Raw genomic sequence first — 60,948 nt, 5'->3', positions numbered from 1 at the left:
TTTATATTTCCTCAGAGAAAATTGGTCTCTTTTCAGGCTTTCCCCATTGACTTAACATTGGGTGGGCGGAGTTTCAGGTTCTTTTTGCAACCAGGCGTTGCAGTTCACTCTTTAGCCAATGGGGAGAAAGGCTTCATTAATAGAGGCGAGTTGTTGACGCTTGCTCTTTTCATTTTTTAAATTTTTTTTATTGAACACACATTAAGGAACATACAAGAACTCGTAGAGAATACACACACACACACACACACACCCACTTATATATATATATATATATATATATAAACCTTATCAAAATAAATGAAGAAAAAAACAAAATAAAATATGGGGGATTTATATAAAAAAATATATAGAAATATATAAATAAACAGTAATTTCTTAATCACTAGACATATATAAGAACAAAAAACACAAAACAAAGAGGAGCCAAGACTTCAAAAATAAGGGGCATCATTCAAAACAACAAGAAACAAGATATATCCCCAGAAATCTTTCTTGCTATGTTACTGGAGTACATTTTTTTAAGTGATGAGGAAAACAGTTTGAAATCATTAATAAACCAAACAAAGGAGGGCTTACTATTTCTCCACTTGCTACAATGAATATGATAATTTACCCAAGAGAATGATCATATTAATCATGTCAGAAATAGATGAGTTTAAATTATCCATATAAAAAAATATGAGAAATGTCAAAAGTTGGAATATCATTTACCTTAAGTGATATCCAATTTTTTATATCTAACCAAAATGTTTTGGACACAGGACATAAGAAAAACGTGTTCTAGTGTGTCATCTGTTACATTACAAAAGGTACAAGGGTCCACTTCAAATTTAAACCTTTATTTTAAGAAATTCTGAAACCGGGTAAACCTTATGAATTATTTTGAAATGAGTTTCTTTGACCTTTGGGGAAATAGGCCATTTAATAAATTTAGAATGTGCTTTATCCATAAAAGTTTCCATATCAGGAACTTGTACATACAACCCTCTATTATAATCATGAAACACTTTGGATTTCAGAACAGCACCAATAAATTTATTACATTTGTTATCATTTAAGTTACAATCATTAATCACTAAATTTGGCAATACTGATTCAACATTTGAATACATTAAAATATTTTGGATTAACTGACTTGGATTTGGATTAACTGGGGATTGCTTTACAAATCTTACTATACTCTCTATGAGTACTATTTAAATTATATTTATCTAAAAAGGCCATATAGTCCAAAAGGTTACCATTGCAATCCAATAAATCATTTACAAACAAAATACCTTCCTCACACCAGTCACTCTTAAATATTGATTTTCTATTAATTGTAATCACTCTTTTTTTCCATAAAGTTGATCCATGAGGAGAAAAATTATGAGTAAATATCATTTTTCAATACTGAAGAATCTGTCTGTGGAAATTATACAACTTAATAGGAATCTTGCTTACCTCAAAATCACATTTAAAAATAAACTCAATCCCTCCTATTTTTTTTTTAAACAATGACCTTGGTATATGAAACCACATAGAATTTGGCTGTGACAAATATGCTTTTAACCATTTAATCTTAAGAGTTCCACCCATTGATTCGAATTCTAAAGCTTTGATATCACCCTTACCATACTCTTTAGCTAGCTGTGATCTTTCAATATAATGGGTTTTATTTTTCCATAAGAATTAGAAAATAACTGAGATGGCTTTTTAAATAATATTGGAAGAGACATACAAGGAGTGACATGGATAAATTAATTTGGAGATACTTTCTGCTTTAACTAAAATAACTCTACCAAAAATAGTAAGGTCCCTGGTTAATGACTGAGAGATTTCTTCATATCTATTAAGCGGTTAGAAATATTGATGTCTTCTCTTCTAATAACATTTTTAGACATCATTATTCCTAGATATTTCACTTTGGATTCAAGCAATAGCGGAATCTGCGTATGTATGAATGGGAAGTAATTCACCTTTTTTAATATTAAGGGGTAATCCTGATGCTTTGGAGAACATATAAATTGTGTTAAGGGCTTTATCTACCATGGATTTATTTTTTAAGAAAATGGATGTGTCATCTGCGAATTGACTCATTTTAAATTCCTTGTCAAAAATTTTAACACTTTGTATTTCGGGATTGTTACTAATAAGCATTTCTAGTAATTGGGTGGTCAAAATAAATAATTTTGGAGTGATTGGGCACCCTTGCCGAATACCGTGTAGCACCTTGTACCTAGGGGTCATTCCAGGGTTCAGGGATAAAGAACTATACACGGATCAGCCACAACATTAAAACCACCTGCATTTTTCTGATTTAATATTTTATTTTCTGTTTGTAATCAAACAATTCACACATCGTCAAAGCGCAGACTCGGAGCTTTTATTAAAGGGTATTCTTATACATTTTGGTTTCACCATGCAGTATTTACAGCACTTTTTATAGTAGTCCCCCATTTCAGTGTTTTAGACAAATTAACATATTGTCAAATAAAAAAGTAATGTTTTGTATTTGGTTGCATATCCTTTGCATGCCATGACTTCCTGATGTCTGTGACCTATCAACATCATCAGAGTCTGGATATCTTATTGTCAGGTTGTCCTACAAGCAATACAAAAACTCTTTGCATTTGAATGGATCTCTATGGGAATTGGGAGGTGGGACTAGATTCAGCTGTAAATTATGCTGATACAATATGGAACACATTTGTTGGTTAAATGGCTTTAAGTCATCAAGGGTTCAAGGTATCAAATGAGCCTCAAACCACCATGCTACTGCCAGATATGCAGTAGATACTACAAGCATTGTTTCTCCTGAATATTTTTTCCATTGAGTTCAACAGGAAAACTAATCAGGAGAAATAATGCTTGTAGTATCTACTGCATATCTGGCAGCAGCACGGTTTTTGTTTATATTGTGTTCTTAACTTCTATTGTTGCTGGAACAACAGGTGTTGCCTGTGGGTGTTGACACCGGGGAATCGATTCTTAGTAAAGCGGAGTTGTCCCCTTTTAAGACCGAGTGTCCCGTTACTACGACTGAACTGAATATTGAGTTAGAAATGAAGCGCTTAGAGTTGGAGGCTCAAACAACGCTGGCCGTGAGAGAGAGGGAACTGGAGGCTCAGGTGCGCCTGAAGGAGATGGAGATGAAATTGCGTTTTAGAGAGATGGAGTTGGAAACCATTCGGGTTAGCGGCGGCTGCAAAACGCAGCAGGCCGAATTTGATGTTACCAGGCACATTAGGGTGGTTCCCCCATTTCGTGAGGCAGAAGTGGAAAAGTATTTTTCCATGTTTGAGCGGGTTGCTATCACGCTTAAGTGGCCCAAAGACACCTGGTCGCTGCTGTTACAGTGTGTGCTCGTGGGTAAAGCTCAGGATGCTTACTCAGCATTGTCCTTGGAGAAAAGCCTTGACTACGAGGAAGCGAAGGCTGCTGTGCTCAGGGCATACGAGTTGGTGCCAGAGGCTTACCGTCAGAAGTTTAGGCGTTTTCGGAAGACCGACAGCCAGACTTTTGTCGAGTTTGCTCGCGAGAAGGAAAGTTTGTTTGATCGCTGGTGCGCTGCACAGGGGGTTAAAACTTTTGAGCCACTCCGTGATTTAGTGATCATGGAGGAGTTTAAAAATTGTTTGCCTGAACGTGTCGCCACCTATTTGAATGAGCAGAGGGTGACTCAGGTCGCGCAGCCTGCTGTTTTAGTGGACGAGTTTACACTCACGCATATAAGCCCGTCTGCTGGGAAACCTCCGCCACGTCATAACGACGTCACTCCTCGGAGGGAGTTTCCCAATGGCTCTGTCGGTCCGTCAAAACCCAGTTCTCCTATTTCTGGTAGAAGGCTGCATGATTCGGACGCGAAATCGGAGATTGTGTGTCACTTTTGCAAAAAACCTGGCCATATTATGATTAACTGTTTTGCCTTTAAAAGGAAGAATAACTCCTCAAAAGGGGTCTCCCTTGTGAAAACGTTGTCGCCTATAATTGGGCTCGGTGAGACTTCACCATATGGGAAGGGTAGTGCCCTTCGGGACTATGCCCCATTCATTATGGATGGTTCTGTGTGTCTAACTGGTGAACCTGATTCTCAGAGGCCGGTTAAGATATTGACGGATACTGGTGCGGCGCAGTCTTTTATCTTGTAGGATATCTTGCCCCTGTCTGAAGAATCCTCCTTAGGCACCAGTGTCCTTGTGCAGGGTTTTGAAATGGGTTTTACCAACGTGCCACTGCATGCTGTTTGCTTGAAGTCCGACCTAGTGACGGGTCGCGTCGTAGTGGGCGTGCGACCTAGTCTACCAGTGGACGGAGTATCTTTCATTCTGGGGAATGATCTAGCTGGTGGGCGTGTGTTGGTAAACCCTGAGGTGACGCCTGTCCCTATTGTTGATCGCCCTGACGAACTTACACAGAAATACCCTGACGTATTTCCTACGTGTGCTGTCACTCGTGCCATGTCTAAACGACTGACAGGTAGTCCCGACTCCGCTACGGCTAGCGGTGAGTCGGAGATAGATTGGTTAGCTGGCGATCTCGGTCTAAGCGATTTGTTCGCTGTGAAGCCAGAACCCGATGTGCAAACTCCCCTTTTCGCTGCGTCGGGGGAGGAACGGGCTGAATGTGTTGCGGAATTTGGCAAGTTGTCTCTAGCTCGGGAGCAGCTTGTTGAGGAGCAGAAGAAAGACACAGAGCTTTCTTCTCTCTTTGAAAAGGCAATTCCCGAAGAGGAAGTTGCTTTAGTGCCGACGGCGTACTTTTTAAAGGACGACGTACTTATGCGTAAGTGGAGACCTGTAGACGCTTCAGTTCAAGATGATTGGCGTGTTATTCACCAGATTGTGGTCCCAACTGCATATCGCGGGGAGATACTTTGTCTTGCTCATGATAGCTGCCTCGCTGGACACCTGGGCGTCAATAAAACACATGACCGTGTCTTAAAGCACTTCTTTTGGCCGGGTTTGAAAAGAGACGTCGCTAAGTACTGCGAAACATGCCATGTGTGTCAGGTTACTGGGAAGCCGAATTTAAAGATACCGCCGGCTCCACTGTACCCCATTCCAGTGGTTGGGGGGGCGTTTGAAAGGGTTCTTGTTGATATTGTGGGCCCGTTGCCACGGACTAAGTCTGGTAATCAGTACCTGCTCACCATAATGTGCGTGGCTACTCGTTTTCCCGAGGCGATACCTTTGCAGAAGATAACCGCTCCGGTCGTTGTTAAGGCGCTCGTTAAATTATTTTCTCTGTTCGGTCTCCCTAAGGCTATTCAGTCTGACCAGGGGACCAACTTCATGTCCAATATTTTCGCTCAGGTACTCGACCAGTTAGCAATTAAGCATTTTCCCTCCAGTGCTTACCATCCGGAATCGCAGGGGGTGCTTGAGCAATTCCATCAGACTCTCAAGTCTATGCTACGCGCATACTGCCTTGAGTTTGAAAAGGACTGGGATGAGGGCGTACATTTAATGCTTTTTGCTGTGCGGGAGGTTGTACAAGAATCGCTAGGGTTCAGTCCTGCTGAATTAGTTTTTGGTCACACTGTACCCGGCCCTCTGAAGCTGCTCAAGGAGAAGTGGCTGACAGAGGACAGTCACATGAACCTGCTTGATTTTGTATGCAATTTCCGTTTAAAATTGCATCGAGCAGGCGAGTTAGCGAGGGAGAATCTAGAGTCCTCACAAAAGAGGATGAAATGCTGGTTCGATCGTGGTGCAGAGATGCGAACTTTTTCGCCTGGCGATAAAGTTATGGTGCTCCTGCCCATCCCGGGGTCTGTTTTGCAGGCGCGCTACAGCGGCCCGTACCTGATTGAATGTCGGGTAGGTGATCGTGATTACCTGATAGCCACTCCTGACCGCAGGAAAAGGAGTCGCCTGTGTCACGTTAACATGATCAAGCCCTGCTGGGATCGTCAGCCTGGAGAGGAAGGTGAGGTAAAAGGTGTGGCCTTGTCGGGCATTACCTTTACTCCTCCCGAACAGGAGGGGGGGGATGTGCTTATACCCCCGAAGAGTGTGACAGAAGGCAGGCTGCAGAATTATGAATTTCTGCGCAGCCTTGAGGTGCAGCTGTCTCATTTGTCTAGTGATGAAAGTGCAGAGATTGCAAGACTCATTCGTTCGCACCTGACCCTGTTTTCTGATGTGCCTACCCGTACTCACCTATTAGAGCATGACATCGACGTGGGTGGGTTTTCTCCAATAAAACAGCACCCATATCGCGTTAATCCAGAAAAACATTCACAGTTAAAGAAAAAGGTGGATTATATGTTAAAGAATGGCATCGCTGAGCCCAGCTCGAGCGATTGGAGTTCTCCCTGTCTGCTCGTTAACAAACCCGACGGCACTTTTTGTTTTTGCACCGACTACAGGAAGGTGAATACAGTCACTAAACCTGACTGTTACCCTCTCCCTAGGATGGATGACTGTGTAGACCGGGTGGGTTCGGCTGCTTATGTAAGCAAATTTGATTTGCTTAAGGGTTACTGGCAAGTCCCCCTGTCAAAACGCGCGAAGGAGATTTCCGCTTTTGTTACACCAGACACTTTCTTGCAATATACGGTGATGCCTTTCGGGATGCGAAACGCTCCGGCTACTTTTCAGAGGTTGGTTAACCTCGTTGTGTCCGACCTGCCAGGTTGCGAGGCGTATTTGGATGACCTGGTAATTTACAGTGCGACTTGGGCCGAACACATTAATCAGATGGGAGAACTCTTTGATCGTTTGTCTGCTGCTAATTTAACCGTGAATCTGGCAAAGTGCGAGTTTGGCCAAGCAACTGTCATGTACTTGGGCAAAGTTGTGGGTCGGGGACAGGTACATCCAGTTGACTCGAAGGTGGAGTCCGTGTTGGCATTTCCGGCTCCCAAAACCCGCCGTGAGCTGCGGAGATTCTTGGGAATGGTGGGTTACTACCGCAGTTTTTGCAAAAACTTCTCTGCGGTTGTTTCGCCGTTAACGGACCTCCTCAGCCCTAAGACTTATTTTACGTGGACTGATAAATGTCAACGGTCATTTGAGAACGTGAAAGCCTTGTTGGTCAGCACACCTGTTCTCTCCGCACCCGATTTTATACGCCCTTTTAAATTGCTGTGGATGCAAGTGACTGTGGTGCTGGAGCCCTTCTCATGCAGGAGGACACTCACAGTGTTGATCATCCCGTGTGCTACTTTTCGAGGAAGTTTAACTGACATCAGCGGTTATACTCCACGATAGAGAAGGAGGCTTTGGCTCTGGTTCTTGCATTACAGCACTTTGACGTTTATGTAGGCTCCTCTTCACGCCCCGTCGTGGTGCAGACGGATCACAACCCACTTGTCTTCCTTCACCGCATGCATAACAATAACCAGCGCCTCATGCGGTGGAGCTTATTTTTGCAGTGTTATGATTTAGACATTCGGCACATCCAAGGGCGTGATAACGTTGTTGCCGACGCATTGTCCCGTATGCACGAATGTGACAATAAATAGAGAATTATTTATTGTCTTAAGGGTGGGGGTGTTACATCCCTGTGTATTATTTAGAACATTATTATTATTAAGGGATGTTACTTTTCTGTGTTTTTGGCTGGGTATTGCTGGTTGTTTGTGTTCCCCTATACAGGTGGTGATAAACATGTATCCTGTTGCCGGGTGACCTGACTAGGAGGATGCGCGGTGACGAGGATGCCGGTGTCGTCGCTCGGAGACCGGACCAGATGCGGCCGTAGCTAAGGACGCCGGCGACCGTTGCGGAGCAACGGTTAGAAGATGCGGGTCTATATAACAGCTGGACGCCGTCATCACAAGAGAGCCATCTTTTCGTCTGCTACTGGAAGCCATGCTTGACTTCGCTCTGCTCCGAGAGTTCTATTCCAACCTTAACAGTTTTTAATAGTAGCCCAGTATTAGATTAGTCGCGCTGTATCCGGCAGTACAGTACTTGACCAGCAGAGGACGCTAACATCACGTAATCCCTGCGATTGGACCTGGTGGAGAGGACCGGCCTCACGGAGGACTTGGACCGCTGTACTGGCTGCCCGGTGAGGCTCAATTAAATAGCCTTTGTGTCACGGACATTTTAGCTAGGTTGACACTTTTAGTTTATAGGAAATCATTAAGTTGTATATAATAAATAATCATTTTCTCTCTTTAAACATCTGCGCGTTGGTTGGTATTGTGTAGATTGGTTGTGGTGGTTTAATGTTACGAACCGTTCCACCCTCTTTGTTATTGCAACACTGAAGGGTATTTCCATTCGTAACAGGTAGTCACGAGTAATCACATCCTAATGTAATCTTTATGACTTTCAGATACCACAGAATCAGGCAGCAAGCACGACGAGAGGTGAATATCAACAACTGACAGCATATCATAATGTTCAATGTGTTGTCATTGGAAATCCACTTGCAAATAAGCGTTTCAATGTTCTGTCTATGTAGCTCCCTCCAGTAATCATGAGCACAAGGGTTCTTTAATTCAACTGGCAGTTTATTACGATTGCACCAATCATGGATTCATCCAGAATCACCATGCCGTGAGAACTTAAAGAAAATAAAACACAAAATACATAAACATCTTGCAATGCACTTTGTATTCTTAGTTCTTTCTTACAGATTACTCTTGACTTCAAATGAAATTTGCCATAGACCCTTTCATATAAACAGTATACATGAAATGTGCAGTATTTAGCTTAAGAATGAAATATGAAATGCTTCACATAAATATTACAACATGAAAATGCCAAGTAAATCACATACACATTCGTTGTGTCTTAGCAAACAATTAAGCTACCTTGCAAGTGAACACGTGGAAACATGTTTCATGCTCTCATACATCGCAAGCTAATTCTCCCAAACTTCGCCAACGTTACTGTTTACCTGAACACATAATACACCTTGTAAAAACGATAGAAACACTTCAAAACATACCTCATTGGCTGCTAATACAGAAGGGAGGATGGTGTGGCATGAAATCTTCGTGTTTTCCCCGAAATTACAACTTAATTATCTTGATTCACTTGTGTTGGAGTTATACATGTTTCTGCCGGGAAGTGCACAGCTTAACTTTACCGCGACGAGGGAAAAAACTAAAGAGGACAGCATGCACGAATCAAAGCCACAGCCCCTCACGTCCTATTTTCGATGACGTTAACTCAATATTATTAATTTAAACATCACAAATACGAACATATATACAAAATGACAGAATATTTAAATAAAAGGTACTGCACATTACATAAATTAAGATGACCAAATAAAATTAAAGGGTTAATGAATTGTGTTTCTTCCTGTGAGTGTGATTGTGTCAATTAAAGGAATAATTCACATATTATTTATGCCAGTACATGAGAATTAAACATCCTTGAACCTTAACAGAAATATTCAATCCTAGAAGACAATTTGTACAGTGAAAATCACATACACCTGATCAATAACAATACACCATCCTGTAAACATTGTTTTACATTACATGGTGCACAATAGTCCACTCATTTGGAGCGGATATTGTGTTTTGTTTGTTTGTATATATATTAGAGCCCGACCGATGCCAGATTTTTCGGTCCGATGCCGATCCTGATTTCGAGAGTCCTAGCCCACCGATTGCCGATGTTTTGACCGATATTTTGTCAAAAAGTGCCACATTTTCAAATCAATTTGAAAAACTTATATTTTATTAAAGTTCTATATTTAAGAACATTTAACTTATAAGCAAACAAAAATAAAAATAAACACACAGAACTTTTTAGATAAAAAAAGTAAAATATGATATTAACTTAAATATATTAACACCATCTTTAAGTGTGTGAAATCAAAATAACTCCACACCTTACTTTTACTCCTTTCTTTTCCAGCCATCTATAAAAAATAAATTTAAAAAAAATCAGTTTTCCAGTTTCAAACATGTATTTTTATGAATATTATTATTATTGTTGTTGTTATTATTATTAATTTATTATTTCTTAGTATCTATTCTCAGTACATTAATTATATTTTCTTATTTTATTCCTACTACATGATCTCAAAGAGTAAGACTATCTAGCGAGCTTCCCTGTCCATAAGAATTAGGCGGTGAAAATAACTACAATGCGCTCTGACGCGTGACTAGATGACACACTCGCTCGCAATAACGCATTAGCTATTGACACAGCCTCGTTATTTCTTATTATATATTCTCAGTAAGCTAAATGAATTATATTTTCTAATTTTATTTCTACTACATGAGACATTATCTAGCGGAGCTAAAGAGTGAATCAAGTGTAACGTTAAAATTAAATTGACTGGATGAAATACGTGAAAAAAATTACAATGCGCTTTCGTGCAGGTTACCCGCTAGCTTGCTAAAGTGAACCAAATATGTTAGCTAGCTCGCTCGCTTGATAATGAGGATTGATAAACATAGTGGTCGTATAAACGCATTTAATTAAAAAAACTTTCACTAAATATGCATACCTTTGTTGCGGCAATCGAACCTGTGCAGACAAGTTTTGCAGTGGAGAATATTGGATGAGGCACGAGTGACAAACGTCTCAGAGAAGTAGCGCGTCAGCTGCTGCAGTTCACACTTGTATTAGAGCTCCCTCTACTGGATAATTATAGTAAATAGCAACTACAACGTTCGAACAGACAAGTACAGATAAATAATCATTGTTTTTTTGTTTATTATACTTACTAAAATATCGGGACACGTCGGCGGCATAACTGCCGATCCCGATGTCGTCAAAAAAAGTCGAATAATGGCCGATATATCGGTCGGGCTCTAGTTAAATTTGAGCCAGGTGTGGATTGGATTGGATTGACAGAGCTGGAAAGGTAGTGTGTGCTGACCCTGGACAAGATGGCCATCACACCAAGCGTGGAGCTGCACATGGGGACAGGCAAATTATATGGTGAAGTGACCTGGTGCAACACATGCTTGTGTGTTTATGTTGGTGGGAAACACAACACGGTGGAAGCAAGTAGTGGCTTACCACTACAGTGGTAATTCTGCTAATGGAGCAGAGTACAGACCAATCATTCTGGAAATAATAGAGAGAGCAGCATCCATAGGGCTACATGTGCTTGATGTCACCACCGACATGGGAAGTCTTTGGGGTGGACCACAATAAAACATCGGTGCCACATCCAGTAACGCCAGACAGGCAGCTCTATTTCATGCCTGACGTCCCCCATCTGGTCAAAAACCTAGAGAGTGTCCTCGTCCGTGAACAGGCGTTCATAATTCCTGCGGATATTGTAGAAAAAGAGAATCTCCCCTCTAATGAGGTTTCAGTAGCCCCTATTAAGGATCTACTGGACTTTCAAGAAGGGATGGCACTGAAAATAGCTCCCAATTTGTCAACTAAAGCCATCGAGCCCAGTCATTTTTAAAAATGAAGGTTGCCCTGCTATGAATGTATTCAGTAAGGCAACAAGTGCCGGGCAGAAATACATGGTGCAGCAAGAACAACGCCCCCTATCCTACCTGACTACAGCGTGGCTCCTGGAGCAAGTTGATCATTGGTTTCCTCTCGCCATCCGATAACAGCACTGATCAGGCTCAAGATGGAGGAGTATCAATAGGCCATCAACTTCCTCCAGGACATGGTCCATCCGTTCCATGGGATGAAGATTGGTCCACAGGGAGGTTGGAAGCCTGTACAAACAGGGGTGGTAATGGCAGCAACATCTATTCTGGCAATACAGGAAGATATGCTGACACAAGGACACAAGTTTGTGTTGACTGCAAGGTTCACACAAGATATTCTGAATTGAGGATTTGATTATTAGCCATAATCTCGTAACCATCCAAGGTAGACTTACCACGAGCTATCATATTGTGAAACGATGGTATTTGCTCCTGTAGAAGCCACAAATCCGTATGACATCAACCTTGTTTCAAGAAAAACATGTTTTATTCGCGATGTCATGCAGAAGTACTACACTACCCACAATCCTAAAGTGTAACAGCGACGTCTCTGATTGGTGGAGCTCGCTGTTCCAACGGAGATGTTCGCATGGCAGCCATTGAACTATGAACTTTCTATGAAACGCGCGAAATAGTCTCCATCGGTTAGAAACCTGTGGCGCCTTCAGTCCCGACAAAACGTAGCAAAACGTTTATTTAAACGGAATATATTGCAACACTATTATTAACAATATAAACACTATATTAATGACACTATAATAATTCAAGAATAAGCGCGCTAAACTATCGTTAGGTTGGAAGGTATCATTCGCGATGGTTTGTGGGATGAGTAGTTCATCAGTTAAAATAACTCTTATGTACACAGTCTTGTACCTTTGCCCTTTTTTCCGTTTTTCCAATTTTTTTTTTGCTTCGAATCAAATATTTTATGGTCACGATTCATCTGGTAGTTGGTTGGCTTGTTCCAGGCTTACGCTTACAACACTTTACATAAGGCTTTTCTGAAACGTCAATTGAGTAACGGAATGGAGATTCACTTCCGGAACCGGAGCCGTTCAAAAAGTGGGCGGTCACTGTTGAGCTCTATGAGAAGTGGCGGCATGATCAGGTGTTCGAGCCGTCTATTAAAAAGTAGGCTGTTGGTCCCAGTGCCACTGTCGTATTTAGCCTTTAGCAGCGACTGAGCTGAAAATTGTTGGGGCGCAAAACCTTCCTTAACTAATCATTGATCTCAAACTGTTTTAATTAATTTTCAGTGATTAACAAGCATGCAAACGATCTTACTAATCAATTGAAAAGTGACACACAGCTTCTTCGCATTGTGTTAGGGAAATGATAAATGCGATTTAGAAAAATCAGTTTTAATCACTAAGCAGTGGCGGAAACTTCCCCTGATTCTCTTGAGTATCATACAATTAATCCACAAAATAGGCTACTCAATACTATCATACATAGCCTGCTCTCCCCAAATAGGCAGTTCTAGCGAGTAGCCGCATAGCCTACATTTATTTTCATTTGCAGCACGAAATTGTGCACATTTTTAATCAACATTATTTGCGGATACATGCACTTCTTTCTCCGCACTCGTATTCATGGCAAACATTTGCAATGCGCAGATTGTAAACAATCTTGAAGTGCAGGTTTGTTTTGCTGGTTATTCTGTAACCTAACACTGGTAGATAACAGACTGGTGTATCTTATTTGTTAAGTGTAGACTACTTGGTGATTAAAACGGATTTTTAACGGATAGATTGAATTTATGATTTCATCCCCCTAACACGGTATGAAGACACTGGGTGTTAGGCTACTTGTCATTTGATTAGTCCGATCGTTGGCACGCTTGATAATAAAGGAAAATTAATGAAAACAGGTTGAGATCAATGATTAGTTTAAAGGAAAGTTGTGCGCCACCCATTTTCAGCTCAGTCGCCGCTGCTTTAAAGGAGTACCATGGTGATTTTCACACTTTCTCGGTTTTATGTGCTATTTGCACAAGAGGCATTGAAGAAACACAATGAGCAAAGTATTAAATATGTCCGTTCTGTATTTTTGGAGAAATATGCGTTTTAAATTCATTGTCCTATTTTCAACCGGTTGAGAAAGTTGTCATTTTGCTACGTCACTAATACAGTAACTACTCCCATTTCCACGCCCCGTAAAGAAATCTGACAGCACACACCGTCCTGCTGTTCAGACAATGCAAATATTTGACTAACGTTAGGTTCACTTAAATTAGAGTGCCTTTAGATTATTTCTGGTTATATTCATTTAGCTAGCTAGCTAACGTTAGCTAGCTAGGAGGTTTGCTTTCATAAGACAATGTTATCGATAACGTTAGCTTGCTAGTTTGCTTTTATGAGGACGTTATAGTTGTGCTTTTATCTTAACTTGGCTAGCTAGATATCAAAAATTATAATTGGATATAAGTCAACGTCCTTACCTTAGCTATCTACCGATACTTGATATACTAGCCCTACTAAGCTAGCTAGCTTGTGAAAATTCAGTCTCCCAAAGAGAGCGCGTATCATGGGGGTAGCTATGGAAACGGGGCACGGTCTGTCAATCATAGCTAACTGACAGTTATCATTACCACGCCCAGACGGTTCGGGTGAATTTTTATCTTGGGAAATTTAGGCTTAGAAAAATACGTTTTAAAGTGCATTAAAATGACTGAAGAATTAAAAAATTATGCACATTTGTTTTGTTGTTGCCTGAAGACAACTGGGAAGTGTCACGTTCAACCACCATGGTACTCCTTTAATACTGATTTTGAAAATGTGGCTGGTAAAAAAGTTGAGTGGCTGGTAGAAGTTGAGAATCTACCACAGTGGCTAGTGCATAAAAAAAGTTAATTTTACACCCTATCTTCAAGCCTGCACTCTCCCACCCATATCAACAGTCATGCATCACAAAAGTAGTCTAAACAACAGCTTTATCCATTCCTTGTTATTCTTTTTTATTCTATTTCAGATAACGCGTCGTCCAAATCCTTGGATATCCTCATTTTACCATCACCACCCACCAGACTACTAGCACACGCTCCAATGTTACATTTAACTAATAAATACAACCCCCCCCCCCCAAGACATGTTTACAAGCCTTTGTCTCTAATTTTGTAACGTTATGAGTGAAATGGGATTAAGAGAACGTAATTTACGATTAATATAGACTGTTATGTTGCTAACTTTATCCATTTTCCTAAGCTAACGTTATCTGTTAACGTTAGCTAAATCTACTACTTTGGTGGAAAATAATGAGCTAACATGCTTTCACTCGGTTAATTCGGTTTGACAATGTAATACAATGACCTTACCCCGACGTTGTGATTACGTCGCCAGGCAGTCATCCGTCGTAACGTTATAGATTTAAGTCGCTGACACGTTGTTTAAACTTCTTTATTACGTTATTTACCTTTCCACAACGTTGCGGAGTGGTCACTTACTAAACCCTGACCATACATTTTGATTTTGTGTGTTAAAAAAAGGTATATCATGGTGTTGTAATTTTGATCTCCATTCTATCCTACCAATGAAATGCCATTGCTTCTGTAATTAATATCTTCAAAATTTAAGATACTTTAAGTGCAGCAATAAAAAATGTACACATATCAAGCCCAAATAGAATAGAAAGCCTTTATTGTCATTGTATAGAATACCATTGAGATCGGGTTCAAGTTACATTTCTAGGTAGGCAATATTTGCAAGCATAATTATGGTACAGAAGATGAGACAAACATACAAAACTAGATACAAAAACATAAAAAGGGCAAAGGGTCGTTTCAGGACAGTAATAACCATAGACCAATGATTTCAACATTAATAGTGTTGAGTATTTTTGTCTTTTTCAAGAACTACATTTAAGTTAGGATCACCTTGGATCAACTTGGAATACAGTCACTCTTGTCTCAGGCATGTCTTGAGTGGGGAAAGCTGGACCTCGGGTTCTTCACCGGGGCAACAGTCATGTGTGGGAGCTGAAAGGATATGAAATTGGACCAAGTAAGAAAAATACATCGAGTAACACACGCAGCAGGCTAAAATCGTAATTGTGTTTTGACAATGAGCAAAGAGCTGTTTCCATATAATATCCATAACTACCTTCATTCTGATCTTGTGCTCTAGTTTCCATTTGAGCTGTTGGGCCAAATGTAGAGAACTCTGCAAAAGAAAATCAATTTAAGTCAGTATTTGGTGAAAATACAGAGAAATACTCTTGATTAATATTGATTACACAATGTACTGGCGCGAAGCCAAAGCCAATTTTTTTTTTTTAAGGCCACGATTACACCAGGTATAGAGTAATAATGCTAGAGGATTTTGACGAAAAAAAGTTGAGTTTTTGTATTTCTAATGGAAATAATGTTTAGCTAAATACTTTCAAAAGAGCGCAAAAATAGCTTTCAAAAAAGGCGCCAACAATGCTAGCTTGAAAAGGCTTGCTAGCTCCAGTTTGTCAAACACCAAAAACCAAATGAAGACCACACAACTATTTTATATCATATTTAGGATGCATATTTTAACCAACACGTTGATATCTCATTAGGACGTGGACAAGGTGAATTACAGCTTTCAAAAGAGCGCCACATGCGTTAGCTTTAAAAAGAGGCGCTGGCAACAATGCTAGCTAAAAGGACATGAACAAAGGTGCTTTACGGACAGCCGTTTATACATGTCGAATTAGCTCAATTGTTAGCTAACTAAACAGGCCATCGCCGAGATCAGCTAGGTAATGTTAGCTGGTCTTACATTACATTTGCACTGGGCTATTAGCGTTAAATACTCAAAGTAGCAAATATGATATCTAACAGAACACTAACTCAACTTAGTCCCAAACAGACGCCATTTCACCTACTAACTTAAAGCATTAGCAACATTCAGCTAGAACTGCAAACATGCATGTTGAAAGTAGGACTCCATCATTACATTGCAAATACTACTAACTGAACAGGTCTCCAATGCATTCAGTTCTTCTTGTTAGCTTTTACGGCGGTTGGCATCCAGTATTGCTGCATTAATACATTCAGTTAAAAATATAAAGGCATAATGAAACGCTTACCTGCTCTTGAACGCCCTCAAACCCAGATTTTCCCACGGAGAATTTGAAATTACAACGACCTTCTTCCAAGAGCACGTCACAGCAACATGCGCATGTGATTGGATATACCGTCTTCTTGTTTTACAGCGGGTGTGCACAGCTTATTGGTGAATTACCGCCACCTTCTGCTCCGGAGTGTGTATCAGACAATAGATTTACACTCAAAAATCCCTTCACCCTAAGCTATTTTTTATCCTCCATGCTTTACACCGAGCCCTACTATAAAATCCCTATCCATGTCAGCCACCCTAGAACCCTATACCTGCATATCCATCATATCCTATATTAAAATAAATAATAATAATAATAATAATAATAATAATAAACCCTGCATTGGATATAACGTGTTAACGGTCCAAGCGTAAACGCGCAGACAGACAGATAGATGTTTTACTGTAACCAATACGTCCATTTACAAACGTTCTGACAACCTACCAGTAACGTTTCGAATTAAGTAAGGATGAGGATTGTGATATAACGTAATTGTTACGTTATTAAATTACATCGTATTTACGTAATTCCATAACGGTTACTGCAACGTTGCAGAACAGTCTCCATGAGGTCTGGTATTTTGCGACCATAGAGCAATGCTGTCACAACGTCACCTGTTGGTAATGTTGCGACTTACCAAATTACGACCAAAGTGTAACGTTGGTCATTACGTAGTGTGTTCTCTCCGAAGGTAGCTAATAAAGCATCTCCTCCCCTGCCCACTAGCACCACACTCCAGTACATTCTCCAATGCTGCTCCTGTTATCCCCAATCTTCCCATCTCCTCCATCATGTCCTTCCTTTTCCGACCTATATTTATTGCAGTTAATGATAACGTGTTCTACAATTTCTGGTACCTGACAGATTTCACAAAGACCGGTTGGATGTTACCTATAACATGAGTGTGCTGCGTAAATCGCTGTGTCCTATTCTAATCTTGTTATTACGACCTCTTCTCTTCCGTTTCCTCCCCTCTTTCTTACACTGCCTACTCTATTTTGTATCAGATGTAAATGTCTCCCCCATCTCTCCTGATCCCAGTGCTGCGGCCATTTTATTGATATTTCCCTCTGATTTTGATAACTTAATATTGATTTCAACAACTCCCTTTTGACTGCTTCTTTTGCCAACGCATCTGCTCTCTCGTTTCCGGGGATATCTGAATGTGCTGGGACCCACATGACTGTAACACTTTCCCCTTGCCTAACCACTCTTGAATTGGCAAACAAGATTTCATACAGCAGATCCTGGTGATTCTGGCTGTACCTGTCTTAATACTTGCAAAGGCCGACACAGAATCACTACATATTACAATTTTTTCTAAACTACCCTGTTCAGCCCATTCTAATGCCATCAATATGGCAAACAATTCAACAGCATACACACTTAAACAGTCCGATGTTCTCTTGCTAATTTCCACTTGGTAACTAGGCACAGCACAGCAACTGCAGCCCCTGTCGCATTTGTCTGCGGATCCTTTGATCCATCTGTAAAAATCTGAACACTGCCTTTATACTTACCTATAATAGCTTATAGTATTCGCTAACTAAATCAGCATTCTTATTACTGTGCTTAATCTTAAATAATTCCAGATCAACACCCACACTTTCTTATTCCCAGACAGGTCTAACAGGCCACACCACAGTTTCGCCAACTCTTTATCATAGACTCCCATGTCTCTTGCCACTTGATCTCCTGCCCATCCAAAACTAATTTTTCCATCCTCCCCTTCTAAGTGGACGGAGTTGACGCAACTCTCTCTTCCTATGGCTCTGGATCCGTCCCAATTTTACGGCGCAACGTAACCCGGAAGGGAATAGGGGGGATGAAATGTGGAACGGTCGTAACCATAGACATGTGGTAGTAATTCGCATAGACATATGTCTATGGTAATTCGCCATTTAAAAAAAGAAGGCGGCGAATTAGGAGGTAGTTGTTCCGGGTTATTCAGTTGTGCCAGTCGCATGGTCAGTGTGATATCAAACCTGTAGCAAGTGTTACCTCCAAAAAAAAAAAAGCAAAGTAAAATGAGTAAAGCACACCCTCCAGAGCTAAAGAAGTGAGTATTTGTTTTTCATTGCAGCAAGATAGTCCATTCTATATTTTTCAACTTAACCTAGTGTTAACTAGGACAACGTGCTTGTTCCGTAGCCTTGATAACGTTCGTGAGATTCATATTGATTTTGGCCATGTTTAGCTATAGTCTAGGTAGCAACCAACTAAATAATTACTGATCGCTGGCATATTATAAGACACTATTAGCTACTTAAATCACTAATGAGTTCAGGGTATTGTGTTGTGGTGGGCTAGCTGGCATATTTTGATGTTTTCAATGTTCTGAATTCATACGTTTTCTTTTTAGATTCATGGATAAGAAGCTTTCGCGTAAGTACCTGAATAACATATCGATAGCTACCACACACCCGTTCAATGTGTCCAACAACGTTAGCTTCTGTAATATAACCCACGCGGCAAAATGAGTACATTTTCTCTCATTTCTCCTCAAATGTTGATTACTTGTAATGCCTTTCCTGGTCTTTAGGACAACTTATAATGCTCACAATGGACACGACTTTCAAAATCATGAAGTCGCTGTACTACTCAGATTACAAAGCCCACAAATTAAGCCGCGTTTCCACCGCAGGAACTAGGGTCTAAATTAGTTCCGGGGGCTTTATTTACCCAAAAAAGTTCCTGCTCGGGGGGTAGTACTTTCCAAAAGTACCGGAACCTTTGGGGTGGGGCGCAAGCGCTGAAAATTTCTGATTGGTCGACTACTTTCAGTGTTTTATTTCAACCGCCATGTTTAAAAATCAGCCGCAAACCAATTTATTTTCATAATAACTTCAAATCAAACTCTGAGCCGCGTTTCCACCGCAGGAACTATACCCCGGAACTAGGAACCTTTTGAGGAACTCACTGCGTTTCCACCGCAGGAACTAGGGTCTAATGTAGTTCCTGGGGCTTTATTTTACCCCCCAAAAGATTCCTGCTCGGGGGGGGGGTAGTACTTTCCGAAAGTACAGGAACCTTTTGGGTGAGCTTGCAGCGCTGAACATTTCTGATTGGTCGAGTACTCGCAGCATTTGTGTTGTATTTATTTTCCGCCATTACCCGCCATGTTTGAAAATATGAAGCGGCAAACCAATTAATTTCATAATAACTTCAAATCAAACTTGTATGTTATGCGGCGCAGTAGCCTAGTTTTGGTTATAGCCTGCCAACGTCTTGGAATTATAACGTGTGCTCTTCTGTTCTTTTCTTGCTTTAGTATTCGTTTATAAAATGCTAAGCATTCGTGCTGGGACAGCATATTACGTAGGCCTACCAAAACATTCAAACGGATTAATCGGTTGCTGAATATTTTCTTCCGGATTTTCTTTGTTAGCCCGTTGTAATTGACCTCAAAACGTTTGATACAGTTATGTGAGGTATGCGGTAGTTCTGCGTAATTCACATTGGTGATAGCCTACAGTAAAGCAAATTGGAAATCACCTTCCGCACTTTGTCAGGGTAAAATAGCAGGTTAATTCTAGTAATCGTCCCTTTAGCTTTTTCAGACTGCCGGTAATTTTACTCTGCCATTCTTCAATTCCACAAAAAGACCAGAAGACTATGGACTAATTCATGGTGCATGGTTCGCATCTGGAGGGCACACTTCGCTGCTCGGCTACCAGTAACTTCGAAGGAAAGCAAACTGTGGCTGTACCACTACTAATTTAAATTTTCACGCAAGTCCGAGTTTTCGTTCTATTCTTGTCATTTTGCGATTAGCCTATATGGAATTGACGATGAGAAAGTAATCAAACGGCAAATTGTTGTGTGCATGTTTTCTGCTGTTGTTGCCAGTTATATTGGAAATGTGAATGCATTCTGTCGCCTCGGATGTCAAGACATGAAAGTGAATGTTCGCATAAAAACATAATGAATGTGTTTGAGAGGATATATAAAACAGTTACAATCTGACTATTGGCCTGTTGTATCCTATTTGTTGCATAACAACGATCCAAGTTCAACTACCAACGACAGTTTTGCTTGACAACGGTAAAATATGCCCAAACGGCTGCAGAAGAATATTTCAATTCCAGGTGATTAAATCGATAAAAATCAATACATACAAAAGTAACCATATACAGTCATTGTTGGTAGCCCGTTGTATATAAGTGGAATAAAACCCCACCGGACTGTCCCGGTTATTAGAAAATAATGTAGGCTACTTCGGTGGTAGTATGGGGTTACAGAAGAAATCATAGGACAGATGGACCGACGACAACGTCGCTTTTTTCGGTATGTCAGTGGGCTAATTTGCCCTAATCTTTGCGGACTTTAGACCGCGGTGGAAACGCAGACAACCAAGGGCTGAAGGAACCTTTTAGTTCCTTGAAAAGTAGTTCCTGGGACTAAAAGTTCCGGGTAATTTTGGTGGAAACGCGGCTTTAGATTGTGCAAAGCGGATAGGAGCGCACACCAGGCTCACTGCACTGTCCTTCCCTTGTAATATATGCTGTGGCTCACAAACGGAGGTTCCTCCATCCTCATTGGATTTCTTGCAGAGTTTCGTACTCTTTTTGGTTGTTGGGACTACATGCGATGCTCGCTTTCTGGCACTGTGAAAACTGCTGAGTTTACTTGAAACAGAAAGGGTCTGTCTTCGGTGGGGGGAAACGGATGAAGTCTGTCTATTTCCTTTGTTTTTACTGTGGAACCCTGAAATCACGATTCATTAAAGTTATCAGCGTTTTTGGATTTATTGTTAGTGCAACCAACTACACAGCAACTCTTCGGCATAGCATTATTAATTTAAACCGGTTTGTTTAAAGTAGAAGTTTTTAGAACATGTTTCAACTTCCTCTTTCTACGCTGTTGCCGTATATGTGGGACGCGGTATTGTTTTCCCCCAAAAGGGGCGTGGTGATGAGAGCCTACTCTGGATGACGTATTGCCGGTCTGATGTATTGCATGAATCGGGCAGCGATTGACGGCACTCTGATCCAATGGCGTTGGGCGTTATCAGATTGACAGTACTCTGCCCAATTGCGTTGGGGGGGCACCAGGGGGGCCAATCATATTTTGGGGGGGGTTCCACCCCTTTACCTTAAATCGGTTGCGTTATATGATTGGATGGTTTCGCGGTCTTCCTTGTTTGCAAAGGCTATAATTTGCTTCTAAAAGTGAGATATGGCTCAAGAGAATTTAACAAAGGTGGTGATGTGAAATTATTATTTTTGAATTATTTTTATTTTGTTAACTTCACATGTCTTTTAAGACTAATATGGAAAGATCAGATCACGCATTTTATTTTCTCCTCAAAATTTAATCGTCTTCAACATTGCGTGTGTATGAGAGGAAATAATGTACATCTGAAATGGTGGTGGATGTAATATCACTGTACCATATGCAAATAAAACTCCAAACTGTCTATGAACAAATAAAATCCTATTGAAAAATGGACATATTAAGAGCAATTTTCTCCTCAAATTTAAAGGTCTCAAATTTGACATTTAATTATGAGAGAAGGGGTCCTGAAACAGTACTGACCAGATTTAGGTTAAATATTCCTGAAGCGTTTTCAAATAATCCCACCCCAAATATGTAATCCAATGCAGGCTGAGTGGGGAAAAAAGCTACAATTTGGATTGGGAATATCTCCTGAAATTTAGAAGGTCTGAAAAGAATTTCTCTCAAAATGTAAAAGTTCAGAAACTTCTGACACTTGTTCCTGGCAGAAGGGGTCCTGGTCTACTCCTACCCCATTTTTAATAATCTTTAACTTTCCATGTGATCCAATAGATGCCAATTGAAAAATATGAAAATTTGGATAGGAATCTGGAGTTCAGGATGGGAGGTGAAGCTAGGACCGGGGTGAGACTGACAGCTGGTGCGGTTTCTTCAGTGCGCACAGTGGTTTCGTCAGGCCCACCATCAGCAGCAGATATCTGGTTCTGTCTTACTCCAGAAAACAATGTCAGCTAGGTCTATCAACAAACATATCGCTTAGCCATACCCAGTCCTCAATAATAATAGTATTTTCCAAGAAATTACGAAAAATCTTTGACAACGTTTTGTCAGGTGCAGCGTCTTTTACTGCTACCACAGAGTGAAACGCTATTCCAAAAGCAAAATTAGACATGTTATACATTGTTAGAAAGCTTAAGCCGCGTTTCCACCGAAATTACCCGGAACTTTCAGTCCCAGGAACTACCTTACCAGGAACTAAAGGTTCCTTCAGCCAATGGTTGTCTGCGTTTCCACCGGGGTCTAAAGTACCGCGAAGATTAGGCACATTAGCCCACTGACGTTGTCGTCGGTCCATCTGTCATATGAGTTCTTCTGTAACCCCATACTACCACCGAAGTAGCCTACATTATTTTCTAATAACCGGGACAGCCCTGAGGGGTTTATTCCACTTATATACAACGGGTTACCAACAATGACTATATATGGTTACTTTTGTATTTATTGATTTTCATATATCCTCTCAACACATTCATTAACAGCAGAAAACATGCACACGTTGTAAACAATTGGCTGTTTTATTACTTTCTCGTCGTCAATTCCATATAGGCTAATCGCAAAATGACAAGAATAAAAACGACGAAAACTCGGACTTGCGTGAAAATGTAAATTAGTAGTGGTACAGCCACCGTTTGCTTTCCTTCGAAGTTACTGCTAGCCGAGCAGCGAAGTGTGCCCTCCAGATGCGAACCATGCACCATAAATGAGTCCATAGTCTTCCTGGTCTTTTCGTGGAATTGAAAAATGGCAGTAAAAATTGAGTAAAATTACGTATCAAACGTTTTGAGTCAATTACAACGGGCTAACAAAGAAAATCCGGAAGAAAATATTCAGCAACCGAATTAATCCGTTTGAATGTTTTGGTAGCCTACGTAATATGCTGTCCCAGCACGAATGCTTAGCATTTTATAAACGAATACTAAAGCAAGAAAGAACAGAAGAGCACACGTTATAATTCCAAGACGTTGATAGGCTATAACCAAAAGTTGGCTACTGCGCCGCATAACATACAAGTTTGATTTGAAGTTATTATGAAAATAAATTGGTTTGCCGCTGCATATTTTCAAACATGGCGGGTAATGGCGGAAAATAAATACAACACAAACGCTACGAGTACTCGACCAATCAGAAATGTTCAGCGCTGCAAGCTCCACCCAAAAGTTCCTGTACTTTCGGAAAGTACTACCCCAGAGCAGGAACGTTTTGGGGGGTAAAACAAAGCCCCAGAACTAAATTTAGGACCCTAGTTCCTGCGGTGGAAACGCACTGAGTTCCTCAAAGGTTCCTAGTTCCGGGTATAGTTTCCTGCGGTGGAAACGCGGCTTTATACTCTCACCTACTGAATAAATGAATTGTCAGTCAAGCCAGACTGTACTAAAAGGGCTATTACACACAGCTATTTAGAAGGTACCCAGGCATCACAAATGCTTGTATATTTCACAACGGATTGTCCAAGACAATATATGACCACTCAGTCTCGAAAGGGACATCTCTACACGTAAAACCAACGGTAAGGTTGTAATATTTATTCCATATTTAGTCGCAGATATTGGCAGTGGAATGACACTATAATTTTGAAAAATTACTCTTGTTTATTTCAGTGTTCAGTGAGCAACATTTTCACAGCTGTACTGGCATACCTTTGGCTATTGTTAGCTTTATCTTTTTGTCTTCGACGGAATACGATTTTTTAGTGTAAAAGAATGTTTTCATGCATGTCCAGACACATTATTGTCCATTGTGTCATGCATGGGGGATGTATTACAGATGAGACTGCAGGGAGTGGGTGCTTGCTGAATGCACCACCAGCGAGACAATGGTGCGCTGCGAAACTCCGTATTTGGCATAGTTGTCCTGATCATCTATAATAAAGCTCAGGGTTTCCGCCAGTGTATTGCAAGCCCGGCGGCCCGCCGAGGCCTAAGTTGACCCCCCGCTGGGCCTAAGCATCGGGGAATTAAAAAAAAAAATTATGTATTTTAATATTTTTTAAACTTACAGTTACAGTGGGGCGGCTCGGTTGGAAAGCACGCCCAAGCAACATCTGTTGGTTTAAAAAACGTGAACGCATATTAAATATGTCCGTTCTGTATTTTTGGAGAAATATGCGTTTTAAATTTATCGTCCTATTTTCAGCCGGTTGAGAATGTTATCAACTTAGTGCTTCACAAGTACAGTAACCACTCCCCTTTCCACGCCCCGTAAAGAAATCTGACTGGACACACCGTCCTGCTACAAGTGAAGTTTAGGTAGCAAACAACAAGGCTGAATCCTTCTGACGTAATTTAGGCCTACATAGAAACTATATGCTCAGATCGCCTAGTTTCACTCACTGCCAACAGGAATCGATAACATTTCAGAAAATATGTAACTTTAAAAGGTTTAATTCCATCATCTACTGGGACTTGTGCCCTTATATTGAGGGTGTGAAGAAAATTTTGGTGCCGCTGACTATAATCAAATGTTTTTCAGATTTACCGTTCGATTGAGCAAGTATCATTCCAAGTACATTTTTATGGGTTAGTGCTGTCCGATTGTGCTAGCTACTTTACATTAACCTTGTACGGCGATCAGTAAAGGCCAACCGCACAGCACCACTTAATTATTGTCACTTCTATCACCACTGTAATGAACTAAATAAAGGCGACAAACTACCTTTTCTGTGAGAAATGTATTGTCGAGCTCACGCGCATACACTGCTGGCGACATTCTAAAACTACGTTTTGCCATCCCTACAGTCAGTCGGATTATATTATATTAATACGGTTATATTAATTTATAGCTAGCTAACGTTAGCTAGCTATGTAGTTTGCTTTCATAAAGACATTACAGTTGTGGTTTTATCTTAACTTGGCTAGCTAGCAAAAATTATTATTGGATATCAGTCAACGTCCTAGCTGTCGATACTTGATATACTAAGTTAGCTAGCTTGTGAAAATTCAGTCTCCCAAGATGAGCGCGTATCATGGAAGTAGCTATGGTAACGGGGCACGGTCTGTCAATCATAGCTAACTGACAGTTCTCATTACCATGCCCAGACAGTTTGGGTGAACTTTTATAGTGGGAAATTTAGGCTTAGAAAAATATGTTTTAAAATACATTTAAATGACTGAATAATAAAAAAAATTATGCACATTTGTTTTGTTGTTGCCTAAAGACAACTGGCAAGTGTCACATTCAACCACCATGTTACTCCTTTAAGCAGTGTTTAGGTAACGTTAAACTAACTGCAATGAATCTGATGTTCGATACATTGTAACATTACATGACTTATTAATCGCAGATGAGACTGCAGGGAGGGCGGTGAGTGTTAAATGAAGGACCAGAGCGACAGTGGTGGCGCCGAGAAACATGGTATTCAGCATAGTTGTCGTGTATCGTCTACTAATGAAACTAAAACAACGTGTTTCTGTTTTTAACTCATACTTTGGTTGCAGTAGCACTGAATATCTGAGTTTAGTAATCTCGGCACGCTGGCGTGTCGACCACTAGGGGCTTTGCGCTAAGAGGTTAAATTAGGGTACATTATCTGCGTCCGTTCCGCTAGAGTAGGCTATCAGATTACATAAAGATTCAAATTAATTAGAACTAATTCCATCTTAATTGGAATTCGTTCAAATGTCATTTTGGGGAAAAAGTGACAGCCCTATTAGCAGTCTCTTCCTCATCACCATCACCTCCAGTATTTGGCTGTCTGAAAAAACTGTCTAAGGTTTTTTGGCTTTTACTTTTCCTCCTTGACATTATCTCTAAATGTCACAAAGGAAGCAGCCTATCTGTGTTACTGACTGTTTGGCTAGCTAACTAAGTTAGCTAAATGACCACGTTGTCATGCACATCAGTGTCAACAAGCTAACGTTATTAATAAACAAGTGAAGTTGTTATTTCTATGGCGATTAATAAGTCATGTAATGTTACAATGTATCGAACGTTACATTCATGCTACTAGTTTAATGTTACCTACACACTGCTTAAGTTAATATAAAAAGAATGTACTTACCAACGAGTTGAAGTGATAACACAGTTTGTAACTAGGTTAGTTAGCCTAATAAGAAATGGACGCTTGCTAGGTAACTTTAGCTTGTGCTAGTTGGAAGCGTCAAGTGTTGAACGTCACTACGCACAATGAAGGTAAAGAACACTGATCTCAGACCTGCTGTTTTCCTATAGTGCGTTCACTTTTTAACCGACAGATGTCACTGGTGAGCTTTCCAGCCGAGCCGCCCCACTGTAACTGTAGTTTAAAAACATCTTAAAAATACATTAAAAAAAAAAAAAGATTCCCCGATGCTTAGGCCCGGCGGGGGGTCAACTTAGGCCCGGTGGGCTGCCGGGCTTGCAATACACTGGCGGAAACCCTGAGGCTCTGGAAAAAGTTCAGAGAAGAGCAACCAAATTCATTCCAGGTATGTAAGATAAAAGCTATGTGGAAAGAATCAAGATGCTTCAAGCTTAGTAAAAGGAGACTCAGGGATGATTTGATTGAGGTTTTTAAATTCATAAAGGGTATCAACAAAAGGAACTACAAGAGATTCTTCAGGTTGAGTTCTGTTTGTAAAACAAGGGAACATAAATGGAAATGAGCAAAAAGTAAATTCCATACAGACATGAGGAAAAAAATTTCACGCAGTGTAGTCAATGTGTGGAATAGCCTGCAGGTCATGTAGTAGAGGCAGTAACTCGATGGATTTTTAAGACTAGGTTTGATAGTGTTAGATACTATCTAGTCTGTAGGTAATCAGAGCACTAATTTAGTCTGGAAAATGGCAAGCATTGTTGGGCTGAATGGTCTGTTCTCATCCTTATGTAATGTTATATCAACGATAACATTTTCCCATCATTATAAAGTCTTAATGCTTAGTTTGTGTCAGTACACAGTCAGTGTCAGATATGACACATGTTGCACACCCACAAAACCAACATACAATGGCTTGGATGAACACTCTGTTCTGATTGGCTGGAACTTGTGTATTATTTCTCCATATACATTTGACTATGGAGTAGCTCCTGCAAAAGTTCAATCACTGTTCTAAATGAATGTGCATCAGTCTGACTCTATAAATGAAGTGGAGCTTTGTAAGAGCAAGCAAACCAATAGTGGTAATGTCATAGCTTGATGTCCATGAGTGACTGTATAGAGAGTAGCTAGTCTAGTTATAGCTTGACTATAAGTTTATGGTTTTTAGCCACTTTTTAAAATATATTTCAACTGTTGGCTATCTAGCTATCTGTAATAACTGTGCTGTGAGGCCATTTTGACCTAAAACCTGACCTGGAAACGCGGCTTATGTGTTCTGGGATAATTCTGGTATGAGGAACCTGCTAATGGTGAGACCAGCAGCTGAGAAGACACTCTTAGATGGCACCTATAGCCGCGTTTCCACCGCAGGAACTATACCCCGGAACTAGGAACCTTTTGAGGAACTCAGTGCGTTTCCACCGCAGGAACTAGGGTCTAAATTTAGTTCTGGGGGCTTCGTTTTACCCCCCAAAAGGTTCCTGCTCGGGGGGTAGTACTTTCCGAAAGTACAGGAACCTTTTGGGTGGAGCTTGCAGCGCTGAACATTTCTGATTGGTCGAGTACTCGTAGCATTTGTGTTGTATTTATTTTCCGCCATGTTTGAAAATATGCAGCGGCAAACCAATTTATTTTCATAATAACTTCAAATCAAACTTGTATGTTATGCGGCGCAGTAGCCTAGTTTTGGTTATAGCCTGCCAACGTCTTGGAATTATAACGTGTGCTCTTCTGTTCTTTTCTTGCTTTAGTATTCGTTTTATAAAATGCTAAGCATTCGTGCTGGGACAGCATATTACGTAGGCTACCAAAACATTCAAACGGATTAATTCGGTTGCTGAATATTTTCTGTCCGGATTTTCTTTGTTAGCCCGTTGTAATTGACTCAAAACGTTTGATACAGTTATGTGAGGTATGCGGTAGTTCTGCATAATTAACATTGGTGATACAGTACAAGCAAACTGGAAATCACCTTCCGCACTTTTTATCCGGGTAAAATAACAGGTTAATTCTAGTAATCTTCCCTTTAGCTTTTTCAGACTGCCGTAATTTTACTCAATTTTACTGCCATTTTTCAATTCCACGAAAAGACCAGGAAGACTCATTTATGGTGCATGGTTCGCATCTGGAGGGCACACTTCGCTGCTCGGCTAGCAGTAACTTCGAAGGAAAACAAACGGTGGCTGTACCACTACTAATTTAAATTATCACGCAAGTCCGAGTTTTCGTTCTATTCTTGTCATTTTGCGGTTAGCCTATATAGAATTGACGATGAGAAAATCAAACAGCAAATTGTTTACAACGTGTGCATGTTTTCTGCTGTTGTTGCCAGTTATATTGGAAATGTGAATGCATTCTGTCGCTTCGGATGTCAAGACATGAAAGCGAATGTTCGCATAAAAAACATAATGAATGTGTTTGAGAGGATATATAAAACAGTTACAATCTGACTATTGGTCTGTTATATCCTATTTGTTGCATAACGGTCCAAGTTCAACTACCAACAACAGTTTTGCTTGACAACGGTAAAATATGCCCAAACGGCTGCAGAAGAATATTTCAATTCCATGTGATTAAATCGATAAAAATCAATAAATACAAAAGTAACCATATATAGTCATTGTTGGTAACCCGTTGTATATAAGTGGAATAAACCCCTCCGTGCTGTCCCGGTTATTAGAAAATAATGTAGGCTACTTCGGTGGTAGTATGGGGTTACAGAAGAAATCATATGACAGATGGACCGACGACAACGCCGCTTTTTCATACGTCAGTGGGCTAATTTGCCTAATCTTCGCGGGACTTCAGACCCCGGTGGAAACGCAGACAACCATTGGCTGAAGGAACCTTTTAGTTCCTGGTAAAGTAGTTCCTGGGACTGAAAGTTCCGAGTAATTTTGGTGGAAACGCGGCTTATGTTCTAGGAATGGACAAATAGCATTTTGCTGCCATTCGAGGGAACCCTGACTTGTTATTGACTTTCCACCAGTCGAGGGGATTTGTGTCTGACGGTGAAATGTCATTCTAATCTATAATCTAATCCCTGGCGTTGGATTATTTATTGAAATGGTATGTTGAAATTTAACTGTTTAAGCTCTGATTTTTATTAATTTTGCTCTCAAAAAGGAAAATATATTGCAATCCCAAACTTTGCTTGAAGTGAAATTGTCTAATAAAAAAATAAAATACACAAGAACACTGTCACAGGCAAACACAAATAGAATAAAGGTTCTCAAAGCTCATCTGTCACTAACGTTCTATAGCCTAATAATTTTCAGGGATGCACAGTAATATTGGTGAGTGTTGGTACCTCAAAGGGATAATTCTCCGCCTGGAGTTTAAGTCTGCATGTTTTTATTGGCCTTGACATTTTTTATGTGCAACGAAGAATATTTGAGGTATTTACAGAGAGTTTCATAAAGCATTGGTCATGGGCCTGTGGTTTAGAGCAAAAAATATATATACTTCATTCTAATAGTTGCATTAAGTGTATGAAAGCGTTTTTGCTATTATGATATGTTTCTTTTAAATCGGTGAAAGGCATTTATCAATATCAGCAATACATTGAATTCCTTTGCCCTTGAGGACTATCAAAGTGCCCTATTTGGGACCGACAGCCACACATTGTTCCAAACAACCATTTTATGAGGGATTGTGTGTGCCAGCATGAACTGTTCGGTGTAATTAGTCTTTACATGTCTTAACCTATTTTCCACCCCCCCCCCCCCCCCCCCCCCCCCCCCCCCTCCAAATTTTGATCCCTCCAGTGAAACTGAATGGTGGTCGCCATGTGCAGGGAATCTTGCGTGGCTTTGACCCTTTCATGAACCTGGTTATGGATGACTGTCTGGAGATGGCCTCTGGAGGGCAACAGAATTCTATCGGCATGGTGGTCAGTATTACTTTTTCTTCTCTTTTTCATTTGACAGCAGAACGAAACTTCTATTGGTCTGCTAAAAACTGGTCACTTTGGTTAACAAAACAAGTGTGCAGAAAACAAAAAAGGCAAGTAAAGGTGTAAAATTCTAAAGTGTATTCTATTGAGAGAGGAAGATAGACGCCTCTGCTGCCCAGCCCTACTTTCAAGTGGTGTATAAGCATTATCACACTTGAAGATCCCTGCTTCATGGTACATTCTTGTCCCAATACTGGTTTAATGGAAGGATCCAAATGGGTGAATGTATAAATAAAGAACCAACTATCTGAAGGGACAATGTAGACTTTTGTCAGGAATGATGCGCAACTCGTGCTCGTTGGATTTAATGCCAATTGTTGTAGAGAATGAGGATGCGAAGTTAGCCAAAGTGCATATGGGCATTGACAATTTACACAAAGAAATGGCAGAGATGTCTAATGATCATTTGAAATCCATTGTGGAAGGCTGTGATCAGAAGATCAGTGTCTACAGACTTGAACTGGAACAAAGGAAGATGAATAAATATCAACGTGATACCCGTGATAACTGGGATGATCGGGTGTATCCATGGCTTACGGGCAGTACCAAATCGAACACAGGATGTGTCAGACTGACCTCCTCCAGTGCGTCCACAGAGGCAGGGCTCCAGATTAACTTTTTACATTGGTTGCACTGGTGCGCCTAACATTTTAATTTAGGTGCACCCAAAAGTTTTCACCGCGCCTTTTGGTGCCGCAGTAATACATTTTAAGCGTTACCTTTTTTGTCAGTTCCCATACACATTGATAATTTCTTAACACAATTATGTAAATGATTGTAAACAGGAATAAAGATGCAGATAAATGTTTTTTCTTTATTTAAATCACAGCACAAACAATAAATCGCAATAACCTCAATTGTTTAAAAAATAAACTTAAAAAGTGCTGATGTTTAAAGTGCTTGACAAACTCAAATAAATAAATCAAACTCAAATAACTCAAACAAAAAAAAAAAGCGGTTTCACACACACACACACTAGTGATGTGCGGATTGGCTCTGACGTCATCCAAATCGCATCATCCACCCGCCACCCACCTGAATGAATTATTTTCTCCAATTTGGAGACCCACACCCCTACGATGGAGTATCGGGGCCACATTGAGGGGGGAAAAAATCAGAGATTTTGAGAATAAGGTCGTAATTTAATCAGAATAAAGTCATAATATTTCAAGAAAGTTGTAATATTATGAGAATAAAGTTGTAATTTTACGAGAAAAAATCATAATGGTACGAGAATAAAATCGTTTTTAGGAAAATATATAACCAGCAACCAACAAAACGGGCAAGAGGACAGTAATGGCAGCCTGAGCCTGCAATTTCCTCCAAGTCCATGTGGTCCCTTTTTCGGAATTGGAAAGTTTCTTGCACAATCTTTCCAAAATCCTGTTACTTATGATAACGTGGTGCTGATGTGCTAAAAGATTAAGTATCTTGTTATTTGTGAAACCTATACTAAAGCATAACTTCACAAGATGCTCCACGTTCCTCATTTTAACGCAGGCGGCAGGCTGCTCTTCTGATATTTCCCCACATAGCCTAAAATTACGACTTTATTCTCATAATATTACAACGTTATTCTCGTAATATTACTACCTTATTCTCGAAATCTGATTTTTTTTCCCCTCAATGTGGCCCTAATACCTGATCACACTTTACTGTTATTTCGCAGCTGTTGCATATGACATACCCAGCACTTGACTCGTCATGGTTAAGTATTTCACTAAATCGCTCCCACATGAACTTTTCTGCTCTTCCTTTTTTTTTTTTTTTTAATTCTAGAAATTCTAAAATGTTTAATTTTCTCTAAGACAAATGGATGCCGCAATTGGCGCAATGAGAGTCTAGTCTGCTAATTTGTGCCTGACGAAAAATGTAGCTTAAAATATGTTCACATTTTAGAGAATGTAATTAATATTTTCCTCATTTGATGTATTATTTCACAACCCATCCACTTTTAATCAGAATGTTAATTCTGTGCCCGGGGGTATAACTGCGATCCCCGCATCACTAATACACACATTCCATATTTTTCCCCACCCGCATTCCGCGAAAAAGAATATCACAGTCAGAGCCAATCAGAGGCGGAGTAGGGGCGGGTCTTCGCAGAATGCGGGTGGGGAAAAAAAAAACGCTACACACATGCACACAGAGACAGACCTGCTAAATGTCAGGCGCACCGGTGCGACCAATGAAAATATTTAGTCGCATTTGACAGATTTTTGGTCGCATGTGCGACCGAAATGGTCGCACTCTGGAGCCTTGCACAGGGGGCTTGAGCATGGACACAGAATTATCGACCACCCTTTTTTTTTTTTTTGTGACCAAAGAACCCTCTCTTGCACCGATCAACAAAAGGAGACAAAAGACAAGGAGGGGGAAGAAAAGGTGCAGCACTAGCAGACCATGGGACACCAACAACGTGATTAATATTTCTTACATTCAATTTAGTCCAGATCAGAATGGTGTGTTGTCACGTGGTCTCTCTTTTGTTTGCTGTAAGAAAGTAGATCCAGTTACTTCCAGGGTGGAACTGTTTTAAGTTTTATAGACTTGTCAAACTTAAAGCTTTTTAGCTGGACCGCAACAGCAAGGCCAGCCCTACAAACGCGAATGTCTGTGACTGAGTGATGCAGTTACACCATTGGTCGACCGGATCACGTGCGTTAGGTCCAGCCATATACTAGGTTTTAACCTGGTCTTGTTACCTGAGGGATTAAGTTAGAAACGCCACCTCCCATGAGACCACGAGTGAGCCACAGCTGCAGTTTTACCTTTAGGTAAAAAAACAATTCGAACCTTAAAGCACCTTTATTCCACAGGTGTAATGCATCGGTGGTCACCTTTTGCTGCCTTGTGGAGCAGGAGGTGATGGATTTATGTACTAAAAATAAGGAGAGATTGTATTCAAATTAGGGTTGGGTCGGTTTCCGGTTTTGCCGGTCCGGTCCGGTCCACGAGCTTAAACCGGTTCGATTTTATGCGAACCGACTGAACCGGCATTTGTCATTATTATGAGACGTTCTGGCAAATTTCAAAGTAGCCTACATCAGAAACCTGTGCCGACGGCGCTAAATCCAACTTGTATTTCATTAGTAATAAGAAATATGACAACATGATCAACAGCGGAGCCACTAGTGTCAGAGTGCAAAAAAAAAAAAGATTGACATGCCGTGCGCAATTTAGCGCCGAGGCCGGCAACAAGGAGATGAAATTTCAGTAGACCAATCAAATGTGGTTGGGGGGAAGACGATGCGCACGGTGTGTTGTTAACTAGAAAGTTCATGTGTTTTTTGGGGTGACGAGACGAGGCATGGCAGAGTTTTGTGTCAAAGAAAACGAAAACTGCGCCAATATGGCAACATTTTGGATTCGAAGACGAAAGAGGTGCTGCTACACATTCATGGGCTCTCATTATGTTCTGTCATGCCTATTTTGATCCGGGCTGCTAAAATGATCCGGGTGATGCAATTGCATTCTAAGACAGTTGTTATACCCATTGTACCGTACTTAGTTTCGTTGCAGCCATAGACTGTAGCGTCCGTTGCTAAGCCGATGCAGCCAGCCTTGCTACATTCTTTGGTGATAAAGATTCTAAGACAACTCAGCAATTTTTCTGGTTTAATGGGTTATTGTCCAGCCTGAAATGCGATTGTATTAGTAAATGGCTACACGTCATCTAACTTGCAAGTAGCTAGTTAGCTATCTCCCTGGATATGAATGAAATGTTTTAACAGAAAATAATAATAAATGCAATTTTATCCATGGAAATGGCTAAGCAAAAAGGCAAAATAAATGTTGTGGTCGCGATCGCCGTCGTAGACGTCAGAAGAAAATGTCACTGACACAAATTTTTTAATTTCGCTCTTTTTGTTGGTTTGGGCTGGAAACGAGCTGTAAGAGCGGAATAAGCCCCCGAAGTGAAGCACAACACTGCCTACAGATCGTAGATGAGATCGCTGTGAGGTTGATTTCCGGCATTTTAAGTACTGCACAGTGGTTTTAGAATGTCATTACCTCACCCGGGTCATTTTTGCAGCCGACAGTTCCACTCTGGAGCGGCTGAGTCACCTAGTGGTAAAATTCGGTATTACCGGTCCGGTCCGGTATTTGGCTTAATATCAAACTGGTTTGAAAATTTTTTCATCGGCCCAACCCTAAACCCTGGAATCCAAAAGACAAGCATTATTTAAGCTGTTGAACATGGATGATATAATTTGTCAGGCTGATAAAGGTGGGGCAATCGTGGTTCAGAATAAGGCAAGGAAATTGAGACAATTAAGAGAAAATACGGTTTATGTTCCTCTACATTCAGACCCTACCATATCATTTGGAGCCAAAATTAAAACTGTTCAAATGTGCCTTACAATCTGGCCAATAAATGATAATGAATATAAATAATTTCATAAATTCATGAATCAGCAGCATCCAATTTGCCTTATTTTATATTTCCTTCCCAAAATACATAAGGACTTAATGAATCTGTCTGATTGTCTCTGGAATTGGTTCTCTGAGAAAGGAATTGCATCCTCTGAAATAATTTTTGTTGTCATTGACGAATGATATATTGACCAAGAACTATTTTATTTTTCAAGATAGGTATTCTTTACAATGTCGAAGTACAGCCATGGGATCTCCTGTGGCTCGTTATTACACCAATTTGTTCGTGGGTAAAATTTGAGATTTCATTTACTCTAGCAATCCTTTCTCTCCATATATCAAAACATACTGGAGATACATTGATTACTTATTTTTCATTTGGAAAGGGGGTACTTGGTAAGGGAGTTTCATGAGTATTTGAACACCAGAAAAGAGTATCTTACATTTTTCATCGTAACCCAAAGTAAATTTATTTCCTTATTGGATGTTTTAGTTAGGAATGAAGGCAATGGATTGCAAACTATATTGTAAGAAAATGGATCGTAATTTTTACTTCACATTAGCTATCAACCTCCAGCCCTCAAAAATAGTTTAACCCCTCTGAGCACGTGGCAAATCTGGCCAATCCTTGTCCATTTAGGGGGTACCCCATTTAAAACATTATACCTCAGTAGCAGGTGGAAGAACCATACGCAGCCACAACACTAACCCCATTCTCCAAGATGACAATGCTCGCCCCCACAGAGCCAGGGTTATCACCGACTACCTCCAGAATGTGGGAGTAGAGAGAATGGAATGGCCTGCCAACAGCCCAGACCTCAACCCAGTTGAACACTTGTGGGATCAGCTCGGGCGTGCTGTACGTGCTAGAGTGACCAATGCAACCACGTTGGCTGACCTGCGACGAATCCTGGTTGAGGAATGGAATGCCATTCCACAGCAACGCGTGATCAGGCTGGTGACCAGCATGAGGAGGAGGTGCCAGGCTGTTGTGGCTGCGTATGATTCTTCCACCCGCTACTGAGGCTCCTGACTGTTTGTTCAATGAATAAAGCGTAAAATTACCAATATGTCTTGTTTGTTCCTTGTTACTGATAGAGAGTTCAATAATCCAATCCCCAAACAACTCAAAACAATAGTCAATACCAACAGGAGAATGCACTGTTTGACATTGGCAGGGAAATTTGCCACATTTCACTTGGGACCCCACCCACATAAATAGCTATGCTGCTCATCCGACAAATGCATGATCGTTACAAATGGGACATCATTGTAAAGGGAAATTAACAGGCTTTCCAATTATATGATACAATGCTAATAATACAGTGACAACAGATCTGATTGACCAAACACAAATTTCAAAACTTTTTTTGAGGAGTTTACTAAAGATCTATTAAGCAAAAACTAAGCAGTGTACCCAGTGTCTCCAAATCTGTCCAAAATGTATAAATTATGCATTGCTGTAAATCATAACAATCATGTATTTCACAACAAATCAAATGTTTTGACTCAAGAAATTCATTTTTGCATGATTTTCCTTTGGGAATTACAAGCTTTCCATCAGTACAGTGGTCTAAAATATCTAGGGGTCCAGAAACATCCAAAATCTCTCAAATGAATAAAATGCTTTTTGTCTATTATAAAGCATATATATGCGAAGGTTCAAGATGAAACCTTGATTATCGTATTTTAAAATAATGCAAGAAAATTATCACACAATGTGGTACAGTACCTAAATGTGTAATCATTACCTCTCGTATGTTTTTCTGTACTCTACCGTATGTAATGTATTGTATGGGGATGGGACGACATTAAAACAATATTCAATGGTCCACCACATTTTGGCATTGTTCAAAGCACACATCACATCCAGTACATGAACACAACACGCTACCAACAGAGCTTACCTTACATTGTGAAATATCCTCATCATAAAATTACACTAACCCACTCAATAAAAAAAATTACGTACATAACCAAAATATTTTGAGTAGTAACACTTGCCTATCGACAAATAAATCTTATCTGTGTTCAGTAGATAGACAGAGAATCAGTTTGTTGTTTCCTCTCCTGAAAACTGTCAGCTAGGTCTGTCAGCAAACATATGGCTTAGCTATGCTCAGAAGTCCTCAATACTAATAATGTCTTACAAAATTAGACTAAACTGATCAAAATCATTTTGCCTGGTGCAGTGTCATTTACTGCTAACACAGAGTGAATGTGTAAGGCAGCGATGATGATTTACAACTTTCAGTTAAGCAGGTTTATAAAATGCTATTCAAAAAGTAAAATTAGACATACATTGTTAGAAAGCTTATAAATTGTCAATCAAGCCAGACTGTACTAAAAATGGCGACAACGCCGTAAATTATACATGTGGTATTATGCACAGCTATTTTGAATGTACCCAGGCATCACAAATGCACGAAATATATTTCATAAACGGGTTGTCCAAGACAATATATGACCACTCGGTCTCAAAAGGGACATCTGTACGCGTAAAACCAATGGTTAGGTTATGTATTTATTCAATATTTAGTCCTAGATATTGACTGTAGAATGACATGGTATCATTTTTTAAAACTTTGTCCCGTTTATTTTGTTATTCAGTGAGCAGCATTTTCACTGCTGTATATCTTATGGCTATTATCGGGTTTATCTTACGATTTTTGATTGGCTTTTTTATTTATATTAGCTTCTCCACCGACCTAGCTTACGAAAGAGGACATGAAGAGACCATATGCGGAGTCACAAAACTAACGTAATGTGAAACCAATCAGTGAATACGTCATTAAGCCTGCCCACCCGAACGGTTCTGCTGCACTGAGCACGGTTGTCTAACCGTGCCGAAAATATCGTGCTGGGCACGGTTTGTAATCGTTCCGCGCCAAACCGTTTCCAGGTGTAAACACCATTGGAACCGTTCCTCTCCGTGATCAGAACCGTTACTTAAAAAAAGAGAAGAAAAAAAAAGAAACGGTTCGGTATTAGAATTTTCCGATGTTCGGTACTTTTAGGTCAAATGTAAAAGCCGCATTACTGATGAAAGGTTCACTTTGTCAGAATCTTCGCTAGATGGCAGTAGCAACTAAGGTAGCCAAGTCAGGTGACGTGCGCTTGTGTATTCAGCTCGTTGATACAGCGCAAGCTTCGACTCGGTACACTTCAGTAGCAATAGGTGTTCTAATTTGGAAATATTTTATTATAGGAAGATGCTGTATTGTTATTAAAATATGCTGTTTTTAGATATATTTAAAAGTGAAAGACCTGTTTAAAGATGATTTTGTTTACAATTGTTTAATTTTTGAAATATATTTTTCTTTTGTTTGGTGTTGTAACACTATAAGCCTATGCTTATTAATATTTTGAACAGGCTTCAACTTAAAGGTTGTTAATAAACAAGGTTGTCAATAAACTGTGAATTCGAAAATGAGGTCATCCCTTGTGGACATTACGTTTCTGATCTATTAAGGTAATTTCAGTATTGTTAGGTACCGAGTATCGAATCAGTATCTTAAGTTTCAAGTATCATTTCGGTATCGGTATCAAAGTCAAAATTTTGGTATCGTGACAACACTAGTCTGACTCCTTTTTTAGTTGCGTCATGAAAGTGCTGCAGCTCTACATACACGCCGGGCTATCTAAGTATTATGACATGCCATCTAAGTGTTACGACATAGTAAAGACCTTTACAGCAAGCAGCCAGGACACATCCATGGCGACGCAACTAAGTCATCCGACAGCGTCTTTTAGCACAAAATTGGCCATAAGTCATCAATATTTTATACAATCATCATGATATTCAGTAGATATGTTGGGTGAAGGTATATGATCATGAGGACAAAACCATTTTAAAATCTCTCCATAAGGGGCACGATAGTGCCAATGCTTGGACCCCTCCCATCGCCGCATGCGGCTTTGTTTGCATTATTTTTAAATCTGATAGCAATGTTTTATCTTAAACCTTCATAAGGGGCTCATTTATATGCTTTATAGTGAACAAAAAACATTTTATTCATTTTTGGAGAGACTTTGGATATGTTTCTGGACCCCTTGATATTTTAGACCACTGTACTGACAGAAAGCTTGTAATTCCCTCTTGAAAATGATGCAACAGTGAGTTTATTGAGTTAAAACAGTTGATTTGTAGTGAAATATATGAATATGTTGTGATTTGCTGCAATGCATAATTTAGACATTTTGGATAGATTTGGAGACCCTGGGCACACTGCTTAGTCTTTGCTTCATAATTCTATAGTAGTTCTACATATCCGCCCTTAGATTTTATGAACTTGTGGTCAAGAAGTTTTTGATCCAGCACATGGATAGTTTAACCTGCTGTATGCAATCTCTCAGTATTTCATTGCAAACTAAAAAAGTGCAAATTCATTTTTGATTTTTTGTCTAGACAATTACATTTGTGGCACCTTATTTCTTCCAAAATTATGAATATAAACCAATCTGCGTTAGTATTGTAAATTGTACAAATGTCTTGCTTCATTTAAGCCATTTTTTCAAGTCTCTGTGGTGTTCACATCTGGAGTTATAAAGCTTTAAATAGGGTACCCCCTAAATGGGCAAGGATTGGCATGTGCGCTAAGGGGTTAAGTAATTATTTGAAGTCATACTTATTTTATAAAGCCACCAAATTTTTTTGTCACATTCCCAATGGTGATTTTGGTAATTTGCATCAAAACATTTGGGAGTTATTAGCATCTTTGTGATAAGCCACGCCCATATACATTTTAATTGGCTTAAAATGCACATGGCCAACTTTATTTATTAGTGCTTTTTAGAAGACCTTCCGGTATACAAGCTGGTGAAAGATACCTGTTAATACATTTTAAAGGTTTTTCGACAAGTTCAAAATGGTGGACATTATGACTTAGAAAAGCATTTGCGTTGTCCTTGAGGAGAGACATCTTGTCTTGAGTGTTTTTTTTAATTGACTTCTTGCAGCCATTTTTGGAATATCAACTTGTGTGAACAAACTTATTGGAGTTGCATGTTGATATAAGTCATACGGCCTCACATTTATTTTTTAAAGGTTTTTCAAAAAAATGAAATGGCAAAAAATCCAATATCATGGACTTCAATGGTCTTTGAAGCAGATTTGTTTGGTATGAGCTCGGGAAACAGACAAAAAAAAGAATTTTGACAAACCAAATGTTTCAAAATGTCATGGCCCAATAAATGTCAATTTAATTTTCTTCCTTTAACATTAACATTATCATCTTGTCAATATGGGTAAGTTTTCTTCCCTGAGTTGCATGTCGGCCTTGGAATCACATGCCAAATTTTGTTGCTGTACAATGTTTGCTTATAGAGCAGAAAAATAAACAATAAAATAAATTTTTTTAATCAAAATCCGAACAATCCCAAATAGGGTTCCAGCATGTGCGGAACCTCAATTTTCTCTTAAACCCCCCCATAGTTAATTTCTTCTTGACCCCACCCACAACCTGCAGTGTTTTTTCCAATATCGGAACAGCAAAACTGCTGAATTTCTTGCAATGCTGCTACATTGTTTTTAAAGTTGTGCTTAGCGGCAGACGGGCCAATTGGGTCAGAATTACTTTGTTGAAGCAAATGAGTAAAGCTGTGGCCTATATTACCTTTCAAAACATTTATCCCTGACACTACTGTCAGCAGAACATTCATCTTTTGCCATATTCTTCACATTCAGGCATGAACCTAGTGTTAATGGTTGCACTCATTTACTTTAACTTAAGTCAGCTTGTCATACACTCCTAGGAAAAAAAATGGGCCAAGCCCAAAATGGCAAAATAATAAGCTTTTAATGGTCTTAACAACAAATCATTGGTCAGAAAATTAGCAAGAATTAAACAAATGCACTCCTGGGACCTCCTGTGCCACCATTTGATCGTTTTGCTGCAATGAAGTGTTTGGGGAAAAGCTAGAAACAGGGAAATTCACTTATACAGTAGACAAATTAACATAATATCAAATAAGAGTCATGTTTTTTATTTGGCTCCATATCATTTGCATGCCACGACTTCCTGATGTCTGTGACCTATCAACATCATCAGAGTCTGGATATCTTATTTTCAGGTTGTCCTACAAGCGATACAAAAAGTATTTGCATTTGAATGGATCTCTATGGGAATTGGGGGGTGGGACTAGATTCAGCTGTAAATTATGCTGATACAGTATGGAACGCATTTGTTGGCTAAAGGGCTAAGTCATCAAGGGTCCAAGGTATCAAATGAGCCTCAAACCACCAGATATGCAGTAGATACTACAAGCATTGTTTCTCCTGAATATTTTTTCCAGGAAAATTATTTAGTTAATTCATGGGGGCATTCTGAGAGTCTTTTTTTCTGTTTGGACATCGATGAATCAGCTGTAGTAAAGTTCCAAGAATCAGCTGTGTCTGCACATGCACCTTGCAAAACAATGCACTGCTTATGGAAGAAAATCCTGGGGGGAACACTGACTTTGATTACATACACAGTACAAATTTGAAAACTCCACACTCAGTGCCAAGGGGCCTAGACTGCTACAGGATCTACTGGATTCACTAAAAAGTAGTCCAAATGTGGGATGGAATTTGTTTTGCCCTTTTGTTAATAGTTGTAACATCCCAGAGACTATAACAGCTGGTGTGATAAGACATGTTGCATGTCTTCAACGGTTTTCCCAGTGATTATTCCTAACAGTGTAAATTCAGAGTAAGGTTCACTGTATATTTAGGCTCTGATGGGAAATGTATTTGCTGTTGTACATATTTTTTGGCCTTTTATTTTCTGTTGCTGTTTCCTTCTTGTTTGAGAGTGTCAACAGGGAGATTAACTTGGAGACCGAGTTGAGTGAGAGAGGATGAGCAGAATTTGTGCAACTGCTGCTTACCACAGAAAATTGAGTCCATGCAGTAAAGCACTCTGTTTTTCACAATAGATAACATGTACAATAAATGGTAATGTTATACTGTAGAACCCTAAAATATTGTGATATTTAAAAATCAAGTCACTGATTGCAACATTCTGCAAGCTGATATCTCCATTAACCTCATGTACTAATGTTTTTCTTTGTCTCTAGGTAATAAGGGGAAACAGCATCATCATGTTGGAGGCTCTAGAGAGAGTATGAAGGCAGTTTGGACCCATTGGGATCACTGTCCAAAAGGGGTGAACAGTGATCATACCCTGCTTTTTTCTCAGTTGTATAACTACTTTTTATAACTTGAAACCCATATAGAACACAAACTGTCACCTCTCTTTAATTATTGTTTGTTGCTTCAGAATCTTTTTATGAGCTAGGTACCACGCCTTGTGAATGATCAGTGGACTTTGATCATTTATCTTTTTCATATTTGCGAGAAACATGCAAGATGTGTTAAATAGTGGAAAAATGATTGGACAATTCTAATTATTTGCCTGTAATAAACTGGTATCTCTCTGGGGTGTCTTGTTTTTAGTCTTTAAAAATGGTACAAAATGTTAGTATTCTGCAGTATTGAGGTGTGTTTTTGGGATATGTAATTTAATAAGATAGGCCTTCTTGATCAGCTTTGCAGTAATGATATAGAAACTGGTCTTAAGGTAATGCACCATGACAAATCCTACTGATGAGATGGTAGCTTGTCTTAGCTCACTGTAGACAAGGATATCATGGTGTTTTGTTGTGGAAAATCAATACAGTTTATTAAACTAAGGAAGAGAGACTGAGACTGCTTCAAGCCTTTTATTATATCTGCAGATAGGAGACTGCAGATAGGAGTTCTTGCAGGAGCTCGGGAAGCAAAACTCAAATGTACTTTATGGGAGGAAGAAAATTGGAATGTGCTCAGTTTGAAAAAGACTTGGGTGTAATGGTTGATCAAAGTCTTTCTGGTTCTAGGCCCTGTGCTGTAGGCCAACAGGATGCTGGGATATATAGCCAGAAATATTGAGTATAAATCCAAAGAAGTTTTACTCATCTTATACAATGCATTTGCTAGACCACACTTGGGGTATTATGTGTAACAACTGGTGGCAGCTGTGCCTGGATGGGATCTGCAATATAAAGATGCATCTCATCTTTATATTTGTGCTTACCCTTGATTTTTTAAACATACCTATTCCCCTAATTTCATACTGGCTCTCTCAAATTTCAAACAACCTCTGAATACAGTTAGGAAGCAAATTATTTTGTGCTGGCATGAAGTTTGTCCTTGGTGATGAGGAGTGGGATGTGCTGGGGCTTAACATAAAAAAGTGTTTGCAACAGATCATACATAAAAAATACAAGCAGGCCGTCACATACACAGAGGCACAGTTTAGAACATACACAGTACATAATGCATATGCTAAAATTTTTCATTAACACCATTAAATCACAATTTCTATCACAACATTTTGAAGGAGTTAACCTCAATGTGTGGGTCAAATTATCACTAAAACACTAGCCTATACCTAGTCCCTGTACTTGGCTCAATATTCCATATTCCAAATTCCCAGGTTGTTGCTACAAATTAGAAATACGTCATTAGTTTACATACACAATAAAATGGTAAAATGCAAATGTAGAAATATGACCGGTGTAACGATGTTTAACTATACACTGGAACTTTGGCTCCCTGACCACAGGACTCTGCTGAGTCACGTTTATCATTAACTTTTTTTGGTCAACCAAATGCCTGCCCCCTTCCTCTTGTGACCCTACAATAAACTGTGTGATCAATTAAGCATCAACTTGGGGCAAGGAACACCCCATTTTTGGAGGAAAGGGGAGCCCAGTTTAATAAGCTTAAACATTAACGCAGTAATCAATGGTCTGTCTATCCGTGATTCATTGACTGCTCCAATAGCACAAGCCAGTCAGATGTTCATGTGGCCAAAATAATAAACCATAACATTACAGACATCACACATGGGGTTCTGTTGCGTCAGTGACTTTTGAGCATAAAACTCATCCAAGAACCTAACAACTTTGCTCTGAGGTAAGGCATTGCCTAACTGACCAGGCGCATCTCCTTAAGGACATTGCTGGACTTTGCTGTTCTTCCCAACTCACACCTCGCTGGAGACCTGGCTGAGCTGGCTTGCCACCGCTCGTGAAATAAACAAAGCCGGTTTGTTTCCCATCGACAGCTGTTTGTGGAACTCGTATCTACATACGGAGTAAAAGTATCTCCCTTGCGGCCGGGGCCCAAGTGGAAGATTTGTGCACATCCGTCATCTTGACTGGAACCCGTCACGCCCCTGACTTCACAAAAGTTTCTGCACACCTGCCACAGACCCTGGGATGAGCTGACTAAGCATCACCAGAATTAAGGACTGGCCTCCCTTATTGTCACCGTTAAGTATTGAAATGCATTTTAACACTGACATCAGATTATAGTATATCATAAAATTTGAAATACCTAATTAGGGTATTTTACTGCTGTTTGTTGTTGTGTTTTGTTTATTGTGCGTATGTCGATTGAGAATAGCAGATTCCCTGACCTTGTAGTTTACGTTGTTAAAACATTATTTTATGAGACTGATTTCACTAATTAACCACATAACAGAGTAGCATGTCACTAACCCATAACAAATTCACCCTTCGTTAAATGGTAGTACTGCCAACCTCTTATGTTTAGCTATTGCAAAATAATAATTTCCTCGTTAGAAGTGTATACTATTCATATTATACAAATTATTGTTTTCAATTAGCCTGTTTACTAATCTATTATCATAACCAATAAATGTATATCCTTTATTTCCAAACCGTTATCGTGTCAAATTCTGATTGGTTGTTGAAGCTCCATTCATCTGAATAAACCTCACTACACCTGATTAGATTAGGATTAGATCCTGTGCTACTATGGTGGGAAATCAACTAAATGCTGTTTCAATCAGAATGTCTGAGAAAGAAAGGTTTTTAAGGTCCATATTGAATCCTGACCATGCCTCTGACATCTGTGGCCAAGGGTCCTGCATTTTTATGCATAACTGGACATAGCATGCATTCTGCCTTGAGGGAGGGGTGTTCAGTTGGCTTGGTACAATGTTAGGTGAATTAAAAATGTTATCTGTTCCGGATTACTAATTACAATATAGCAGCAAGCGGCAAGTAGGTGATTCAAATCCTGTAATTTTAAATGTTATCTGTAATTTTAAATGTTATCATGCATTTAAACTTCAAAAGCTAACACTTCAGCCAACATAACCAAAGCGACCAAAACCAGCAACATCTTGCTATTAATATTCCTACTGACATTTAAAGATGCTATCTCTCAGCTAACATTACTCAGTAGCATGCAATTTCAGCATGTGTTCAAAGTGCAGCTAAACTGTTGTTGCCTAGTAAACTACGATTTTATCAAAGTACAATGCTAACAAAATTCAAGCATTAACCGCAAAGCCCCTAGTGGTCAGCACGCCGGCATGCCTAGATTGTTCAACTCAGACATTCATTGTTCCTGCAACCGAAGTATGAGTTAAAAACAGAAATGCTTTGTTTTAGTTTGATTAGTAAATGATACGCGACAGCTATGCCGAAAAAGGGGTTTCGCAGCACTACCATAGTCCCTCTGGTCGTGCATTTAACAAGCACCCCAACCCTGCAGTCTCCTCTGCAACTACACCCCCCACCCATGACATAATGGTCAATATTGTCTATCAGGGCATTCATAAAAATATTCTTTCACCTCTCAAAAATCGTATTCCGTCATAGCAACAAGATAAACCCAACAATAGCCCTAGGATATGCCAATACAGCAGTGAAAACGTTGCTCACTGAATAATGACATAGTATCATTTTTGAAAACTTTGTCTTATGTCATTCTACAGTCAATATCTGGGAATAAATATTGAATAAATATACAACCTTACCATTGGTTTTATGAGATTTCCCTTTTGAGACTGAGTGGTCATATATCGTCTTGGACAATCCATTTGTGAAATATATGTGCATTTGTGATGCCTGGGTACCTTACGAAATAGCTGGTGGTGTTTACAGCATTGTCGCACTTTTTAGTACAGTCTGGCTTGATTGACAATTCATTTATTCAGTAGGTGACAGTATAAGCTTTCTAATGATGTTTAACATGTCTAATTATGCTTTCGGAATAGCGTTTTATAGCTCAGCGTAACCAAAAGTTTTCTCATCATCCCATTCACTTACGCATTCACTCTGTGGTAGCAGTAAAAGGCCCTGCATCTGTCAAAACATTATCAATGATTTTCTTAATTTATTGGAAAATATTATTACTATCGAGGACTTCTGAGTAGGGCTGTGTATTGGCAAGAATCTGGCGATACGATACGTATCATGATACAGGGGTTACGATTCAATATATTGCGATACTGTAAGCAAGGCAATATATTGTGATATTTAAAATCTAATTTAGAGGAAAACTGTCATAGTATAAAGAACACCACCATATGCATAAAATCTGAGTAAAAAATGTGTACTTTTTTATGCAATCAGAACAGCGGGATCTGCTTTTGCATTTATCACAGTCCCTGTAACATCCAACATCATAGCACTACTTCGTTTTTACCTCCTTGTACAACTTGGGCACAGCGATGTCAGTGATGTGTTGTCGGGAGGGTATGGTGTAACGAGGCTCCATAGTATTCACCATATTACGGAAGCCTTCATTCTCTCCAACACTTGAGAGGGCGCATATCTTTGCAAATGAAATAAAGTATTGACTGAGTTATTTTGGTTGCACGAGTTGAGGTTGGTGGTGACTTCGGTGTGTGAACTTGTTGTTCCAGAGTGAGTTGAGAGGGATCCACTCGTTGTTTAACGTTAGCCCCATCAGAATGGTGTCTTGCTAAGTGTGCTCTCAGATTCGTTGTGTTCCCTGAGTATTTGATTTTGGCATAGCACATTTTGCAAACAGCATGGCTCTTGTTGATCTCCTTAGTGCCTTCTTTATTGTGGAAGCCAAAATGAGCCCACACTTCAGCTCTGTGAGCCGCGGGAGCCGGTCTAACTCTTTCCGATTCAGCTATTGGTGGTAACGTTACTAGTCAGCTAGCTTTGCTAATGCTAATGTTAGCGGTGCGCCCTTATGCTACTTCCTGTCTCAGTTTACATTGTTACGTTGGAATGGAAGAGTCAAATGGTTGAAGATAGGTTAAAACACTGCTATCTAGTGGCCGGGGTTTAAACAGAACACAAAATGAACCACTGTCTGCCACAAATCTTTGCATGTAAACTATTAATTAAAAATCTATACAGTGTTTTTGAGAATCGATACAGTATCACAAAACATAACATCGCAATACTCAAGTGTATCAATATTTTCTTACACTTCTACTTCTGAGCATACCATATGCTTGCTGATAGACCAAGCTGACATCGTTTTCTGAAGTAAGACAGAAGAGGAGATAACGACAGGATTGATTTACTGCCTCTGTCTATCTACTGAACACAGATAACATTTCATGATCGCTATGTAAGTATTACTGCTCAAAATATTTCGGTTATATACGTTATTTTTTAAATAGAGTATCTTTAAATAGGTTAGTGGTATTTTATACTAAGGATATTTCACACTGTAATGTAAGCGTCCGTTAGTAGTTTTTGTGTTTTATGCGCCAGACGTGAAATTTGGAACAAAACATGGTGGCAGTGTTGCCAACTATGGAAGGCCATTTGAGCAAATAACGTCTTAGAAATTTTGTGTTTACAGGACATTAAAATGCGTGTAAACACATAGAGTTTGGTCATGTTAACACATAATATTTTTGCGCGTTAAAACAACAAAAATTGACACGTTAACATGTCAGGTAGATTTTCTACGCCTTAAGACATCTCATTTTGGCGTGTTAAGAAGCAAATACCTGTCACAGCCAACGGGTTGTTCCATTCTTGTCTAATAGGGGTGTTAATCCTATTAATTCCTGTGTTTTCTAAAAATCTGAAAATAGCCCTGTACACTGTAAAAAGTAACTTGTTGTTTCGACTTAAAAATTTGAGTGACCAAGCTGCCTTAAAATGTTATGTTAAGACAACAAAGACGATAAGTTAACAAGTAAATTAAGCTATTTGAGGCAACTCCATTCAACATTACTTGAAATCCTTTGTTTATAATTGTGAATATTGCTGCCTATGTTAACGACTCTATCTTTATACATTAGGCCTCCTAATTTGTATCTGTTTATCTGCCGACCGGTTGAGATATAATTTGTATGAGGACTCAGCTGTTTTCATCTTTATACTTGGGTTAAAGAAACGATTATTATACACTTTGGAGATGCTTACGTTCCAACGTTATTGACTACATGGTCACATCTACTGACCAACAAAACTCTTTAATCTGTTTTAAGTATCGAATGGTTCTTTTTGGGGAAGCCAGTTGCTCCCCAGCATTTTTTTAGTTTTTATGTGTACACAGGGGACATTTTTTGTTTTAATTTCTATTATATAGAGGTGAATTGGGAACCCGCTATTATGATTAGGATTATAAACTATGTCACAGGTGGATAAATCACTCTTGAAACAAGTTGTTGTCATAGCTTGGAATGTGGGCGGGGCTAACGGGTCGGTGAAACGTTCCAGAATATTACGTCATCTCTCAAAACTACACACTGAAATAGCCTTACTAAGCAAAACCCATTTGTCTAATTTAGAAGCCAGTAAACTGAAACAAAAATGGGTTGGCCGGGTATTTTATTCCTCATCTAACAGTCGTAGCAGGGGAGTTGCCATTCTTATACATAAAAAAACGCCATTTATATTACAGAACTCAACGGTGGATACAGAAGGTCGTTATGTTCTCATAGAGGGGCTTTTATATAATGAACAGGTGGTCATTTTGAGTGTGTATGGCCCCAATAATAATCCTACTCCTTTCTTTAATAAGATAAGTTCTGAGCTTGCGCAGTATGCTGGGAAACCAATTATTATGGGGGGAGATTTCAATGCAGTTCCCAATCCTCCTCTTGATAGATCTGGAAAACCGCTTCCATCAGATTGAGCCATTTCAGCCACACTTGTCGATGTTTGCAGTAGTGCAGGACTATCAGACGTTTGGAGGCTACTGAATCCAGATCTTGGAGATTATACCTTTTATTTAAATTCATATAAGTCATACTGCAGAATAGATTCCTTTTGGGTTACTCAAGACATACTGTCCAATGTATGGGATACAAAAATCCATAACATGATTTACAGTGACCACTCTCCAGTTACTTTGTCATTCTCTCCCTCCATTAATCATATTAGGCCCTCCATGTGGACTGGGCCTAATTAACCCAGAACTGATTGAATATATTGAAAAAGAGACTCAGAGTTTCTTTGAAATTAATAGTGATTCTGTGGACTCCTTTTTAACAGTTTGGGAAGTCTATAAAGTTACTTGTAGAGGCTGGCTTATTAGCTTTACATCAAACCAAAAGAAAAAGAGAATGGACAGATTGAACAACCTCACTATGGAACTGTCTAAATTGGAATGTGCTCACAAAACAGACCCCAAAAATGTCTGAAGGATATTCAGCTCCAGTTGTCGCCTACCTGCCGGCCCAGTTTGTTTTCATTCAATCGGCAGCTTGTATTCAGCTCCAGTCGAGGTCCACCTGCTGGCCCGGTGTGTATTCGTTCACACCGGGCCAGCAGGCTTGTCTGCGCACCTGGTGTTCGTGCACTCGGCCGTGTGTTCGGGGCCACGCGGGGTCTGCGTGTGCTCATTTGTTTGGTCTGGTTCGCCGGCCTTGGGTGTGTCGCTGCTTATCTGGGGGCCCGATGGGTCATAAATTAGAATAGTTGCTAAGGAGCCTACGGGATGGCAGGTAGAGTAACTGCTAAGGGGCCTAAGGGACGGAATTTAGAAGAAACAGTAATCAAGCAATACACACGCAAGGGCATACAAGTGTTTTTGTTCTCTGGGCTGTCGCGTTCGTAGTGTTGTGGATAGCAGTCCTCAGATGGATGGTAAGTCATAAAAGGGAAATATAAGGTGTGCCTACACTCTTATGTTTAGCCCAAGAAGGGTTAAGTGGGAAACAGATGAGTAGGCGGACATTAAAAGGGTGAAAGGGTCTGATAATTCAGAAACAATGACCTTTGAGCCAGATTCGCACAGAAAATATAAAGCTGGGGTCACAGTTGGATCGATTAAAAGCAGAATTAGAAAAGCAAGAAAATAAAACCAAAAAGAGAGGCAGGATATATGCGTTGTTTGTCAAAGTGTGACGTTTTTAGTCTGGTGGGCCCAGAATAAATATTGTTTTATATTTTAGAGACATAAATATTTTAATTGTGTAATAAGTATTGTTTTATATTATAGAACTATAATTATAATAACTGTGTAGTGATGGCGACAGGTGGCTCTCCGGAGCCGCTGAGTAAAGTAGGAGAGAAGTGGCATGAAGAAAGAAAAATGAGTCTATATATCCAGCTATGTTGAAATAAGTGAAGGAATTCATAGCTAATAGTGTGAATAAATGCTTAAATGAAAAGGACAGGCCCTTCCCCGTGAAAAGAGTGACCGAAAAGCGAGAGCCGCGGGTATTCAAAGCTTGTGGTTTGATCATTAGGAGTGGAATGTTAGGCGACTAGTGGGTCGAGAAAAATAATTCTATGAGGAAGCGAAGCTGAGTGACACCAGGAGATGTGTGGCAACATGATGCAGAAAGGCTACAGCAGAGTGTAAATGAGGAAGTTAAAAATGGAGATGAGATGTGGGAATGAGTAGCATGTTTGAAGATGGAAATGGCAAGTTCAGAGAAAATACATGACCAACAGCAAGAGTTGGATAAAAGGCAACACGTAGTGTTAGATGCAAGAAAACACCTAAAGTTAGTCGTAGAGAAAACGGCTGACGGGGTGGAAGTAGCAGCCGTGTATGTATCCTTGGCTGATTTACAATTGTCAGTATCGCGGTAGAGAACACAGCTGCCGCCGCAAACCCAACAGTTGAAAATACAAAAGGATCAGTGTATTATGTGTAAAGGATTTGAACACTGGGCCAGACAGTGCCTGACTCGATTCATATAGCCTGGTGGAACAGTTGAAACCAGACATCTATGGGAACCAAAACTAATTTTAGCCAGTAAGTAATAGCAAGTAAATTTTTATTACTAAAGGGAGGCGTTTTGATATTGCAAAGCATTTGTGGGGCGCACACGGAAATAGAAAATAAACACCCTAGATACAATAGAAAAGCTAAATACAAATTACAGGGACAGTTATGTCAGGAGTCACTTGCACTCCCCCTGCTACCGCTACCCACCACAGGGGCAAGGATCCATCGACCACAAACAACCAGACACAAGGATAAGGTAAGCAGAGTCTTTATTGAATTTATTTTAACAGTTCATGGACAGGCAGCTGGCCCACTCTGACCCCCCCCCCCCCCCCCCCCGCTTGTACGGTGGCCCCGCCAACGACTGACCCAGTGCCGCGCTAGCCAAGCCCCAGGAGAGGGACTCCCTGTCACCGCACCGCAAGCCGTCACACACACACAATGGTAAGTTACCCCGTGCCCCACACTCACTCCACGCAGTGCTCGTTCTCTGATCCTCTCGGGTCTGCCCGCGCAGCACAGACCGGACCCCACTTGGCCACCCCAGGGGGGGGTCAACACACACGGAGAGGGAGGTCTCACACACGCACAAACTGAACAAAAAAGGTGGAATGTGACTCGGCCCGTGCCAAGAAATTCCGGGCCTCCTCCAAGTCCCAAAATAAAAACACAATACCCAAAGAAAAATAGGCAGAGACTGCTCCTTCTCCCTGGAACCGCTGCGGCCGGACGTCGTCGTTCTCCCGGGCTTCGGAATCTTCCGGACAGGGGAACGGGGCCGTACTGGGGAGGGGAGAAGGCACAGCACCAGTTACCCCACTGTGGACTGGGCAGGACAGAGCACACTCATGCTTCACGGTGTTCCTTGGTGCACGTCCCTCACTCAGCTGGGGCTCCGCCCCCACTCGCCTCCTGCCCAGCCCGGGGCTCACGCTCCACTTCTCCCGCTTGTGTTTTCCCCAAGCCGCCACCACCATTCCTCTCCTCACTCGGCCACCAACACGGTTCCAGGTCCACAGTCCCGCCGCCACACACGCGCCACTCACACCTAAAAGAAATCTCCCCCACGAGATTTCTCCCAGAAGAAAATAATTAAGAAGAATAACGAAAGTAAAAACCAAATCCAAACCAAAATCCTCAACAAAAACCGGCCGCAATAACTAAAGGAAAAAAAAAACAGAAAAAGAAAATCTAAACACAAAAACAAAGAAAACAAAAAAAAAAAAAAGAAACCCCAAGTTCAAAAGTTTACAGAGCCTGTTCCTTCCTGGCTGCCTGAACCCAAACTGCCGCAATCCCCGCTCTCTTATCCCCTCCCCTGTGTCCGAGGAAACAAGCGGAAGCTGTGTGAGCTCGTTACCTGGAAAAGTGGAGGAAACCAATTAGCCCTAGTCCACATTCCCACATGTGCTCCCAATTACCAATTAGGTGCTCTTACCAAGCTGGCGGCTTGTCAGGCTCACCTCCTGACACAGTTAAGAAAGAGTAATAACAGTTGAAATTAGATGAACAACTTTAAATAATTCTTTTTACAGTGGTGTAAGCAGTGGTTTCCAAATAAAAATAAGGCACCATCATATGTTTCTCTTTAATCAAATAAAGAAAATATGTCTACAATAATTGAGATTATAAAATAGATTATGTTAATGAACTGCTGTCAAAAATTAATCAGCATCTTAATATATTTGCATTTTATGGAAACAAAATAACTTTTGTACATTGTGGGAAGAGTGTCAGTGTCTTAGAGAATAGCATTGTGTACATATGAGTGGTGTGGTCTGACGCTAGAAGTGTTCGAACATGCGTGCCTGCGTCTGTAAACTGTTTTAGCCTGATTGAAACTGAATCTCTAATTATACATTATACATGCAATTACCTCTGTACATGTAAAAGTAGTGTAGGGTGACTGTGCAGTGATCAATCAATCTACAGATTAGTTTACGTTGTGTCCACATTAATGCAGTTTAAACATTGTACAGTATGTTAAAAGAGAAATATGCAGTAATGTGTATTGTGATGAGCTGTGAGGCTGCAATACAGCAGGTGTCAGGAGAAGGCAGTGCTGAATTGTTTGGTTTTGGATGTGTGCAATGGTTTTTTCTCTGTTCCACTGCACCTGGACAGCCATGTTTGGTTTACCTTCACTATGGGTGAAAAATAATACAAGACTAAGTCAAGGATTCCATAACTTACACGTTGTTTAATCGAGCAATGGGTGATGTGTTGGCTTGATGCCCAGGGCTAGAATCTGAGGGGATTCAATATGTTGATGATTTCCTTTTCTCATCTCCTGACAAGGAGACTCACATGCAGGATCTTGGGATATTCCTGCAGCATCTGGCTAACAGAGGGGTAAAGTGTAATCCTCACAAAGCACAAATTGCACAGAGGAAGTATATTTGGGATATGTAATTTCACAGGGGAAAAAAAAACTGGCTGTTGACCACACTGAGGGGGGTGCATATGAGATTATTTAACTTTTGTTGGTTGCATATTTCAAATTACTTTAGAATTGTATAACCACTGAGTGATTTATTGCGCGGGGCAGGAGGGCCCCATGATGTAATTGAGTGGATGTTGAACTGTGAGGTGGCGTTCACCACTTTGAAGCAAAAACTGTGTGTGGCCGTTCACTTTGTTCACTCATGGTTTGGGGGGGCATATGTCTGCGGTGCTCACACAGAAGCACGTAGACTGGCAGCGGCTGGTTGCCTATTTTTCATCCAGGCTGGATGCTTACAGGCAGTAGATGGGGCTATGGATGCTCTAAGGCAAGTGCTGCCACTGATAGGAACACAAGATTTGGAAATTGTCGTGCCTCACGCTATCCTTGATATTTTGTCAGAAAAATCTTCTGTGGTTCATGTGGTCAGGTGAAATGACTAAAGTAAAACATCCGTAAAAATTGAGCGCACTTTGGAGGAGTTCTGTCATAAGTGGAGAATTTCTTTATTTAAAAATGTGTGAAACCCAATAAGAACCAGGATACGAAATGATTGCAGTTGTCTGATAAATTTTCCTTGGTTAAACATGCATCTAAAACAAATAGTGATTTTCTGTATAATCTTGTGCACCTGTAACCCGTGACTGATCCAGTTATTAATGTACTCAGGCTTAAGCACGCGATATGTATACATTAAATTGTATTCCTTAAAAGGAACATCAGACCACACTGAACCTCGTTGTGAAACAAAGGCCACGGTTTGTCCTGTTGGTGTTATTCAGGAAAATTCAGGCGGCGAAGATATAATCCAACCCATCGCACTCAGAAGGCGACATTCACGTGCGAAAGGGCGGCCACGTGACGCATGTTCGGGGGCATACCTGAGCAGCACTCTGCCTTACTGCTCATGTTCAGCTACAGTTGTGTGGCTGAGTACTGGACGACAACTGCTGGGCAAACTGGTTTGCTAGTGGCAAAATTAAGCAACAGAAAGGCCGTATAGGGAGTCTGTTGAATTGTTTACTTCTCAAGAAGTCAATGTGGGCTGAAAACATTTTAGTTGTAAGAAGAATATGTTATACTGATTGTTATGCAGACTATACTTATTATATTGCTTTGGATCTCTTGGGCCTGTGTGAACGGTGAAATGACAAGAACTGTGAGGGATATGAGCATTGTGTGGCTTTTACCCACTCCCCGCAAAATAGGGAGGGGATGTTTTCCACGCGATGCTCTGCTCTGCTGTTAGGTCTCCCTCCAGGGGAGTCATTTTGATGACTGCTGAGGTCATGAGATAGCGTTTTGCTGTCTGACCGGACAGAATCTGACAACAGATCTTAGGGAAAGGTTGCCAAATGTGATCTATACATGTATTAACATATACCAACATATAATCAACATATACCAAATACATATTAAATGAATGCTAAGAAACGCAAGAGTCCTAGTGCAGGAATATAAAGATGTGTGTTAGGATTAGGCTAGGCATAGGATGTGCCACAAGGGCTACCCACATGGGCTGCCGTGCAGGAGGCGGCACAAAAAGAGTGCTCCGTGGTTTCTGCATTGTTATTAGGGCTATGCACTAGCCATCTCAGTCTGCATATCGGGTTATGTTCCAGCACTATGTCAGTATAATCTGCACAGTTTATTCCAATAGTTAATCATGTTACACATGGAACTTAGAAGTTGCAAAGGGGGGAATGTGGAAGGGAAATGCACATAAGCTTACAGCCATCACCACTATAATGGTTCATATCAGGGCGTTAACATTACTTATTACTTGTAGAGTTTAGAGTGGTCAGACCATGGTCAAATTATAAAACCAGCAGAAACCTTAATATAATGTAAGCACAGTCTCCTATAATGTATACATGGCCTTTCAAACAGACCATGTCATGAGTGTTAGAACCGGCAGGGGAATGAGATGAGCACCTGATACCTGAAAGAAATGGGAGGTGAACACTTATTTTTTATATTAGAAAGGAAGGGGGCTTAGAACTAATGGTGTAAAATCTAGGCAGAAAATGAGAAACAATGGTGTATGGGAAAGAGTCAAGTAAAATGAGTGTGTTTTTGTGTGTGTCTTGTCTGTGTGTGTGAGTGTGTCTTGGCAGTGTGTGTCTTGTCTGTGTTTTGAATGTGTTTTGTTTGTCTTCGTGAGTGTCTTGTGGAGTGCTTGTTTGTACTGATATGCGCAGATCAGCCCGGGTTCTTGCATGTAATCTTTGAATCACCTGCAATAAATCCAGTTGCATCAGACTCTGTGAAGTGTATATTTTGAAGAAGTATTCAACAGTGTGAGAACACCCAGCACTTCTGGCCCAGGTTGGGGCCTTTTTTTCCCACACTGTTTCCAACCCACAAATACTCCTTGAAGCAGGTCCTAGAGACCACTGAATATTTTGGCGCTCTATCAGGGTATAATGTTAATTGGGAAACGTCTGAAGCCTTGCCATTGAATGTACACTGCACCAGAGCCCTTATTGGAAGTTTACCTTTTAGATGGACTTCTGAAGGTATGAGATATCTAGGGGTAATACTCAAAACTGATTTACAAGATATTGCCCCATTTAATATAAAGAATTTATTAACTGATTTCAAAAATTATTTGGAGATGGAAATCCCTCCCCATTTCATTATGGGGTCGGATAGGCACTCTGAAAATGAATGTGTTGCCCAGACTTAATTTTCTCATCTCTGCAATCCCCTGCCCAATAAATAAGAGCTTCTTTACATAACATAATATTGAGGAAATTTATCTGGAACTATAGGAAACCCAGGGTTAATCGTATAAAGATGCATATAGACAGAGGCCTGGGCCTACCAGATCTTTATAAATATTACATAGCCTTTAATACTAGGTATCCATTAAAGTGGGGTTATGGATCTAAATCCAGAGACACTGCATGGGAAATTATAGCACAGGAGATACTGGATAATCTTGAACACAAGATTTCCCTAGAAGGATCATGGTTTTCACCCATTGGAAAGAAAAAAATACAGAACACCCTGATTAATTTCTCCTGTGAAATTACAAAAATATTTCAAACGCTGGTTAGTTTTAAGTGTGACAACTCGCCGGATATCCCCATGTGGGATAACTATAGGTTTACTCAGGGGGGAAAGCCCTTGAAAAATGATAACTGAAAAACAAAGGGTATTGAAAGATTGGTGGATATGATGGTGCATCAGGGTAGGAAATTATTAACTTTCTCACAAGTCAAGGCCAGATATGGGTTGCAGGACAGAGACTTCTTAAATACATGCAGTTAAGGTCACAGTTATCAAGCTTTTTGGGCCAAGCAGTGACTATACCAAAGCTGTCAAAAATAGAGGCTGATCTGTAATCCACAATTGAGCATAAAGAAAGCATTGCATCCAAGATTTACAAAATGCTGAACAGTTCTGTGGGGGGTAAATGGAGTGCCATCCAAGACAACTGGGAGAGAGACTTGGGAGTGTCCCTAACTGCAGACATTCTTTGTCATTCATATATTGATACATTATTTACTGTTTTTATGTATTTTTATTTTATGTAAATTTTCCTTTAATTGATTTCTGTGTATGTCTGTGTGTATGTTCACTCTTTGAAAATAATAAAAAATTCTAATTGAAAAAAAAGAAGAAATCTTTTGTTGATTTAACTTAACCTCCAGTCAATATTACTTAAATTAATTCGCTCATTTAACTTCAATATTATTATAAGTAACTTACATTTCTTTGTTGATTTATCTTAACCTCCAGTCAATATTACTTTAATTAGTTCATTTAAATTCAATATCATTATAGTTACTTAAATGTCTTAGTTGATTTAACTGAAATAGTTGTCAGTTGTACTTACATTTACAAGTTGCTTAAATTTCAACTCCTATCAAGATTACTTACATTTTCTAGTTGATTTGATTTTTATTTTAGTTCCTTAACCTCTAAATCTATTTCAGATTGGCCCAGTAACTATAACAATTAATAACAGAATAAATGATGAGTCTTCCCCCACACATTTAATACAATTAACAACATCACTGCCCAACATTTTAACAGTTTTACTGAAGATGAGCAAATACTTTAAGAACCACAAACACCATGATTCAACTCCAACCTGTTTGATGACATCAATAACAGTTTCAATATCTGTTTGACTGGTAAAGCAACATCTGTCCACATTAAAAGGACTCCTGAAAGCCAGCAAAAGAATGTGCCAAAATTATCTGAGGAAATGTACAGTAGTTTTTAGAGGTGCCTAAAGGGTTACAGACTTTGAAGTCGTCAATATACAAGCTCAGAGAAATACTCAAGATCTTGACCAGAAAGTGGATTTTCTTCACAGTAAAGGATTTGTACTGGCCAGATTGTGATTTTTGGGTTTCTTCTAAAACTGTCAATTACATCACCCCTATTCAACAGCACTTGAACAAGATTGGCACATAAACACTTGTTTGTTTTGATGACATTTAAAATAACCGGGTCAATTACACAGAAATGTTCTTTAACAAACGATAACCTTCCGTTGTCAGTTCCCAGGGATAAACGTGTCCAATTCCTTTTGCAACATTTAGAAATACACTATATGGCCAAAAGCCAGTGGACACCCTTTCTAATTAGTGTTTCTAATTACTGCCCTTTTTAAAGGTCAGGGCTCTGTGCAGGCCAGTCAAGTTCTTCCTCACTGATCTCAACAAATCATTTCTGTATGGGGGAGTGTCGGGGGCAGGGGGGGTTTGTCATTCTATAACAGGAAACGACCTTCCGAAAACTGTTGCCACAAAATTGGAAGCACACAATTGTCTAGAATATGGGGGCATTCTGAGATTGCAAGGGGGCACTGGAAGCACGATGGATGAGAGGGGGGCGTTGTGACCATTAAGCGGGCGTTTGCCCTATATTAGTGTTCAAGCACGTGGGCAAACTGACAAGTAGCCTCTAAGGTCCAAGCGAAAAAAATCACAATGACCACAATTAAGAAATAAAATTCCGGCTTCACAGATGCCTGCGCTCCGCCCATAGTTATGTGGCTCCGCCGGTAAGAACACAGAGAGGATGTTACGCATACACAACATGGCAGAAAGTTCTGTGCAGGGTTGCCAGACTGGGTATTTACACCTTAATGTAGGGGGATTTAAAAATCTATAGGGTATAGGACTGGATATGGGGGATTTTGAGGAGTGTTTTAGGGGGAATTAATTCATGTGTCTGGCAATATTGCTAGCTTAGTAACGTAGCTACAGATACATTTGATATAAATAACCTTACATAAAAGAAAAACTGCCTTGTAATGCCAACCATCAGTGGTTGGCTGAGCTGAACCCGCAGAACTATTCAGCAGCAGCTGTCTTCCAGTCGTCACTGAGGGAAGGAAAGTGTCTTAGTCAGATACAACCATGAACAGTAGCAACTCTATTAGCCAACTGCGAGTGTGGCGGCTAGCGGGATTAGCCTAGCTGGCTAGCTAGCTCACAGGCGATAGGTTCTTAGAGGTGTTCGTAACTAGCTAGTTAACGGTAGTTACATTCGGTAGGGCAGGCTAATGTTGCAGGCCCTGGTTAAATTCAGCAGTCGTTGTTTTCACATATTTTCGCTGTACTTTGAATTTGAACATTGAATTGTCACAATGTAGCTTGTGTTTTTGCAACATGCTTTCATTCCCATTATTTTTCTCCTCTCAACCATTGTTGGCTTTGGTTCTTTATAAATATTTTTAAATAGCCTAATGCCAGTTCAGTGTCATAAGACTCAAATTGTGCTTTTTCACCAGCTAGTAGCTGGCTAGCCGCCTTTCACTTGCATTCTTTCATTGAGTTTATTTTGGAGTGCACCATCATGTCAGAAATCAGACTGTCCGTCACCATAACCAGCACCGGTACACAACACAAAGCACACTGACAACTTCACAAACTGAAACTTTATTACCGTAGCTTTGTGGGCTAAAGTTAAACAGGCTAGCAACTCAACATACCGTATAGAGTATACAGCAACACATATCACAGGCATATAACGAGGGCAATTCGAACTGACACAAATGTGTGCAACATTGCCCTCTCTAGTCAGACACAAGGAGCTGTGCTGAAATCCTGAGATTCCAACCCTGAATTAATTTAATGATTTCTGCACAGTCAGCTAGCTGCCACTGCTGGAGCAGGGGTTCAGCAAGTACCGCAGCCATCTGAATTTGACCACCTGAAAAAAACTGAAAAAACTGGTGGCGAAACTCACCTCTCTCCAACCAGCGGTGAAAAAACTGGCGGGGAACCACCAAGCACAGGGCTCACATTAATATTTCAGCCGTCCTCTTACTGTTTCTCTTTCTGTTGTGAAACACGTTTGACTGGTCTGTATCATTTTTCTGTGTCATTGTCTGTAGCGGTAGGCTAATTCATAGGCATATTTATGAGGAAATCATTTCTGGGCTATAGGCTGCTGCTATTGTGGCCAAAACATTTTTTCCTGTACAATCACCTAGGCTTGTTTAATCCATGAAAAACACAGTATATACCCCAAAATAAAAAGAGCCTGCCAAATTGTTACGAGATGGAGGCTACTGAGGTGAACAGAGAAACAAAAGGTACGAACCAGGATAAACAAGGAAGAGTTATTTAATAAACTATAATAAAATAAGCACGATTACAACGAGTAACAAGAAGCACAAGAGACCACAGCCAGCAAATGTAAGGCACTGAATACGAAAGATTAGACAAGACATAAGTCATTTGCATCTGGTGGCAGCCAAGGGTTATGACACATAGCTAAAATGTAGTTCTTGTCTGAAAATTAAACAGCATAGGTAGGCTTGTTTTATTAAAAGAAAAAATGACATAATATCACGAACATCAACAAATAATAACCTACATTTGGGGCAGTAATTCAATTTTTGTTGGTGGGGGGGGGGGGGGGGGGGCGGTATGGAACTTGAACATTCGACAGGGGGGCGTTGGTCTACAAAAGGTTGAGAACCCCTGGTCTAGAATGTCATTGTAGCTGTAGCATTAAGATTTCCACTGGAACAAAGGGCACTAATTAGAAACACTAATTAGAAAGGGTGTCCACTGACGTTTGGCCATATAATGTATGTGCAGAGAATACATACCGTATTGACTTGAATACAAGGCAAGGTTTTTTCCCTATTTTTTTGGCCTTATTTTCACGGACTAGTTAAATGGCTCGTAAAAAAGCATTGCGCTTCGTGAGACTAAATAGCACTAGTTGCTAATTAATCGGATCACTATCAGGCAGCGCGAGGTCTGAAAAGAGGGGATCGCCTTATTATCAGGGTCACCGTATATACAGGTTAATTGGGATGGCAGGTATGCCATCCCGCCAAGTTACGCCTTGGCGGGGGCATACCCCATACCTATACAGCACCGAGAGTTTGGCACTTTTCAGGGTTCCCCACAGAAATAACCACAACAGCCACAGACACTCAGCCCTTAAAAACATTCAATTCTGTACATTCTGACCCCATTTCAACAGACAGATTTCATAAACAACTTCACATGTCCACACAATAAAGCCCCAAACTAAGGGGATTTAGCGTTTTCTCCTTCTTCTTCTTCTTCTTCTTCTTCTTCTTCTCTTTCTTCTTCTTCTTCTCATTCTTATTTTTCCTGCCGCCTATCCCACTAATAACATGTCTCCCCATTGGACATTTTACCGACACCAGCCAAATCTTCACCTACACGAGCCAATCAAAAACTTTCATACACACGCAAAATACACATACCTTTTT

At 40.1% G+C, this 60,948-nt stretch overlaps 2 protein-coding genes and 1 long non-coding RNA gene across 5 annotated transcripts; 2 read left to right on the top strand and 1 right to left on the bottom strand.

Moving 5' to 3' along the window:
- Positions 1-4,169: 4,169 nt before the first annotated feature.
- On the top strand, positions 4,170-8,516 carry LOC118206694. The gene is made up of 2 exons (XM_035379674.1): positions 4,170-8,004; positions 8,275-8,516. Exon 1 carries the CDS (start codon positions 4,197-4,199, stop codon positions 7,197-7,199), a length of 3,003 nt encoding a protein of 1,000 aa, XP_035235565.1. The 5' UTR covers positions 4,170-4,196; the 3' UTR covers positions 7,200-8,004; positions 8,275-8,516.
- A 1,773-nt stretch (positions 8,517-10,289) lies between these two features.
- LOC118206702 lies at positions 10,290-17,336 on the bottom strand. Of its 3 annotated transcripts, XR_004761232.1 has the most exons (6): positions 16,424-17,336; positions 15,466-15,525; positions 15,240-15,341; positions 11,764-11,832; positions 11,426-11,596; positions 10,290-11,185 (listed from the first exon to the last, which is right to left on the bottom strand). It is a non-coding gene; the product is annotated as an uncharacterized LOC118206702 (long non-coding RNA). The 3 variants fall into 3 exon arrangements; XR_004761230.1 differs by having other exon boundaries at positions 10,290-11,596; XR_004761231.1 differs by lacking the exon at positions 11,764-11,832 and having other exon boundaries at positions 10,290-11,596.
- Positions 17,337-18,360: 1,024 nt separating this feature from the next.
- snrpg (small nuclear ribonucleoprotein polypeptide G) lies at positions 18,361-42,240 on the top strand. Its single transcript, XM_035379701.1, has 4 exons — positions 18,361-18,512; positions 18,816-18,838; positions 30,254-30,378; positions 41,878-42,240. Exons 1-4 carry the CDS (start codon positions 18,481-18,483, stop codon positions 41,926-41,928), a joined length of 231 nt encoding a protein of 76 aa, XP_035235592.1. The 5' UTR covers positions 18,361-18,480; the 3' UTR covers positions 41,929-42,240.
- The last annotated feature ends 18,708 nt before the right edge of the window (positions 42,241-60,948 follow it).

This window comes from Anguilla anguilla, chromosome 10, assembly GCF_013347855.1.
Source record: "Anguilla anguilla isolate fAngAng1 chromosome 10, fAngAng1.pri, whole genome shotgun sequence".
NCBI lineage: Eukaryota > Metazoa > Chordata > Actinopteri > Anguilliformes > Anguillidae > Anguilla > Anguilla anguilla.
The sequence above is the reverse complement of the archived record's forward strand: the minus strand, read 5'-3'. Positions and strand labels throughout refer to the sequence as shown.

What these genes read in the sequence shown, in the direction of transcription:
- snrpg (XM_035379701.1), top strand. Translation starts at nt 18,481, where the DNA reads ATGAGTAAAGCACACCCTCCAGAGCTAAAGAA. An exon ending in CACCCTCCAGAGCTAAAGAA is followed by an intron (nt 18,513 to 18,815) that starts GTGAGTATTTGT and finishes TTTTCTTTTTAG; the next exon opens with ATTCATGGATAAGAAGCTTT. An exon ending in AGAATTCTATCGGCATGGTG is followed by an intron (nt 30,379 to 41,877) that starts GTCAGTATTACT and finishes CTTTGTCTCTAG; the next exon opens with GTAATAAGGGGAAACAGCAT.
- LOC118206694 (XM_035379674.1), top strand. Translation starts at nt 4,197, where the DNA reads ATGGGTTTTACCAACGTGCCACTGCATGCTGTTTGCTTGAAGTCCGAC.